Raw genomic sequence first — 72,089 nt, forward strand, 5'->3', positions numbered from 1 at the left:
TACCGATTGTTAAGCCGTTCTTGGCACACTGATTTGACTGCGGATGACTCCGTTTACCTGATCAGGATATGGGGCTCACGGCGGGTGTGACCGGTCAACAGGGGATGCTTACTCCTCCTAGGCACCTGATCCCACCTCTGGTGTGTCCAGGGGTCCGTGTTTGCCCAACTATCTATTTTGTATTGTTTGTAGGAGTTATGAGATTGATCACTGTTCGTTATCTTCACCTTGCATGACCACTTATTTTAAATCGTTGATTTCATGGATATTCTTTTTTTTTCAAACCAACGAATCGAAATGGAGGAATAATTGGTGAAATGCGCCCTCTTTATTTCTGGAAGCTTGAACTACAGCATCTGTCACATCAGAAAGAAAACAAAATGTTCTAGTAAGCCTGTACATGTAAATAAGTGCGTATCTGGATTTTAGATCACTGAGAGTTCGAAACTTCTTCCTTGTATTTTCTAGTAGAGTTGTTAGTGTTTTGCGTTTAACATGAATATGGAAGTACCTACTGTATATAGTTCTTTTTTCATTATTATAATCGTCAGTTTATTTAGTTTTAATCAGTTGATAATTACCATATTAGTCTCACAAAAATATAAATAAATTGTAATTATCACTTCATTACTTTTATTGATTTTTTTTATGCGTTGTGAAATTGTTTGTTTACAGCAAGCAGCTTCAAAATTAGTTTCATAATATTATTTTTGTAACTTGGTGTTCGATTTGTTTGTTAAATTATATTTTCCATTTATTTTGAAAAATTGAATTGAATACAAATCTCCTATTGTTGAAGTTTTGTTAGTTCATGTTTATGGTCTTTTTCCATCAAGGTTATAAGCGTTAATGAAGGATATGTTAGTGAGTTGTACTCAAGTGTAGATATTAGATAGATCGATCTTATCAAATGTTTGTGTGATAATTAATCTCTGGGTTCAAGTCATTATGTAAACAGTGTTTTACTTCGACATCTGAATTCATGTTTGGAGGCTTTAGAACATTTACTTGATTAAATGTTCCTTTTACAACTCGAAAACTATCCAGCCCCCCAAAAAGCAATCGGCTACTTCATTACGTAGTTACACTGTATTGTACCCTTATCTGGGGTTTCTGTTCCAGGATAAGCTTGTAGTATACGAGAAAACCATAAAAACATAGATATATTATTTTATTGCAGTATACTAAGGTAAAAGCAATATGCCCATGCATATGGACCAACCTTTCATGATGTTTATGCATCGTGTGAAGTAATGGGCGACAACATCAAACATCAGGAAAACCTGCATGAAATGTTTAAAGTGTATGCATTAAAATTAGATAGAACTAATCAAACGTTTGCTAATTGCGTTTGTACATATTACCGAAACTAAAGCTTCTAAGTGATTGCTTTACTCAACATTATTTCACTTCAATAGTAATAACCATAGACAACTACGGCCTACCTGATATCAAAGTGTGAAAAGGTATACTTGCCCGTCAATGCAGCCATGTATTGAAAATCTGTAAGGTTTCAGTTTATAGTATCTGTAAACAAAACGGAGTATTTATTTAGCCTCTTAAAAGTATATGGTTTAATGGATCACATAGCTCATTGCGTGCTTGGCTTTACACACCCATCAACATGCCACACATGGTTAGGCCCAATGCTAGAGTAATCTTCGTCGTCGTCGCATTTCGATTCCGAATGGATCGATTTTTCTCCGTACTGTCATCACAGTGTATTTTGAAATAAATCAAAAGTAAGATTTGCCGTAATAAAACTTATAAGTACAATTGTTAACAAACTTCTCAATTACAATAAATCTTGGTTTGTCACAAAAAAATTTGCAATAGTATGCGATTCAATATTAAAATTTGTTTTTGCACTTGGAAAAATGTCTATATATACGGGCGAACATGTATTCCTTCACGATGTAAAACGCTAGTTAAAAACTGGTACCCAACATTGGATGATCTTCCAATACGTTCTAAAAAGAAAGACGACAATTAATTTGAATCCGCCTAAATGACACATTACGACAGTCCACTCTATATTTTTTCAATTATGATTTATTTTAGTACTCACTTGATTATATACATTTTGCATTCCTTTGATTTAATGGAAGGTGAAGATAACGAACAGTGATCAATCTCATAACTCCTACAAGCAATACAAAATAGATAGTTGGGCAAACACGGACCCCTGGACACACCAGAGGTGGGGTCAGGTGCCTAGGAGGAGTAAGCATCCCCTGTTTAATGTTATTTAGTATATTTTTGAGATATGTCAAATCTTCGAAGCATATAGTATGGATTATTATAAAAATAATAACTTTCATTCATATGTCCATTTGATATATCCCTGTGAGCTCGAAATAAAGGACACCACAGAGTCGTCCACTTCTGATTCATACTTAGATATTTTATTGAAAATAGACATTAACGGCAAACTGACAACTCAATTGTATGATAAACGGGATGATTTCAGCTTCTTCATCGTCAACTTCCCATATTTATGTAGCAATAGTCCAGTATCACCTGCATATGATGTTTATATATCTCAACTGATTCGATATGCAATAGCTTGTTCTGCGAAAAGTCAGTTTTTAAATCGAGGTAAGCTACTGCAAAACAAGTTGATGATACAGGGGTTTCAACAGTCTCGACTGAAGTCAGCATTTCGAAAATTATATGGTCGTTATAACGATCTAGTTCGTCAATACAAAGAATCATTGGGTCAAATGCTGTCTGACGTGTTTCATACCGATTGTTAAGCCGTTCTTGGCACACTAATTTTGACTGCGGATAACTCCGTTGACCTGAACAGGATATAGGACTCACGGCGGATGTGACCGGTCGACAGGCGATGTTGACTCCTCCTAGACACCTGGTCCCACATCTGGTGTGTCCAGAAGTCCGTGTTTGCCCAACTATCTATTTTGTATTGCTTGTAGGAGTTATGAGATTGATCACTATTCGTTATCTTCGCCTTTCCTATGGTTAAATTGATATAATTCACCCGCCCCATATAATATGTGTGTGAACTGTTCATTGTAATTTTTCCACTGTTTTATGACTTTGGTTAGATGCAAATTTCAATTAAATTTCATCTGAGAGAATCTCAGGTACGTAAAATACATAATCAACAGCTAATCGTTTACTGTGACATGTCTAACTTTAGAAATTGATTGAAAATGAGATTGTATTAGCTTTAGTGAGCATTTCGGTAATTTCTTGGGGTATTTCGGTAAATCATGGGCCGTTCGGTAATTCGAGGTACCGGATATGACATATGGAGGTCACGTGGAGGATATCGAAGGTTCGTTTATGTTTCCCGGTGGCTGCGAAGGGTTTATGAATGAAACTATGTTTTCTCTGAGCCTTGTGCAGCTATTGTGATTTTTCGAATAACAGACCAGAAACAATTTAAGCAGGGAATGCATACAAATTGATTATTCATACAAAATATAAGAAAAAGAAAACATAGTTTGATTTACATGACAACCATCAATCGCAATATGTAAAGTCGTAAGAGGGCGTATTTTAATCTGTCGATCAGCTGTTTTCAATTATAACTGTTACGTTTCGTTGACAATGGTTTCTCGAGGGGTTAACATTTCCGATGCTACCCTCAACTACATGAAGAATTTGTTTTTATTATACTGAATGTTATATAACCAGCATCGGCGGAAACCAACGGGTGGTCGCACTCCTTTTACCTCTCGGCGAACAAAACGCCGATATTTTCGCAGGAAAGTGTGCCTCGGCTTCTATATGCAATTGGTCGCTTTATCAATCCTTATTACGATATTCAACTAATGAGAAACCCCTCATTCCCGGTGTTCGGGAGAATAAAAAAACACCTTCTTTCGAAGCAAAGATTTTGACAACGTTTAAGTTTGACAACTTACAAAGCATTCAGCAAAATGCTTTATGAAAGGTGACGATAACGGTCTAAATATCGGTATGAAACACATCCGACAGTATTTGACCCAATAATAGGTTGTACTGGCAAACTAGATCGTTATAACGACCAGAGAATTTGCGAAATGCTGTCTTTAAACGGGACTGTTAAAACCCTTTAATTATCAACTTGTTAATCAATAGCTTGCCTCGATTTAAAAACTGACTATACGCAGAACAAGCTCTTGCGTATCAAATCAGTTGTGGGATATAATCACCAAATGCAGGTGATAATGGAATATTGCTACGAAAATATGTTGACGATGGAGAAGCTGAAATCATCCCAATTGTCATAAAGTTGAGTTGTTAGTTTGCGTTAAATATGCACTTTTGATAAGATATCTCAGTATGAAGCAGACGTGGACGACTCTGTGGTGTCTTTTATTTCTAGCTGACATGAACATATCGAATCGACATATGAATAAAAATTATTATTTTTAATAGAAGATACGTCGTCGATATTTCTAAACGCCGAATTGAAGGCCACAGGAAGATTTTTTCTCACCTACAAGTTTTTGAATAAATTCTGCTTCGTATAAACATAAAAACGGGTCAGTTAACAAAGGAGCACAATTCGTGTCCATGGGAATTCCAAAAGACTGATTCAATGAGTGAATCTGCCGTATTTTTCATTTCAACGTCAGAGTACTTGTGTGTAGAACACGATACACGCGCGATAGGGTAGGATACACGCAGGATACGATAGGATACTCGCACGATATTATAGGATTAAAGGTAAACCAGATAAACAAAAAACACGATAAACGATCTTCATGATAGACGGTATACATGCAAAACACGACAAACGATCTTCACGATAAACGGAAAACCTGATAAAAATGTTGTAAATTTAGAAGCAATTTAGTTAGAATGAAATTTCTTTTGAATATATGTGTTAGGTATATAATGAACATTGAAATCCTTTAATGTAAAACTTAATAATACCATTAACATAATGTAATTATGCTGTACCTATAGAAGTGTTCATCATGTTAAACTTATACGGTTCCAATTTTGATGCATCAGATGCGTATTTCGACAAATAATGTCTCTTCAGTGATGCTCAACCGAAATTTTTGAAATCCGAAATAACGTAAACGTGTAGGCCCAAAGAGCTATTTTGGGGAAAACAGAGTTCCAAAAACGTGGACTCAAATTCTTCTAAGGATAAGAGCTATGCTTGAAGGAGATAATCCTTAATTTTGAAATGTATTTCTAAATTTTATCACAGCAATTAAATATACATCTGTATTTTCAAGCTAGTAACATGTCAAGAATAACGTTGAAGGTACTGTAACTAGCATTGCAGACAAAAATGTATATATTAATTTTTGTCTGCAATGATTGCTACCTTCATCACCCGATAAAACAACATAAAAAAACATGTCATTGTTTATATTTATATTTTCATGTATTGTTTTGTTAAAAATATAAACTAGATTTTAAGTACTGAAATATCATAACGTTGATCATTTCGTTACTTTAAACGAACCAGCCAATACTAGTTTTGACGTTGACGGCACTCCATATTTGGTAATGGGTAACTCAATACTGGATCAAACTAGTTTGCAATAAACATGTATTCATCATCTATGATGAAAGCAATGTCAATATCAAAAGAAATATATAACAGAAAAGATCCAGTGAATGAAAATATTAAAAACTAAAAGTACATAAATTTGGTTGGTGTTGGTTACTTATTAGATTTTGGCATGACCTGGGCCCGGTTTTTCGAAAGTTGGTTAACTTTAACACAGTGTTAACTCGGTGTTAACTTCAGTGTTAAAGTTAACCATGTGATTAACTGTTTTTCAAAATGCGAACTTGCGTTAACACTGTGTTAACGTTGTGTTAACTTTAATCCACCTCCAGTACCTGTGTTAAGTCTTAACACATTGGTTAAAAATGGCCGCCGACTTCATTTTCTGTCCGCCTCAGACGAAAAATCATAAAAATTTCAAAGGCTCAGACATTCTGAGGTGTGTATTGATGCTGAACTATGACGATGTGTTGTTTATGTTGTCCTAAATAGATATTTTCGTCAAATCTCATGAAATTTACCTAAGGGGAACAGCTATTGGGAAAAAAACTAGTACAATTGGATGATGGTGTTACACTTGTCTGTCAGTGGCAGTATCTTGCACACATCTATAGATACTTTCGGCATAAACTTTCAATAAGGGGTGGGGGTGTCAATAAAACTCGTATTATATTCACTTATATGAAATCCTGCAACGGGATCCATGCTTAAGATGTAATTTTACCTAATTTTGGCTTCCAAATGTCAAAGTGCATTCAGGCCCTTAGGTCATGATGATAATCTCCAATGAAACACCAACTTTAAAAACACTATCGTCTGCACTGGCCTTGACTTTTGAAAATCTCTTGTATAATTCAAAACGGATTCAAATGAAGTTTTGCATACATGAAACGTACGTGACTACGGATAACTCCGTTTACCTGATCAGGATATGGGGCTCACGGCGGGTGTTACCGGTCAACAGGGGATGCTTACACCTCCTAGGCACCTGATCCCAGCTCTGGTGTGTCCAGGGGTCCGTGTTTGCCCAACTATCTATTTTGTATTGCTTGTAGGAGTTATGAGATTGATCACTGTTTGTTATCTTCACCTTGCATACATGCATTTTCTTTTTTGAAGGCTATCTAATATGAACAGTATTCAATTCAGGCTAATACAGAATAGTTGTTAACACAAACTTAGGAAGAGGAGTTTTTCATTGTTGATATTCCAGATTCATCTCTCGTTGTAGAAATGAAGTGGTGGATCAAGTGTTATGTTTAAAATAAAAAGAACATTAAAATAAATACATGCTTAAAAAACAGATATAAAATGCTATAGATATGAATGTGAACAGACTATCATAAGGTAAATTACTTTATCATTTTCTTCATGAATATTTTTAACTGTTTTGAGGAAATTAAGACTTAAGAGTATATCTATTTAAAAAAGTTATATATTCTTAGAAATTTAGAAAAAAAATTATAGGCTAGCATCGTTGTTTACCCCCCCCCCCCCCTCCATAAATTTTGTTCAATTATGAATCAAACATAATAGAAAAAACATATGTTTTATTTCCTAGTTCAAAACATATAGCACCCCCACTCCCTTATTTCTGGCAACATACGTTTACTGTTATTTTTACATGCAAAGTCTGACATCCCCCTTCCCCGCGTTTTCATATCATAGTACCAGTGATTGATAGTTGACATGTAAGCTTGAACTGAACACGTATATTTTACTGATAAAGAATGAAACCGAACCCCCCTCCCCAATCACGCAACTTATGATCTTAGGTTCGGCCCGTACAGAACAACTCATTTTAGGGATGTGTGTATAAATTTTGTTTTGGCTTGTCAAGTATTTTCAGACAAGTGTGAAGTCAACTTGTTCAACTCCCTATAAACCCCACTTTGATAAATTATGCAACGAGCCTGCTTTCTACAACATAAGCACCGTTTTTCTCAACTAGACTTAGGCCTAGTATATATCATTATATAATGCTTTAATACCTCTATGATTATTCAAATTGAATAGACTAATAAATGCATCTATTCAAGTATATGTGCATGGCTCACAGTCACTGTCATGTATTTCGAAACTAACCAATACATGAACATTTCATCAGCGATCTCCCATAAACAAAACTTTTATTTACTCCTGCATTCTTATTGTTTACATAGGAAGTACATGTGCATTATGGGTAATCAAATGATTAGCAAGTGGTTAAATCGGTTAACACAGTGTTAACTAACCAATGTGTTAAATTGCTTTCGAAAAACAGAATATAAGCATTGTGTTAGCTAATCACTTGGTTAGGAGTTAACACTGCGTTAAACTTAACCACTGTGTTAAAGTTAACCAGCTTTCGAAAAACCGGGCCCAGTGATCAATCTCATAACTCCTATAAGCAATTCAAAATAGATAGTTTGGCAAACACGGACCCCTGGACACACCAGAGATGGGATCAGGTGCCTAGGAGGAGTAAGCATCCCCTGTTGATTTCAATACAATATGGCAAATGACGTTAAGAAGTTACACATGCGCAGATTATATATGATTAGGCTAACTCCCGCAGAAGAAAGGGCGCTGTATATAAAGATAGCATAAATCAGTATCCATAAATGTTTTATTATTATGTACCATATACGTTTTACATTATAGACATTTTTGATATCAAGTACCTTTGCAATGGAAGCATATAACAATGAACAATTTTAGTCTATCAATTTTGATAAAGTAATAAAAAAGTTAATTTGCTCAAGGCATCAGTTGTGTATCCCATAATAATTTTGGCAAGTTTCTGACCTTTTTTTTTTAATTGTTAAATACCAATTATCAATCTTCTTATGACAAGATATTCCACCCGGTCTTAATAACGTGTAAAGTCTTTGACTTCAAAAGAACCACATGGAAGGCTAAATAATAGCAGCCATTGCTTGTATCTGATCTCTTAATTGCGGTCATTGATTTATAACGTGTTCCCTACACCGGCAATTTTGGTAGGGATTTCTTGGCATGGGACGGATATTTTGAAGAATGTTCCTGTGACGAGGGAGGGGGGGGGCAATAATTTTTTTTTCTAAATGATCTGCCGTGTCAATACACGCTCATTAGCAAGGAAATGGCATGATTAATATGTTACGCAATGAGATGGCATCCGGATCGTTCCTCTATTGTGTTAAAGTCACGGCACAGGAGGCACCCAAACTAAAAGTATGTATGAAATACTTCCTCTTGTTTAATCGTGTTTTTAAATTCTATTTATTTATTTATTTAAGAAATGAAACTTATAATTCTTTATTTGGTGCATGTATCAAACGAAAAATTGAACGGAAAACTTCATCAATGTACGTAGCATTAAAAGAATGATACGTTTTATTTCTTATCATTTAATTATGTTCTTAGATTAGAAAAACATATATCGTATCCCATCAAAAAGCTTGAATTAACGTTTTTTGAATGGCGCGTAGGAATACCTAGATACGCACCCTGTAACAATGAGAACAACAACAAAACTGGCTGTACGTTCGGGTCAGGTAGATATATTGTGCATAATTAAATGGATTATACGCCAAATTAAAGGTGCAATGGTTAAAAGCTGAATTAGATCTAAAGGAAAAGAACAAGTGGTGACTGGATGTAAGTTGCATTGCGTTCGAAGAGACGTTGAGCATTGGTTGTGACGTTGAAACGGTGGAATGCGACTAGGCTCCATTTCAACATCAAGTAAAACGCTCAACATCTCTTCAACTGAATTGTCCTCGTTGACCCCATATAACACAGTTCAACTTCATTACTGTGTTAAAAAATCGCTGCTTGCTCCGTCATGTTTTGAAATCGTAAAGCAGACGATACAAACCGGTAACTGGTGTTTACAATATGTCTACATCTACCAGTCAGTGTACTATGTCCATCAAGTTGATTGTTTTAACACGTCATCACTAGGACCTATGTGTTATCTTAAATTAATTTGTATTTTATTTATATCTTTGGTTGTGTTTATTTTTGGTAGCACCAAACGAATACCTTCGTTTACAATGCTTGTTTGAAACTTCCTGTTCTTTAGCTAAAATTAGAACACAGAAGATGCATTCCAGAGAAAAGTACTTCCGCGTGCTTAGTACAGATGAACTCGGGACGATTTTTTTTTTATTAAGGAATCAAACGAATTTTTCGTCCTATCGGCATCATTGTTAAGTCACCACTTTGAAAGTTATTAAATGATTTATATTTCCTTTCAAAGTTCTGTTTCCTTTTACTAACCTTTGTTTTCTCATCCCGGTGGTCTAGAGGTTAGAGTGTTCGCCCCGTATGTGGAAGGTCGGAGTTCGAATCCCGGCCGCAACAGACCTAAGTCGTTAAAAAAGGTAGTGACAGATCTATCGGCAAATGTTCGGCATCAAGTACGAATGTCTTCGGATATGCCCTTAAAAACCGATGTCCGGTGTCGCAATAGGTGTGGCACGCTAAAGAACCATCACTGGGCAATGGCCGTAAACACCGAGCAAAGACCAGAATTTGAAAGTCTTCACCGATCTTGGTGACGTTTCCATATGGGTGAAATATTCTCGAGAGAGAGGGTCAAATATGTTAACTTGGGTGTTTTACCTGAATAAACAAACACCATGACAATGGACAAATGTTGATAAGAATTTACATATAATTTTGATGGTCGGATATTTTGAAGATTACTCTCCTGAAGAGGGTAGAAAAAATATCAAAAACATGAACCACTATATTTATATTTGATATTCTACAGAATATACCATGCCAAGAAATTCCATCCAGTCTGAATAACGTGTACACATTTTGGCTTCAAAAGAATGACATTACATACTAACTAATGGTAGTCATCGCTTATATCTGATCTCTTGATATTGCAGTCACTGATTTACAACGGTTTCCCTACACCGGGAATTTTGTTGGGATGTTTTGTTCAAAACTGATGATCAGGGATACTTTTGGCATAAAGATAAAATGATAGATTCGTACTAAAAATGAATTTCTTAACAATTACGAAATTTACAGGGATTTATAAAAAAAAAATGTATAATATCATATCATATTTATCATCAATAAATCGCATTGAAATCAAAGATATCACCGATCCCCTCTTTACAAAAGTTAGCAAACCCCGCACACACTTATAAAGAGAAATAATGATAATCGTTAGATGGTCTAATTTGTTTTCCTTTCATAAAAGTTTCTGATAGATTCCACAAATGCAATTGTTTAATAGTTTCAGCTATCTTTCAAAATTCAATCCATTTTTACTTGAGTATTTTCAAGCTCATTGAGGCGCTCTCTAATTTTTGAAATTTCAGAACTAAGAGGAATCAAATCGGACTCCTGTTTTCGGAAATATTCTACTCTCTTTCCCGTGTATGCGACAAGGCGTTCCAGGTTATCTATCTCCTCCTTCACATCTTCCTCGAGGAAATTCTGCAGTATATTGTTCAATCCTTCGGCATATGCTTTGGTTAAAGACTGTTTAATGTTGCCATTTGTCAGCCGCTCTACTCTAGCATTGTAAGCATTTTCAATAGTGGTGTCAACGTCATCCAGAACATCAAGCGCTACTAATCCTGAATATACTAAACCACCAACAAGTCCTGTTGCAGCGACAGCTATTGCAGCGTTACGACTTACGGACAATTGTGTCATAAGGATACTTCCGAAAATCGCCGTTCCACTGGGTGCAAGGAAGGAAACAAGAGTAGAGCCGATTTTATTCTCGACATCAAAGGGGGAAGTGAATCCTTTCACCTTGTCTGTAATCCTATGTAGTGATTCAGGAATATCGATAATTTTCTCCGCAACTTTTCCCATAACATCTCTTTTAAACATATTGATTATGTTTTTCTTTTGCCAACGATATGTTTTTTTCTCGATTCGAGACTCGATTTCGCTTCCAATCTTAAATCTTGCATATTTGTCAATGTCTTGTAGAATTTGCGTCTTGAACTCTTGGCTATGAATATATCGATGAAGAGCTATTGTAGTTCCTTCAAGAAAATCGTCAGTCATTTGCGGAATACTTCCCAAGGCCTACAATTAAGAAAAACAATTATCTAGTACTTTGGAATGCCTAAAATTGATTAAACACTAATTACGTGATATATATAGTACAAGAGATAACAATCTAATTAAAAGGAAATGATTTTGTATTCGCTACACTAGTATGAAATGTGAAGATAATACAGTGATCAATCTCATAACTCTTATAAACAATGCGAAATAGAGAGGTGGGCAAACACGGACCCTGGATATACCAGAGGTGGGATCAGGTGCCTAGGAGAATTAAGCATTCCATGTCGACCGGGCCCACCCGTCGTGAGCCCTATATCTTGATCAGGTAAATGGAGTTGTTCATTGTCAAAATCAGTGTACCATGAACATTATGACATCGCATTTGATGTCAAGTTCTGTTATCCGAAACAGTGGATCATGAGACTGTTTTACGAATCACTTGGTGGATATCTTCGAAAACTGAGAGCATGTTTGCATATTGAATTATTGTATGAGAGTAATAGAGTATTTACTTAATACTCTAAAATGTTGCAGATGGCAATATACATTATGTATATGATACTTGAAAATGACGCACCGCACGGGCTGAATTAGTGAAGAAAACTAAAATGCATGTTATCAGTTCACTTTAGTAATTTCCAGTTGTGAATATTGTATTTCGTTTTAGTATACGTTGAAGTGTAATATTCATAGATAGTTGGTAGAATGATTTTTTTCGATTGTCAAACATAAGTATCACATGTGATGGATCGACATGGTATACTTTACAGAAAACTTGTGCTTTTGATTATCAGCAAGTATTCATCATAAGTGTACCTTTCGTGACACCCTTGTGGTTAAATACGCTGTACGAAACGCAAGTAATTTCCAAACCAGTTAATATTTTATCCAGCATTTGAACAAAAGTCGCTCTAATGTGGCACCTATAGAATGTTGTTAAACCATTACGTAGCAAAATACTTGAACAGATCAAACTATTCAATTTTAATTACATTGGAAAGAGTGTATTGGTTGTTCTTTTTTATTTTAAGATATAATTCTATTGTGCTCAAATATTATCTCACCAAATTCCTGTACAAGTATACCCAATATTTTCCAACAACCATATTAAACCAGGAATTTGGTAATTTCATGACAACCAAGACGACAGGTAAATACAATATATGTATAGACATTTAGTAGCAACAATCTTACATCAGCACTTTTTTTTTTTAATAATCTCGGTCCATTGGTTAAAAAAACAAAGAATAAAAGTTGATACATAATACTTGTTGACAAAGGCACAATTCATCTACAAACTCCATCTAGGCACATATCCATAAGTGAAAGGTGAAGATAACGTGATATAAGTTTGAAAATGCGTAAAATATGCGTATATTAATTGAATTTATGCTAAGGGCATATTGCTAGTTTGTTACATTTGGAAAGGGTAAGACCTGTTATTCATAATATTAGCTGTAGACAGTTTATCATCACTTATGACATTTAGAGAGCCGCCAAATAAGAAACATTCACATCGAAATCCATGGGACCTTTGTCCAGATAAGACTGGGGAAATTCAGAATTATGATTGCCTAATGTATGCATGTAAGCAGATTTAAATGCAGTGACCCAGTGACAAACAAGTTGATGTTACCGGAGTTTCAACAATTCTATGGTTGTATGGTCGTTAAAACGGTCTTCTCTGTCAATAAAGCATGCCATTGGGACGAATATTGTCTGTCATGTTTCATATCAATTGTTAACTCCTTCTCTACACACTAATTTTGACTACGGATAACTCAGTTTACCTGATCTTACTGGGCTCACGACGGGTGTGACCGGACAACCGGGGATTCTTTTTCCCCCTTGACACCTGATCTCAGGTTTGGTTTATTTAGGGGTCCATATTTACTGGTCTCTCTATTTTGTATCCCTTATATAAGTGAGATTAATCACTTATCGTATATAGATACGTTGATTTTTATATTGGATTGTGACCTTGTAACAAGGTTATGGTATGACTGTATCGGGCTAGGATGAGACCATAACTTTAGTATTTTTTTCATGGGTATGAGAAGATAAAGATAATGACCAGTGGTCAATCTCATCACTCATATAAAGAATATGACAATAAGAGTTGGATAACCACATACTCAAGGATAGACCAGAGGTGGGATCAGGTGTCTAGGAGGAGTAAGTATTTCCTGTCAACCGTTCATATCCACCGGAGCCCTATATAATGTTGTTTTAATGTGTCTAATGTGGGATTTTAATATTCCTCTTATACTTTGAATCCATTCTGACAAGGAATCAAGTTCTACTTTTTTCGTATTTAGCCCATCGTCTAACATAATCTTTGACATAATTCATGATAGAGATGAAGTTATGTTGCCAATTAAAACACAAAGGCTCTATGTATTTAGGACCTTTTATATTAAGTGACCAGAGGTCCTCATTTTTAACTATATTAACACCACCAGTGATGATATGTTCATGTGGACTATAGTTGGAAGACGACGAAGAACACGAACCCGTAGGTGGATCAAACATAAGATGATCTATATCTCGGCAACGTAAAGTCTATTAATAATTGAAAAGTTTGGATGCAATAGTAGAAGTATACTTCAATGAAAAGTTATACGTTTAAATACTGACTTGAGAAAGTTTTTGCGATTTCAAATTTACTAAGTCCCTAAGAATGTTTTAGAATCTACATTTATTTTACATCACTTCTGGCATATTGTGTGGTACAGTGCGTTTGAAGTTTCTCCTTCACAGCTGTTAATATTTAATATAATAACATACGAAAGCCCGACCTTAAAGAGTTAAAAGAATACTACGCGCACTTTTTTTCTAAAAGTACGTAAAAATCAAAGATCAAGATGCAACATCATAACGTTCGATCTTGAAAGAAAGATCTTGTCAAAAGGAATACATACCTGAAATATGAAAAATGTATCACTCACTGTTCAAACGTTATGAGCAGATAAAACTTTAAGTTTTAGAATTTGAGTACTTCAAGGTTAAGGTCACAACTTAAATATCCTGGAATTGGATGACATTCTTTGCCATAAGGGTGAACATAACGAAAGATGATCACCAAAAGGTTTGGCATGTGCATGTATCAATAATGAAAGAAATTAGTTTCAAAATAAAATGAAAGGTAAAGATTACGAATGGTGATTAATGAAAGGTGAATATAACGAACAGTGATTAATCTTATAGTTCCTCTCGTAATTCCTATAAAGAATACGAAGTTCAGAGCAGGAGAAATACAGACGCGTGAACATACCAAATGTGGGATCAGGTGCCTAGGAGGGGTGATATCCTCTGTCGAATGGTCACACTGGCCGTGACCCCCATATTCGGAGCAGATAAACGAATTGTTCCGTTGTCACAATCATTGAGAAAAGGTTCTCAATTGGTGAGAAACATGTCGTACAAGCTGTATTGGTTAATTAGATTGATATAACAACTATACGATTTGGGGGTGCTGCCTTTAAACGAGATCGTTGCAATTCTTCTAACATAACTTATTTGTCAGAAGCCTCCTTTTTATTTGGAAATTAATCACGCGTCAAACAGAATACAGTGATAAGCTATTAATCAAAACAACATTGGTCTGTTAAAGCACAACTGTAATATTTGATCACAACAAGTCGGGACTAAACATGGGGGATATACTGCCAATGTTGTTTTTTTTTTTTCAATAGTGGAATTCAAGACACAAATACAACTGTAGGTCCCTATCCCGGGACATTACGCGAGTGATTCTGCAATTCTTGCAACTTCCTGGCTTTAAACGAGACTCATAGCGGGGATTAAGGTATCCCAAGTCAAAATAACAAGTAATTACAGGATATTGAAATCAAATTTAAATTCTTCCAAGTGTCGGAAATGTTAGTAAAAATCGTTTCTCATTTACATAAAGAAACATCATATCACATGGGGAAATATCTCGCTAAACTGTTATGTTGTCATACAAGTGAGGTAGAGCTATTCTTATCCAAAAGACTTTCAGTTTTTTATCACTTCGGCACAGGTGAAAATTGCACTCTAATCATTTGCAGGTTGGGCTTCATATGTCAACATTGATATGCTAAATTTAAAAAGTGATACGGATCGGTACAACGTCCTCTCGAATATAGCAATTTTAATAAGCTCAACTCAAATGTTGGGCATTTCCCACATTCACTGTCAAATCGTATCTAAACGAGGCAAACTATCCTACCTCCCGTATCAAAATCCTAAAGCTGGAACTATTTACCTTTAGGAAAATTCCTTGATCGAAATACTATATAGTCGACTCTAATCTGTACAGACGTTGGTTTTCTTTATTCCAAATGACTATGCACATAGGGTCACATAAACAGCTTGAACACTAGAAACGGTAGTAAATAGCGAGAACATATTATATTTCCCCCACGATACAACTATAGACCTGGACGTCGTGACGTAGTTTTATATTGTGGTGTCATATATAGTGTGAAGTGCACCGAGGAACATTTTATGATGTTTGTTTTTACTTTTTTCGGGACGCCTTAACCCTGCTGTGCTGTTGAAACCCCTGTAACATCAACTCAGGTACCAGTAGTCAGCCTTGATTTAAAAACAGACCTATCCCTTGCACATCAAATCAGTTGAGAGACAGACACTCCATATGCAGGTAATAATGGGATAGGGATTTATGACTATGAAAAGTTGGTGATGGAAAAGCTGAAGTTATCCATTCTGCCATTGAATTGGGTTTTTATATTACCGTTCACTCCTACGTTCAATAAAATAAAGGCTAGCTGTTTGTTTGGTTTTTTTGGGGGGAGGGGTTGGTTTTTTTTTTTTTTTGTTTTTTTTTGCGGATCAAAAATACGACGATTTGTTAACTCAAAAGTATGATAATAATTTTAGCAGAATAAATTTTGACGGACAAGAAAGAATTATCTCTTTTGTAAATACTGATGTCGAAATTGGGTGCATATTTGGCGAGTTGAAGGAAAAGCTACTTAATCGCTAAAATAAGCCGAATTTACCACCCGTGAAAAAAACCCGCTATACGGTATTGAAGTATGAGGCAGATGGAGAAAAGCCGTGGTCTCTATGGTGTAGATTATTTCGAATTCACTGAGATGTAAATCAGTATTTCTAATATATAAATCATCGTCCATTCATATTTGAGCGAGTCCAAAGCCAATGCAAGATTTTTTTATTATCACGTTGAATATACCTCTATTTCACATTGAGCTCATCGTCTAGAATAATCTTCAACATTATTCATAATAATTATGAAATTCTGTCTCTAAATGAAGGATCGGGGTTATCTGAATTTCGAACATTTTCAATTAATTGATGTCAAATCCTTGTTTTCAACTATATTGACATCATATGTAATGACATGCCTGGCTTGACCTTATTTGAAATAAGGAAAACGAAAATATGTATGTAGATTAAGTATAAGATGGTCTATATCTAGGCACTGCAAACTTATTTTGTAACTAAAAAGAGTGGATGATATAGTAAATGTATATTTTAGGAACGACAAGGTGAAGATTTGAACTTGAAATATGCTGGAGACCGCTGAAAAACCAGCATATGTATTCAATGATGTTGATGTTCGTGTAATATATAAAATGGTTCATTCATTAACACAAACAAACAAATAATAATGAATGATAAAGAAAACCACAAAAATTCACATCAACACAAACACTTAGTTCCTTTTACATTACCTCCTTTCGTTTGAGTTCCGTGTCTTGTAATTCCTTTTTGAGTTTATAAAACATTTTGACATCGTCTTCTGTTTCCTTTTTTGCTTCGTTTTCCTTGTCGACCACAACTGCATTGCAGTCTTCAATAAAGGACCTGATAAATCTAAAATATGAATTGTTTGATTATAGGAAATATTCAATGGAGGATGTGGGAGGTGTAACGAAGAATTTGACACGGGTTAAAAATTGGTTTGAAAGTCATTTTTATTTATTGAATTTAGACCTTAGTTCATTGAAATTTGAAGAGAATAGTGAAATTTTGATCATTAAACCGGGTCGATATTCAACAACTAAAAACAAAGGAAAATGAATACAAACAGTGATCAATCTCATAACTCATGTATAAGGAATACAAAATAATTAGTTGGGCAAACACGGACTCTTGGACACACCAGGTGCCTAAGAGGTATAAACATCTCTTGTCAACCGGTCATATATGTCATCAGCCCTATATCTTGATCAGGCACTGCATGGTTTCCATGGTGCAGAAAATGTACGGAAACTATGTGGAAACTTTAAAAAAAAACAAATGGTGTACGCAGGGTTTAAGTTTGGAAACTTTAAGTTTACAAGGGTTTACAGAGTACATAAACCTAAGCTGCCCCCTATTCCAAGTGGTTTAGGCAGTGGAAACTTGATGAAACCTAAGGTATCTGCACTGTTTTCCGCACTACTGAAACTAGTTGCCACTCTAAGTTTATGCAAGTTTTTCGCACATATTATGCACTAGCGAAACTACTTTCCAATCTAGTTTTATGCAGTGCGGAAACTCCAAGAACTTATTAACGTGAATAACCTACCCTTCTCTAAAATATAACGAGATAATTGCATCAATTCTATGTACACACAGTCATACTTTAATAATAGTGATATATATCGTGTTCCTGAAATTTACAAAGGGTTCAGCAATGGTTTATGCATACCAATTTTCTATTCATTGAACAAAAAATATCAAAAGTTGAAATATTATCAACCACAAATTAAAACAAAACACAAACATTTTACACTCGTATATACAATGTTTTTATTAAAGAGTCAAAGATTTATGTAAAGATTATTGAATAATAACATTAACAATCTTAAGCTTGGTTGAACAATATAGTACATGCACAACAATACTAGTGTAAACAAGAAATGTTTCAGAATCATGTATGCTTCCATGTTGCAAAATTGAAAAGAGTTACACACATTTATCGTTTCCTTGATAAAAGTAACGTGGTGCCAAAACAATTCAAACAAATTGAGCAAGTTAGTATCTTCGTATGCCCAGAGTGAATTTACCATTGACAATGTGACATCAAAGTCATCAGGGATCATCTACTCCTTAGGATGTAAGTAAGTTCGATGTCTGTCAAGCAAATAATTCTCAAAATATATAGGAGACAATATATTCCTATGTCCCCTTTCATCATTGACAATGTCGAACGAAATCAATAGTTCTCATCTACTCCCTACAATGTATCAGTTTACTGTCAAGGAAATGGTCCTGAGATATTGAGTTATGTCCAAATTGTATTGACCCTTGACCATATAACCACAAAATCACTAGGGGTCACTTACTTCTTAAAATGTACTAGTTTATCGAATTTGATGTCTGTCGAGGAAAGGGTTCGCCAAATATTGAACTGGTGAAGGGCTGCAAAAGTTAGGTATATGCTCGGCGCTTATGTCATTGAACAGGGAGTAATCTTTATCGTGCCACATCTGCTGTGACACGGGACCTCGGTTTTTGCGGTCTCATCCGAAGGAATACTCCATTTAGTCGCATTTACGACAAGCAAGGGGATACTGAGGACATATTCTAACCCGGATCTCCACGGGACGTCCAGTTTGACCTTTGAACATGCCACCTGAAAATCAATAGGGGTCTTCTATTATCTATGTTTCATGTCTGTTAAGCAAAGGGTTCTCAAGATATTGAGTGGACGGTATATTCCTATTTCCAGTTTGACCCTTGACTTTTGACCATGCTAAATTAAAATCAATAGGGGACATCTACTTCCTACAATGTACTAGTCTATCAAGTTTGATGTGCAACGGACTGAGATGAAATTCAAACTTGATATGTAACTTGATATTACAAAGCAATCTAGTAAACATTAAATAAAATGAAAGCATAACAATAAAAAAGTCTCTAAAACTGCTAATTCATGCAATTTTTTTTTAAGTCAATGGAACAACAATTAAAATCAACAGACCGAGACGAAATTTGAACCTCATCTGTAAGTTGTTATGGTAAAGCATTGTACCAAATATCAAATAATATCTGCAAGGATAGAGATGTGTATGACCTTGACCTTTGATCCCAAATTCAAGATCAAAAGAGTAAGAACAAGAGTTAATAAACCTCAATTGAGTACCTTTCATAATATCAAAGATATTGAAGTCAAACGATTACAAAATTAATGAAAAAGGAATGGTAACTGGAGTTCACAAGAATTGAAAGTTCTATAAAAGGTCACAAAACATCTAAGTACGGTGTTTGAGAAGTGCTTAAATACTTTGAAAATTTGTAAAATATCATGTGTTTGAGTAGAGCCTAAAACACTTTGAAGATGTCTAAAATCTTATTTCAATGTTGACCTTGACCTTTCATTTGAAAGTAGGGCTGATGCGCAAGTGACCCCATGTCATATAAAATATATGAGCTCAAACAAAGAACTGCAGACATTCAAGGGCAATAACCAGGTTTAAGTGTCTCAAGATCCCTTCGATTGATCTCTCATAGATTTTTTTTCCTGAATTTGAATTCATGAGTAAAGGTGTGTGTGTCTATATTTCCATTTAGTACTTAAGAATAGTAATATATCTGTAGCAAGTTTTCTTAAAGCAAGTCAAGTCAGTGTTTAACAAATGTTTGATGTTCTTACAATTTATTGTTAAAGACGAACAACGAAAACAAGAATTAGAATCAAAATTCAAGAATGTAGGTTGATATCTGATTATTTCTCAAGAAGCATTGTATTATGGATTACAAACTACCTCCATAAGTCGTAAAGCGTGATCAAATTTTGATGGTAAGAAAAAACACTAATATACAGAACAATACAAATAACTCTTTCCACAGAAAAAGCAGGAAAGCGCAAATATATGGACATCAATGTTCATTTTCTTGTCATAGGGGCCATCCTTCAACTGTTCATTTATAAATATGTAATTGGTATGCTCACATAAGACTGGTATCCTAGCTTCCTATGCTAACATGTTTAATCAAAATGGTCTTCTAACACCAAAACTTGAGTCACTATGACCCTTGTCCCGATCCCTCTTGTTGCTTCCTAGAAGAATAGATTACCACTTCACTGAATTAAGATGGACTCTGGACACGAGGAGTGTTCAACCACTGTTACATTGAAAGTTGTTTCCGTTATCAAGGGTTCTCTTCCATATCCTGTGGTGCGAATCTTCTCCCCATCTAGTTCTAAAACAGTAAACAAACATTAATCATGTGTAACATATGATATACCATGACTAAGTATACACACTGTAGTTTTGCTCAATTCTGTCTTCACCTTGCCAGTGGCTGATTTAAACAAACACACCCTCCCCGAGAGCAAACATAAAAAAAGAAATAGTGGTTTAAGATTTGACATGATATATATACATATCCTATACACATAAGCACATAAGATAAGCAAACCCATTAATTATCATATTATGTTGTACATGCAGCTAGATTAACCCCATACAAGTTACATAAAACGCTTTAAAACCCTGGATCCCTATCCCCCATTTAACAAATCCTGGATCCACCACTGCATGCATTTACATGTACAAAATCATTGTGAGATTCTAAAATAGCAAATATCATTGCTGGTAGTGTTTGGTACGGTAATATTGATTATATTTAGTTTGTGTAGATGTGGCATTGTCAATGCGTATGTGTTTATCTATGCACATGGTTACATAAAACACTACAAGGGTTTCATTCATTTTTGTACTGTAGGCTTGTTGACTGCAAATTGCCCAGTGCTGACACAACTTTTGAAAGTGATATGTTTTAAATCGAGACAAACTACTGACAGACAAGTTGATGGTACAGAGGTTTCAACAGTCTCGATTGAAATCAACATCTCGCAAATTCTATGGTTGTTATAACGATCTAATTCGTCAATACAACCTATCATTGGGTCGAATGTTGTCTGATGTGTTTGATACCGATTGTCAAGCCATTCGTGGCACACTGATTTTAACTACGGATAACTCCGTTTACCTGAAAAGGATATAGGGCTCACTGCGGGTGTGACCGGTCGACAGGGGATGCTTACTCCTCCTAAGCACCTGTTCTTACCTCTGGTATGTCCAGAGTCCGTGTTTGCCTAAGTATCTATTTTGTATTGCTTGTAGGAGTTATGAGATTAATCACTGTTCGTTATTTTTACATTTTATGTTCAGAAAAACCATATTATATAAATGTAGCAGACATTAAACAATTTTAAAAGAAGTTATACAATACACGACACACTATTTGACAACAGGCCACCAAGATCATAAAGACAATGCCCCGGTTTATGTGTTAAATTTCAGAAATACTACCTTTCGAGTGGCCTAGCTCAATTCTTTCGAGTACCTAAATTCATCAAACTAGGTAGACAATAGCAAGTAGATCAATTAGCATCCAGGGTCACTGAAAATGCAGGTTGGGTGGGAGATTTTATTTTTATGAGACAAAATATTGATAACATGAGTTATCTTTGTCAACAGATGAATATCAGTTAAGAAAGAATGCTACAACAGAGAAATTTGATGTCGATGAAAAATAAAGGATGAAAGGTGAAGAAAACAAACAGTGATCAATTTTATAACTCCTACAAACAATACAAAATAGACAGTTGTACAAACACGGCTCCCTGGTCACATCAGAGGTGGAATCAATATTTTAAAACTTTCTTTACTTGGCCAAACAATGCAGCTTTAGTAAAAAGTAATCTGGGGAAAAAAATAAAACCACTTCATAATTCATACCCTTGATCTACAGTTCAGCAGTCGACGTGTTACTCCACAAAGTTACTTAGCTAGGTAATGAAATCCAAAAGAAGACAGATATTGCTGATATTTATATTTCCATGCATGGATTTTAAGGAGGTCGGCCATTATTATGCTGTATAGTACACCCTTACAGTCTTCATTTTAAAAAGGTGAAATAATGTCTAAATCTGTCAACCTGACTGAAACAGCAAAGCAATTAAATTGCACTGTGAGTCAAATAAAAATTGAACTACAGTATTTCCAAAATGTGGAACTGTCTTGGAGACTGCATTGTCAAACTTCAAACGTACTGTACGACTACATATGCCAGAAGTGATGTAAATTAAATGTGGATTCTAAAAAAGACCTTTTAGTAAACATGAAACCATAAAGCTTTTCTCAAATCAACAACATCAAACCGTATGACTTTTCAACTCTTTACACGACCATTCCTCACAATAAATTAAAGACTAGAGTTTTTGGCATCATAGACAGTTGTTTCGTCAACAAAAATGCAAAAGGTAAATATTCCTATCTAGTGATCAGTCATTCAAACAAGTACTTTGTTAAACGCCACGCTGATTCCACACACAAGTACTCTCAAGTTGAAATAAAAAATATGCTAGAGTTCCTCATTGACAATATCCGTGGTATTTGGTAACCAGGTCTTCCGACAGTCTGTTGGAATCACTATGGACAAGAATTATGCTCCTTTGCTAGCTAACTTGTGTTCATATTCCTATGAAGCAGAATTTATTTTAAAAAAACCACACTTCTAAATGAGAAGAAAAAATATCTTGCTGTGACCTCCAATTCGACATTTAGATATATAGATATTAACAATGATAATTTTCATTCATATGTCAATTCAATATATCTTAGTGAACTCGAAATAAAAGACACAACAGAGTTGTCCACTTCTGCTTCACACTTATATTTTATTGGGAATATATAGTAATGGCTAACTATCAACTCAACTGTATGAGAACGGGATGATTTCAACTTTTTCATCGTCAACTTCCCATATTAATGCAGCAATATTCCATTATTACCTACATGTGGTGTTTACATCCCTCACCTGATTCGTTACGCAGTTGTCTGTTCTGCGTGTCGACCGTTTTTAAATCAAAGCAAGTGACTGACAAACAAGTTGATGGTGCAGGGGTTCAAACAGTTTCGTTTGAAATCAGCATTTTACAAATTCTACGGTCGTTATAACGATCTAGTTTACCAACACGACCTATCATTGGGCCAAAGCCTGTCTGATATGTTCTATACCAATTGTTAGCCCGTTCTTGGCACACTGATTTTTATTACGGATAACCAGATCAAGATATAAGACCCACGGCTGGTATGATCGGTCGACAGGGGACACTTACTCCCCTAGGCAAATTATCCAATCTCTGGTATATCCAGGGGTTCATGTTTGCCCAAATCTTTATTTTGTATTGCTGATATGAGATTGATCGCTATTCGTTATATTTGCTTTTCATTGAAATCAATGGTACTTGCTACACCCCCCGCCCCCCTGAAAGGATGAAAATTGACGCTTAATTCATGATTATGGAACAGTTTACCGATAGACATCCGTTAGTGTAGCACTGTCAAAAGTTTTAAGACAAACCTCAAAACATATTTTTATATGAAATCTTATAACCATATTTTGTAATATATTCTTTTTTAAAGTAAAGGCTGGTTTGTCGCATGAACTCGTAATGTTTAAATTGTTTTCTTTTATTGGATGTTATATTTTATGCTCTGATTCATCTTATCATGTTTTACATTTTACATTGTTAAAACGCTTAGAGTAATTAAAAATTATATAATGCGCTATATAAATGCCGCACATTATTATTATTATTATTATTATTATGATAATATCATAAGTAAAATAAATACAGTTGATGAAATCTGAATTTTGTTCATCTTTTCTTTATTGTATCTAATAAAGTGGGTCAAAATTATGTAGAATTGGTTAGGTAGGGGTGAAATACCTCATTTTTTGGATACCATGATCATTTAGCAGATGTTCTTCAACTTTTGCATTTTTTTTTTACAATGAGCATATATACAGTATACCTTTAGATTAAGGGTGATTTCAAGGTCATACTATAATATGAATATGAATAGGTTCTATACTGAAAATGTGAGACTGATATAATACAAAAGAGAAATAATATACAATCATTTGACAGAAAAAAATATACAAAGACAGCTTATCACCTCATAGCCTTGGTAAATAAAGCTGAAATATTGCAACACTTTCCAAGTGATATGAAAATATAGACCTGTGCGTTGTGACGTACTTTTTCAATGTGATGTTGTATGGAGTGAAGTGCATTGCTCAAGGTACATTTATGTACAAAACTTGGTTTAATATCATGTCTGAAAGATACATGCCTTTCACTTCTAATGCTGAAGGATTGACACAGGATTTACTTTTCATCTTTATTTAATTTGATGCTGCACCATAATTGAGAATAGAAATCATGTCTAGGACTGAAGAATTTGGATGGGCAACTGGACATAGTCTGTAGATATTTGTATAATTCATATGCAATAGCCATAATATTATATTGTCCCTACAAATATATTACTTTATACAGTATTATACCCCCACCTCATGAAATATCCTCCAGACAACAACGCAAAACCATTTCAAATTCCACACAAACTATATAAGGACCATTTAATCACAACAAAACATCAAACGCTATATATAAAACATTTCACCACTTTAGATACAATTTTAATCTCACCATACTTACCGGAACATCTCCTTATTGTTTGTAATAAGGTATAATATCTACAGCATGCTTGGATGTTTTCCTTGCATTTCGTACTTCCATATCATTCGAACGAATATTCCTGCATCGACATGTTTATCCTTTAATCCATAGCTTTATAGTTTAAATGGCCATACAGAACATATGCACTATTCCATGTACATGCAATGATGAATCCGCAACATCGTGAATGTTCCATGTCAACACGGGAAATACCTAAATTGATATATACAGAGAAATAATAGGTTAGATACGGTTCTGTTTCCCAATCGGGGCATTTTTTTGCATTCCAAATTCTAAAATATGAATATCAAGCATGTTTTGATGTGTTCTCTTGTGATCATGAAATGCAATATTAAATAACGTTGGTCTTTCATGAAAAAAGAGGATTTATATAATCAGAAATAGCATGGATATCCCGTCAAAATTCGTTTAAATGAGAAGTAAATTGCCAGTATTGGCTATTGACAGCCTCATACTAAAATATATAGTGAGGATTACATAATGGAAGATTGTTTTGAAAAGTTCAAGAATTTTTACTCAATTACTTTGCAAAAGACATACCTGAATGATGTTCAACAACAGTGGAGGTATCATATTCTCAGAAAAAATGTTAATGTCTTTGGATCTTCCATTAAATCAAAACATGACACCGTTCCATTTGAGTCATGCTAGATTTTCTCTTATAAGCAATATTAAATTTTGCCCGCTAGAAACCAAAACCAACCAGCGATCAGGAAAGGATTAATGGGAAAATATACTTTTATAAATATAGCATTTATTCTGCGTGTAAATTGTTTTACAAACATCTGAATTAAAAAAAAGAAGCATACACGTGTAGACTCTTTGCATCGGTTTTCTGTATAATGGGGATTTGTTAAAGCTTCTTTGTGAGCCGAATTCAAAATGGCCGCGGCTTTGCTAATATTTTTAAATGGAAATAATCGGTAGTATGTGTCACGGATAGCCTTGATAGAATGTGGTAAATGATAAAGTCATTATACAACTAAACATTTTACACTTTCTGGTCCCGGTTTATGGCGTTGAATGTAAAAGTTCCTTAAATGACGTGTGGCTAATACACATATCCACTATTATGATGACTGCTGTCTTGCGTGGACACAACACATATGGCAATGTTTCACAAAGTGTTTGGTTTGTATACTGTTGTACTTGGTACATGTGTATTTGGTACACATTACAAGGTAGCACCTATGACAATATAGTCATACTATATAAACGTACACATACATGGTGAAGATAACGAACAGTACACATACATACTGGTTTTCAGGATGAAACCATGCTGTACATTATCCATGAACATATAAACAATACACTCTTATACATATCAGTTATTGCATATTATAAGTCAAGATACACAAAACTCTAGTAATTATATGCATGAGTTATACAATACGTTTCTTAAAGCGAAACAATTATGGCAAGTACTACACGTCGTGGCTTTACAAAGGGGACCATATAGCGAAAATGTTTATGGAAAGACAAACCGGTATTGAAACAAACATAAAACATAATGTATGAATAACGATATTGGTAACTTTAGGACCTTTTTAACAGAGAAAATATTATATAAAATTCGTTACATAAAACTCACCTCAGAACTAGCTGAATACGGGCAACATTTACAACAATGTCAAAGTGTCTGCAATAGTTATTTTGTAATTGCTGTCACAGAATTCTAGTGAAAGCATACTCAGACGAATGCGTCCTACTCACTGGACAGATTGGTTCCTACCGAGAGCACGGACTGGCGGTTTAATCATCTAATATACTGAGGTTTAATAAAGGGGTATTTAAAGGAGTATGTAAAAAGAGGTGCCAAGCATAATAAAGGTATATTTGATTTGACAAAACATAACTGAATTAAAAATGAACACACATCTATATTTTAATGTGACGGTATTCATTATGTTATGTTGCAATAACAATTTTACAGTTATCAGAGGTCTAAAAAGAATGAAATAAACTCAGTACCGGTGTAACGTATAATCATGCAAATTTTCTCTGCATTTTTATGGTATATTATAAGATGTCCCTCTTTTGCCCGACATTTCTCTGTTCTCACAATATAAGCTAAATAGCAAGTGTATATCTAGACAAGACTGGACATCCTGCATGTGATATAACCCACTACATGGAAATGTATAAGGGATGCTTACTCCTCCTAGGCACCTGATTCCAGCTCTGGTGTGTCCAGTGGACTCCTTTTTTGCCCAACTATCTATTTTGTATTGCTTATAGGAGTTATGATATTGAATACTTTTCGTTATCAGTGGCGTCGGTGGCCTAGTGGTTAGACTGCCAGACTCTCCACCGAAAGGCCGTGGGTTCGAGTCCTGGCCGTGGCAGGGCCGACGTTGTGTCCTTGGGGAAAGACACTTTACACGAATTTCCTCACTCCATCCAAGTCTAAGAGGGGTACCTGGCTACAGACAGTGAAAGATATTGTTATAATGTTAGTGCTCTAGTGCCTGTAACGGCAGTTTGCACTGTATGCTTCCCAGGAAGCTGAGAACGTTATAGATCTATAGAAGGTCTGCCGAGGTACTAATGTATTGTAAAGTGCTTTGAGCAGCATGCGTTGGAAAAAGCGCTATATAAAACTCATCATCATTACTATTATCATCTTCAATTTTGTTGAATAATGAACTGATTTTATTGTTAATAACACATCAATTTCGCCTCACAATCGGCAATGATGTTTACATAAGTGCATGTGCCTCCCAACACTCTACTCTCATTTAAAGTGGGTTTTTTTTACAACTGTACTCTCAAGTTTTACTGAATCAAAACATTGAAATATTTTAATGACAGCTGAAACACAGAAACTAAACTCAAATAATTCCTAGTTTCTTTTTCACTAACATCTCAGTCAGGATACATTCCAGTAAAAATGAGCTATTGATTCTAGAAATATATAACAAAATCAACTGAATACATTTGATACCCATCTAATTGTACCGATTAATGTATGCTTATACCATGTTCATTTGTATTATATATCTTCAAAGGTGCATGAACATATATTGTAGAGGATTACCATAATATTGAAATGGTGAATATATCATCTAATTAGATTTGCTTTACTACCAATCCCTGTTTTCTAGATCGAGTTGTGTAGAGTACATTCATTTGGTACTTACTGTCGAAATAATGCATACCGAATTGTAATGTTAAGTGTATACAGATTTTTCTTCTTCAAATGTTGTGGTTTAAATTCAAACTTCTAAATAACAGCATATATACTTTCAGATTACATGTCCTTTCAGGAACTTTAGAAATTTGTGTTCATCAGTGCATGTTTGTATTAGAATTCTGAAATCATTTCTGATGTGTGACACTTTGCATGATTTTAAACTGCACTACATTAAATTCATACTATAAGATATGTTGATTCCAAAATTAACTAGTCCTGAATTTAGTGAACAAGTAATATATTCGACAAATTGTGCATGCAATTTGCTGCCCGAATGTTACAAACAACCGGAGTAATTTATCCGAATAATCGAACAAATATAGAATGTAAATTACATACATTCGGGCCAACTCCCTTTCTATTGGTATTAGAAATCCTCATTCCATCTAAAATTATAAAACATAAACAAAGCGGCAGGCTAAATTACTGTGGTACATCTAGGTAGTAGATTTTGTCATAATTGTGCACTATGAACAATGATCTATTACTGTGGATATTATAAGTAGAAGATTCGTACCATTATTTTCCCCCCTAATTTCCGAAATTCACAAAGGCTAGGAAAGATTCCCTTGATCATTTTGAAGATTTGATAAAAATCATATCGTTGACACCATATGTTTTATGGGACTATGATTCGCATGATGTTGCGGAAAATGAGAAATTAATTTGAATTTTTCAAAAATGTATTAGAACACCTGGTAGATTCAGTTGTGATTTAAATGAAAATACTCTTAAGCAAATAATATCATTATACATATATAATGTTCTAAAATGTACTGTGACTTATAACACGTGTAACAATTTCATAATCTACAGGGTACATGTTTGTCGAACTCTCTATTTTGTATTCCTTATAGGAGTTATGAGATTGATCACTGTTCCTTATCTTCACCTTTCTTGTATGTGGGGAGAGGACAACATAAGTTTTCAGAACGTGTGGGTATTAGATACCCTTCATACTATATGTTAGAATCAAAACACCCATCCAGTTGAGCATCACTGAAGAGACATTATTTGTCGAAATGCGCATCTGGTGCATCAAAATTGGTACCGTATAAGTTTTACATTATGACCCCTGGGTCGAAGCCTCTGCTGGTGACTGTTAGTCCCCGAGGGTATCTACAACCCAGTAGCTAAGTACGTCATTATTAGCTTGAAAATACGAATCTATATTTAATTGCTGTGATAAAATTTTAAAAAATCACTTCATCATTAAGGATTATCTCTCTCATGCATAGCTTTTATCCTAACACAAATTTGACTTCACCTTTTTGGCACTCTGTTTTCCCTAAAATAGCTCAAGCAAGTGTTTTCTATTTCTGATCTCAAATATTTTGGTTGAGCATCCCTGAAGGGACATTATTTGTCGAAATGCGCATCTGGTGCATCAAGAGTGGTACCGTATAAATGTTACATACATGCATAAATATACATGAATGCAAATTACATATTGATTACTGAATCAATAAATTTCGCATATTCTATTTTTTCCCCATTTGGGATATTTCGTGTAATTATTTGTATATGCGCAAGTATATCACACGCATACAAATTTGTCTAATTCTACCGCCTGACTATGTTTTTTAGTGTTTGAAGTCTTAATTTACAATATGTAGTATCAATAATTTTGATATTTTGCAAATATAAATCTCCATTTTTAGTAATGCAAGGTGAAGATACAATATATGCAACTCAACATCTGCGTAATTATATGCATTTTAATGTCCCAGTTGAAGTTTTATGTTCAATTAATATTTCCCCCACACATGCCCTTAATTTTACAATATACTGCGATCTGTGTTTCTATGCGACAAAACTGGACTGTGTTATTCGAGTTTACCTTATGTATCTTTGTTCATTGTTCCCATTAGAAACTATATTATCGTGTAAACCATATTGAAAACATCAACGTAATGTTACCGTCAGATTTCCTTTTGGTTTCAGTTTTGCGGAAACTAGCAATTTCATCAAGTGTACAAAATCCATCAAACTTGTGAAAGAGGATATTTTTCTTATAATATTTTTTAAACAATGAATGGACATTTGTAATATCTTACCCTGTATAAACTTTGATCCTTTGATTTCCATTTTTTGCAATAATGCTTTTCAAGATGAGTAGGAATTGGTCAAATTCTCTCTGATACGCATCATCTTTTTTCACCTGGAAATCAAATTATTTACAATGATGAATTTTCATGAACTAAATACTGGTATTTGATTTGAATTGTTTGTTATTATCAGATTTCGTGCAGAATAAACCGATACAAATAATATGTATGTGTTATTTGTATAGAATCACTTTTCCCTACTGTTATCCATTGACACAGAGACTTTGATAGTATTTTGAGTAAACTACAATATATTTGCAGCCTGTTAATCAAATCTGATAATCCCTATCATTGATATCAAATATAACATTTTAATCATGAGTTTGTGGATATTGCAGAGGACTAGAGCGTTCTCAATTACTGTTACTCACCTCGGTAGCTGCAAACTTTAAAATGTAATCGTGTTCTACATCTTTCCATGCATCGTGCAGTTTCCTTTTTAACTCTACAAACCATTCTGATTTCCGTGGGTTTTGTTTCATTGAATCCCACTTGTTCAGTAAAAAGATTGCATATTTAGGATCGAAACTCAGGGATCCTCTCACACGTTCCAATATTCGCACAAGCTGCAATAAAATCTTCCCTAGTGAATATTTTTCTAACTGATCTGGATTTAGATTTTCTGCTACTTCAATATCGAAACATTACGCTAAATAGACTGAACTAAAAAAGAAACATACAAAAAGAGCCCATGCAGCATATTGTTCAACTGAGTCACCTTGACCCTGCTGTTGTGATTTATAAAATGGTTGTATCGATCTATTCCAATGAAAATGTTTGACCCCCATATTGTGATCCCAACCTATCACCAAAGGACCGCAGCACAATTGAAAATTGAGCCGGAAATTAAGTATCCGACCGAGCACGTGTCCATGAACAGCAAATCAGGGAACAATCTGTGAGAAATACTTCTTGTAGTGAACACTTTAATGTGTGGTAGAAGATGTTTCAAAATTTTCCAATTTTATAAAGTTATAGATGAAACTGAACAAATACGGCGGGCAAAAGAAAATTTCATTAAAAAATTAACAGGAAACGCAATGGATAATTTGCTATAAATGATTAAATGTCACCTGTATAATTGAATGTATAAGGATTCACGAATTGAATTGGAATGTTTATAAGCATGTGGATATGTGTTACACATTATCTTCATACAAAATTTCGCTTTCTTAGAACATTTATTGCACTAAATATTCTACGTTTTCTTTTACTATGACGTCAAAATAAAAACGTTTAGTTTTTCAATATATATACGATATGAAAGACATATTGAATAGGTAAGATTTATTTTGAGCATATGTTGATTTTTATGTCAGGAAGCTTTGGAATAAATTTCAAGTTTTATGCATCGGTGTTTCTTGAGAAGAGGATTGTAAAATATTTCTAAAAATTCCCTAGATACCCGCATGTAAAACTCTAATACGCAGTTTATTCTAACATGAATCTGCACTATGTCAAGCAACTTTGAAGTAAAGTTGAATTTGTTCTAGGTCAGTGATTCTTGCGATTATTTCTAAATGACTCCACCCCATTTTTGCCTTTTCATGAATATCTCTCCGTTGAATGAGGTATGGTCCTTTGTTGAACAAAGTTAAATCCGCTTTACATATGGATGATTTACACTAAGTTTTAAATCGGTCCAGTAGTTCTGCAGATGAAGAAAACACAGACGACAGACAAAAGTGATCAGACAAGCTTACTTGAGCTTTCAACTCAGTTGAACTCAAAATGAAAGTCTTCTTTTCAATATTTTCACATCTGTATGCTGAAACTTAAATGACATACTCGATCACTCAGAAGTCCTCCAGCATTTGCCACATTAACAACAAAGACGAAGGCCAGGGCATTAGGTATGTAGTCCATCATCATGTCGGCCACCTCCTCCTGATCCTTATCTCCTATTCCCGGTGTATCCACAATAATTACATTGCCCTGCAATCGTATCATATAATTAGGTATATAACACATATAAGATCTGCTAAAAGTAGAATTTTAATTCACTAATATAGATAACTTGATGAACAGGAAGCTTTAAAAGTCTGAAAATTAATTTATTCATCCTCGCGAAATCGTCCGATACACCCTCAGTGACCTTGAAGAGAATATTTCTTAATAAAGACCATAACATTTCCGCAAAGCTGACTTCAAATGAGGAAATTTCTGTGGTATCAATCAATTTGTCAATGTATCCAATCAGTTTAGAGACATAGACATCATATGCCGGTAATAATGTAATGTGGCTACATTATTCCGTTTACCTTATATGGGGCTCACGGCGGCTGTGACCGGTCAACAAGGTATGCTTACTCCTCCTAGCCATCTGATCCCACCAGGGATCTGTGTTTGTCCAACTATCTATTTTGTATTGCGTATTGCAGTTATAAGATTGATCAATGTTCGTTATCTGCACCTTACATAGCAGATCATTCATGTAAATACCAAGTTGTAAACCTTAGTAAGAGTTTTCTGATGAAGATGTTTTTGAATTATTTCTGCATTATAAGGATACAAAAATGGTTTAATAAATGAGCATATTTTGTGTCAATAAAATGTCTAAAATACTGCTACAAGCCTTGGTCTCCGAGGACTACTATATCATACGAATGGGAAAAAAATCCACCTTTTTCTTGGTATTATTATGGGCCAGAGTTACCCACATGAAATACAAAAATCAATAACATGATTCTGATAGTAAAAACTTATTTACAGTAAAATGTAAAAATAAAAATACCGATTTATGGTAGAACTAATCAAAGGCTGTCCGTTATTGACCGGCGAATTCAAATGAACATTATTTCCCGCCCCAATTGTATTTTTTCTTATCTAATTGAAACTCCGATGCATCCATTTTCATGGTTCATTTGGCGTGTTAAGAGAACCTTTGTACGAAAACGTGTTGATTTTTCCTTGGCACTAGATTCAATCAATCATATAAACTGATTTAAATGTAATGTTTCTTTTATCCCGGATGGGTCGGAATTACCCAAATGAAATGCCATGAAAAATCAGTAACAAAATTCTAAACTTTAATAATTTGTTGATAATTGTTTACAGTAAATACAGCAATGAAAAATTGCTAAATTATAGTGGGTCTAACCAAAGTTCACAAAAAGTGTATGTGTCTGTTGATTGCCGGTTAGCTGATTTCATACAAAGTTGGCTGATTAGTAAAATCCCCATTGCTGCAATATCCAATATAAGTTTTAAGAGTGTTGCTTGTCATTACGAAACTTCAAGAGGAATATCTATGTTGCATGTGTCGATATATGGTGCACATGTAGTGCGCAACAATATCGTCTTCAGAGTACTAGTGCGTGTTCGTAGAATCAGAGTAATTTGTATTACAAGGATAATTTGCATAAAGTGCTGAAAATGTTTATGAAAAGTTTTGGAATCGGCTATATGAGTATCCATTTCAAATTTATTCGTCCCATTTTGTAGGATATTAAGTGCGTTTAGAAATGATTTTCAAGAATTGTGTCTTTAATTTACAAAATGAATTACATTTTCTTAAAGAAATAGTAATAATTAAACTTCATATGATATATTCTTGATTATAGTACGTGTACGTCGTGTTGATACCTTAACGCTTCTAAGTAACATAAAAGGTTTATTCCCACGTAGAATGTCGGTAATTCACTTTACTGCATATACATGTATAGTATATTAACCTGAGGAAATAATCCCAAAATTAATGTACGTACGTACAAAATAAATAGCGTGACCATGAATTTACATTTATATTGTGCAATATTTGTATATTTTTCATGCGGATAAAACTGTTTGTTGTGCTGAACTATACGGATATCATATGTGGGACAGAAATGTACTCGATATATTTCATCCAGGTTTTGCCACTCTAGTTTTCCTTTTAGCTCTTTCAAATTTATCATTTCGAATTTCCAAAATTTCGGCTTGAGCATCACTGAAGAGACATTAATTGTCGAAATGAGCATTTGTTGTATCAAAATTAGTACCGTATACGTTTTACATTAGAGGCAAACGATTCCACATTTTCAAATTTGGGGAAAGGAGACACTTTAGGGAGTAAATACATTTATTGACAATGTCCCTCATGAATATAGGGGTAAAATAATCAGAAATACTTGTCAAAGCAATTTGACATTTGGGCACGAATATGCATTGAAGTGTACATTGTAGCATTGTTTTTTTTTAAGTAAGAGAGAGAGAGAGGTGGGGGGTTAAGAAAAATGATAAACTTATCTAGAATTCTTGTCAAGTGAGACAAAATAGAATATGATACATTGAGCTTTTGCACAAACTTGGAAATATTGAAATGATAATTCGTGTGGGGCGAGGAATTTATTAATTGAAACTGCCTCATTTTCGTACACGTACCAGTACCCGTTGCTCGCTATATATACATGTATAAGGGTTAAATTCATAAACGCAGGATCTTACATTTTTCTCTCAATCAGAACGTTTTCCACTTTTTAACCGAACAATATTTATTGCTTGTAATGATTATAACAATGATTTATTCTATTGTTTGATATTGATGAGTGATCTGCTGTTTTCCTTGAATTTTCGCAGTTGATAGTCCTGCTATTTATACTTTATAAATTAAATTTCTGATATGATAAGAAGTTTTACTTTCACTCTTATGGACACATTTTTTTATTTTTTTTATTTTTGCCTTGCTATGAAAATCGATCTTTTGACTTTGGTGTTCCAAATGATAGTGAACGGTGAACGCACGGTGAACGCTTTGTGAACGGTGAGCGCAAGGTGAGCGCAAAACTATGAACGGAAAGCGAACGGCGAGCGCACGGAAAGCGAACGTTGAACGCACGGAGAGGGAACGGTGAACGCACGGAGAGCGCTCGGTGAGCGAACGGGAAAATGGTAATGTAGAACGTTTCAGGGACTGTAGTGTTAATTTTCTTGCACATTTAAGTCCAAATATATACGAGGTTAAATTTTTTTCTTAAAACATCTTTATCCATCCATACCTTCAATATGTCCACTGGAAGCCAAACGTCAACGTATTTTATTTTGTCATCCTTTGTCCTGGCTAGTCCTGACAACTTGTCTGCCATATCTTCTCGGTCATCACACTCTGTTACTTCTATATGTCTACCCTCGCTGTCACATGTTGCTATTTGTAATTTGTCCGAGTACCTCATTCTACATATTTTGTATGCCGTGGTCGTTGTATCCATGGGTAAGATGTCCTCCCCAATTATCAAGTTTATAACACTGGATTTCCCTGCACTTGTTTCTCCTTTAAGTATTATTTTAGATTATGATTAAAATTTTGGTAAATGACATGATATGAAGTAGCTTTTTTCCTTCCAACAAAATAATAAAGAGAAAAAAAACAAGTGTTGCATTATATTATCACAAACACCTATTGCCCAATTTATATTCATTGTTACTTGTTCTATAGTTTCTATATAGACAGCAGTTCATGGAAATATATATGAAAAAGTTAATTATAACAAACGGTAATCAATCCCATAAATTCTATGAAGAATTCAAAATTGAGAGCAGGGCAAACGCGGGGCACTAGAAACACTATATATATCAAAAGAAACGTATTGTATATCATACTCAGTCATTATGTTGCTATATTTTACAAAACATATTAGGATTTCATAAAGAAATATATTGGTTTTAACATACTACTAAATAGTTTTTCACTTATGTTTATAATTGAAATATGATTAATATATAACACAACAATACAGTGAATCTTAAAATACCTGCCACTACAATTGCACAGTCTGTCTTCATTAAATCATTCTTTCTGGAATCTAATTGTATGCCGATGTCCTCCCTATTACTCATACAGACCTCTCCTCTAATGTTGTCATGATATTCTGGTAGGACAATAAACTCCTTTAAGGACGTAAATACATCCGCTACATTACCCTGAAGGGAGCTGTAACTGCAAAATAAGAATGGTAACTCAATTTGTAAATGGAATTAAAGACATCAGCCACATCTCGCTGAAGTAAGTTGTGACTACAGGTGTTTCTGCAAAATCTAAAACAAAAAATATGGTTTGCTTTTCGTTCTTTGGATAGTGTGGACTCGCACATTAATTCATTCTCTTAGCAAGAGAACGTGTAATACAATAAATTATTCCGTGAGGAGCAATCATCCACTGTCCATCGGTCACACCCGCCGTGAGCCCAATATCCTGATGAGGTAAACGGAGTTATCAGTAGTCAAAATCAGTGTGCCAAGAACGGCCTAACAATCGACATGAAACACGTCAGATAACATTTGACCCAATGATAGGTTGTATTACCAAACTAGATCATTATAACGACCATAGAATTTGTGAATTGCTGACTTTAAAGGGGGCTCTTGAGACCCCTCTAATATTAACTCATTTGTCAGTAGCCTGTATTCTACACTAAATGAGCTCTTGTGTATCAACTCAGATGAGATATATCAACATCATATGCAAATCAAAATGGAATATTGCTAGACGAATATGGGAAGTTGGCAATGGAGAGCCTAAATCACCCAGTTTGTCAAAAGTTGTAATTTTGCCGTTGATAATCAATTTCAATAAAATTTCGAAGTACGAAGTAAATGAGGAGGAATCTCTGGTGTATTTTGTTTTGAGCTTTCATGGATTACTTGCACATTGTTTAACGTCCCTCTCGATAATCTTTTACTCATATTGGGACGTCGCCATTACCGGTGAAGGGTCCAAAATTCAGGCCCATATCAGCGCTTACGACCGTTTAGAACGGAGGGGTCCTTATCGTGCTATACCTGCTATGACATGTGGCTTCGGTTTTTGCGGTCTTTTCGGAAGGACCGCCCCGTTTAGTTGTTTCTTCCGACAGGTAAGGGGTATCGGGGACCCATTTTAATTCGGATCCAACACCTAGCGAATCGATTGATTGATTGATTGTATCTAATTATCCTGTTAAACATCCCTCTAGAGAATCATATAGAGACAACACCAGGACAGGTGTAGGGTTTTAAATTTAGGCTTGTGTTCAGCGCTTACGGCAGGTGAGCAGTGAGGGTTCTTTAGCGTGTCACACCTACTATGACATGGAATATCCGTTTCAAGGTCATCCCTAAGGAGCCATGACATTGCATATTGATTCTGTCTCCGTGTTACTCCGTTTAACTGATGGGACCAGTCAGCATTGGGTGCTCACTCTTAGGCATCTGATCTCTGATATATTTAGAGGTCCGTGTTTGCCCCACTCTTAATTTTGTATACTCCCTAGGAATTTTGAGATTGGACATTCTTTGTTCGCTCTACTTTTCATCAATAATTTCGAGTATGAAATAGTCCTCAAACATAAAACCCTTGATTTTTCCGAATTTCAATTATTCTTATAGAAATGAATTTGTCAATCATGACTCAAATGCATACAGTATCTGAAAAAGCAATAACATATTATTATTCCATGATTCTACCCACAATAATGTGGTGTAGTAATATTGATTGTTTATGAGCTCCTTTGGAATGAATCACTAACTCGTAATATCCTGCAATTATGTGTGTTTTTGGAACTAAATGATACCTCATAACTCTTTCGGTTTCTGTATCAGACTGTGCCGTTTTCTCCATCTTCCATGTAGGGACCTGTAGATATCAATACGCCAAAGTCAAATCAAGAGGATGATTAATAACAAATACAACTGTACTAATATACTACTCCCATTCAACTAGGTAAAATAACATAGAATTGTGACAGTTGATCAGTTTGTCTTGGTATCTAGAGAGTCATTCAATGATATTTCTGTTGAAGACAGTCGATTGTTTTTATTGATACCTCTAACTGCTTAGTGTAGTATCACAGGCCTGGTCGTGTTTAGATTGCAATGTAAAATATATAGTGGCACCATGATTTTGAAATATGTTTATGTAATTTCAAGATTGCAATTCAAAAAGAATAGATATTTGATACACCTTAACATTTTTTTTTATTCGACCGGTAACTGATTAGAAAATGTGCAAGATGCTATGACTTGTTACCTTCTAAAACTTCATATGGAATTTAAGTTCAACATAATAGTTTTGGTATGGTTATATAAACACAAGAATAACACAAAGGTATACATGTTTGTCATTTTCTTTGCATAACATAAACCACTCTTTACAAAATGAAATATGAGACTGGAATAATTTCTGTTTGGTATTTCTTATACATTGTAAGCACCATTCTTCTATATAAACAATACGCCGGCAAAAGTTCCTTACACTACATAGTGTCGAAAACAAAGCGCTTTAAAAACAAGAATCGAGAAAATTTTACCTCATATTCGCATCCAATGAATTTTCGACATCGAGAAATAAAACTCCCATGACCCCATCGATCCGTATTCTAACCAGAGGGTTTTATTTATCCCATATTCATTTGAACCTCTGTCAACTCTTGAAAAATAGTATTGCCGTTCCTACTCCATGTGATATGAACACGAGAAAATGGAGAGGAAAACATAAAATTGTGGCAAGGGAGACAAAAAAAACATTTTCAGTTTTGTGTGAAGAATATCAAGCAAGCCATTTTTAAACTAAATTAGTAAGGGTTTCAGTCTAACTCTACTGGTAACGCACGTATAATGTACTTGTTTGATCTGTCTAAATCATTTTAGGTTGATGTTCGCTGTAATTAATGGGGTAGAGCTTGAGTCAGTCCAAGTCATCTGTTATCAGATAGTAATTCTTTCCTTAGCTGTTGCTCTTCTGCGTTTCCTAAACACATATATTTGTTTATTTTAATATCGAAATTCGTGTTAAATCACGGTATATAGTACACAGTTTACGGAAACAATGGAAGAACATTATCTGGTTTCAATCACAACAACTACGACTTCCAGCAATTGAATATTTTAAGTACTTTATTTCCTCAGAAAAAAAACGAAACAAGAAAATGTTGAATTTCAGTTTTAAAACCTGTACAAGAATCTTGAAAAAAAAACGCTGACAAAGGTGTGAAAACAGCTTTTGTAAGGCGCCTCTGATGAGAGAACGCTTTTGAACGTCAATTTTAATTTTGCAAATAACATGTCATTGATTTGATATAACAAATTTAAAGGACACATTTCATGTTTTCAAGGTATACAAAATTATTTGCATTGTATCTTCCTTATTCTTATAGTAGTTAATTCTATTAATTCGTTCGCCGAAATTTTGCGATAATTAACCACGATACGACCTTACATCTAAGCCCCGATTTCAAAAAAAAAAAGTTTAGACAATTAGTTGGGTAGTCATGTGGTCCAGTGACGTCATATGCGACATTGGTCGGTCAACCTAGTGTGAGAGTAGTGTTGTATATATATATATATATATATATATATATATAAACATGGGTTTTAGGGGCTTAATTCATTCACCATGAACGTTTATTTCGATGTTGACAAATTATCCAGGCATTTATGTTTTAGCCACCAGTGCATACAAATAGCGATCCGAATGCAGCGAACAGACCGAGTAATTGCAGAATAAATAATCTTTACATGGGGTCGTTGTCTTACTACTACTTGGCAATGAACAATGAAAGGTGAATATAACGAACAGTGATCAATCTAATAACTCCTATAAGCAATACAAAAAGATAGTTGGGCAAATACGTATCCCAGGACACACCTGAAGTGAGATCACATACCTATGAGGAGTAAGCATCCCCTGTCGACCGGTCATACCCGCCGTGTCTGTAATTATTGTTCTGTTTTTTTCTTCAATTAACAGTGCAGTTACATCTAGATTTGTCGATTATATATATTAAGGAAAGTCCGTGCTTTTACGTATCCGGTTTTAAATTTTAAACACCGACTAGAAAGTTCCAGTTATAACTTCTTTGTCTGATGTTTGTAGTTTACGAGAACTGTACGAGTCAAATTTAGCATTCAAACGTGAATCATAGATATAGTTACCATGAATTATTATAGTATCAAGTCCTCACTAGCTCCAATGGTACAAAGCAATGTAATATCTACATTGATCTCTAAAAGTCTCATAGCTTGCAATCTAACCCTGAACAAGTTAAAAATCATACATAGGCGTGACCCTCACAGTGGAATTTAAACTGTTTTTAGTGAGTTTGTGTTTGGTTCAAAGAAACCCAGAATTATAAATCCTCAGAAAATCATCAACAAAGTTGTTGAATATTTGAACTCTTCTTCACAAGTACTTTCAAGAAACAAAATCATTTGTACATGAGCTGTAGTTGCTAGAATCTACACATATGTTACACTATATTTATTTTTTCTATAAGTATGAGATAGCATGTAGGTATTTTTATGTATGATATGCTTGATAGCCAAACAAAAAAAGAATAACACACACACCAAAAAAATTGTGAGAAAATGAAGGGGTGGGGGAGCCCCCTCCCTCCTTGTGTTCCAATTGTCTGGTAGGACAAAATTTTCAAATTTTCAGTATGTTTTACATATATATATATTGTCATATTCTGTTAATCTTGATTTTAAGACTGTATTTGCTGTTACAATTTACTCTTTTCAAAGTGTGCAAAGAATACTTGTAAAACTTAAATTTAAAAATGGGGGTTTACGTATTCAAGAGACAATTTTGCAAAATATCTCTGGTCAACTATGGTAAAATATGTTTTTTTGCTAACCTTAGATATAATTCTAAATATTTTTAAAGAAAAACTGGCATGTAAACAATTTAGATTTTGAGAATTTTCCAAAATTGCGATATTCTGTGATTTTTTTCTGAAGGATGTGAGCAGATTGAACAGCAATTGTGTATATTTTAAATTGAATATCTTTAAAAATGCTCTCGGTAAATGAATAGCTATTGGTTTGTATATATTATAGCTTAATATGATGTGCTTTGGTGCATATTTTTAGTAAAACATGAGATCATGCATTCTTGTGTTAAAATTTGGCTTTTGCATTTGGGGGTATATGTGCTCTGTAGCACATAGTATAAAAATAAACCCGCAAAGGTATGTCTAATATGGGTTTTTTAGTTAGTTTATGAGTTGTTAAAGTTATTTAAATGAAGAAAAAAAATTGATTGACAGAAATTTCTAATAGTATTTACCTACCTTAAGATGCAATAATGAAAGCATTATAATTTAATTCAAAGTTAGGAAATACAATATTTCATTATTCATAATTGAAACTTAAATTATTTTTGCTATCTATATTTTTTTTGTAACTGTACCAGTTCATAAAAAGTATGGCTATGTTATTACAAGGTGAAGGTCAGTTGGTGCGAGTGTGTATTGAATTTGAAGGCCAGAACGGGATGTATATGCTGTAGGCCTACAGGTAACAGTGCGTAGGTTTGATAGAACCATTTACTCGCAGTTTAGCTAGGTCTCTGGTCTGGAAAAAGTAAATGATTTTGGCAAAGTCATTGCGCCGGCAAAGAAATATGCACGTCTTTCCCTGACACCCTTTTTTCCAGAATTGGGGCGTCAGTCTAAACCCTTTCTACTGACGGCTAATACACCTTTAAACGGCATACAACAGCCTAATGCAGTGTTATTTATAAGCTGTTGATGTGATAATTGGCACTTTTGTCCATTAAATGCAATATGTTTATAAAATGGCTAATAACTACTTTGAAACCTCGCCCGAGGTCACATATGACGCCACACACAATAGCGCGTAAAATATCAAAGTAGATATGCACATCCTAAAATTTAAATTTCATCGCTTTCAAACTAAAAAGAAATATGCAAACTGTTTCATTTAAAGTGGTTTTAGGCAGGAATTGAATTAATCTTGCTGAAAAAAAAATTTAAAAAGTTAAGAAATATGTGATATGTCCTGTAAATAGAATAGCTCAGTAACGTGCTAGTCTTGTAATTTCCTGTACAATGCATTGAACCAGATCCATTGCAAATGCGTAACTAAATTGATTTTATAACGGAATTAAGAATTATTATAGCAATGTGTGACATCAGGGTTTTTATATTAACGCCATACTACCTATAATGAAGTGGCTGGGGTTTTTTAATTGCAAAATTGTTTTGTGCAGGAAAAAAGATGGATTTCTCCACATGCAAAACTTTCCAGTTTCAACTCCTTAGTATACCCAGTGATGTAATGCATGGTGAGAGTCAATCCAAGTATTGGTTTAGGGTTAGCTTAGCATATGATTGCATAAAAAGACAATCACCTATGAATTTTACTCACTTCAACATAATTTTACCAATAAGAGTATGTGACTTTAAGATTAACATTAAATGTCTTATAATCATAATCAATTTGAATGATGCTTTTGAATCGTGCACAATCCCATCTCCTCCTCCTAACACAATGCCGTGGGGATCCGGGTTAGAATAGATCATCAGCACCCCCTTGCTTGTCGTAAGAGGTGACTGAATGGGACGGTCCTTCGAATGAGACCGCAAAAACCGAGGTCACGTGCCACAGCAGGTGTGGCACGATATAGATCCCTCCCTGCTCAATGGCGATTAGCGAAGAGCACAGGCCTACATTTTGCAGCTTTCAACCCGCAGTGGCAACGTCTCCATATAGGTAAACTATTCTCGAGAGGGGGATGCTTAATACTCTTCGACACCTGATCCCACATTTGATGATTCCAGGGGTCCGTGTTTACCCAACAATCTACTTTGTATTGCTTAAGTGATTTATGAGATTGATGACTGTTTGTTATAGTCGCTTTTCATTCTCGAGAGGGGCGTTAAACACTATTCAATCAATGTATCAATCCCTCAAACACAAAATAGCAGTCTGACTTGTAATGATTAAAAGTATATACAATAATGTGCTTTATCTAAAACACATCAAAGTTACATGAGGTAATATATAAGAATGTCATTATCATACTGTTCATTAGAAAAAAATTATAAAAACAACATTTTTACATTTTTATCGAATGGTGTCACCATCAAATAACTACTCCTTATTTACATCTGTACAAGCTACGTTGAATACACACATCAAAGGGAGAACGAGAGATCGACATCAAAAATGTTTGATAGAAATAGATGTCTTTATTTATCTTATGCATTTCCGGTAGTTAAATACTAAATAAAGTTTAAACCCAAGCTGGTCAAACATTTTATGAATGGAACCCATTCACCTGGGCAATAATGCTGGATCCGCACATCTATATGTAGCTGCACTCACTGTAACATTAGCACCGTAAACATATGTGCTTTTTAAGGAGTATTACGGGGATCACAATCTGCCACGAGTCTGTGAATCTATGGACAATATCTACGCATGCATTAGTTATACAACCACATGTTTAAATATTTACGTAAAACGTTTCTTTTTGCAATATAATTTTAAAAACCCATAATAATTAAAGAAATGCATGGGAACAGTGATTATTCATTAGTCAACAAGAACAAAAGGCTCAGAAGACACGCATTACCCATCTTTCAAAATGAATGTTTATATATCTTTACTGAACATAGAACTTGTTAGTATACCAATCATAACATATGCAACACGTCCAGGATAATTAAGAAGCCATATTTAAGCTATAATTGGGATAGGAACCCAGTACATGTGTATATGCAGATCCTAGCGATACATGCATTTTTGTATAAAAACTAAATGTAGTACAAAAAGATGTGTGATTGTAAGGAAATACCAATGTCCATCTAAATTTCGTATCAATTTTATCACAACAAACCTTCTACCGATATTTGTTGATATATTTTTAACTTAAACAGTCAACAATCTGATAGTGCTCAAACACTACAGGGCGCTCTGAAGATTAAAGATGATTACCTTATCCATTTAAAAGGCTTTGTTATATTTGATATGTCGTCACGTATCTTGCACTTTAAAAGCATATCTAACGCACAATCAATGTAAGCGGGACCTTTAAAATACAAAGAGCAAAAAACAAGCAAATTAAAAACTGCCAAGATCGTACAGTTTATTAAACAAGACCTTGGGAATAAAAGAGCAAAGAACAAATAAGAAAAAACTGTCGCTATACAACATGTTGTCGTAGGGGGATACACTGTAGGTTCAATCGCTTCCTCTGAATAGGCCATACATACCTCCATGTAGCTATTCCTTATAAACATTGTATGACCTTTTTAATTTATATTTCTTTCAATAACTTGTGTAATTCGCTAATACAAACCAAGTTTTATTTCAGTCTTCTGCTTGATTTTGATTGATAACGAATAAGTCGAAACGCTGTTCAAAGCACAGGATTTGATTTGAGAAGATTTTTAAATCTTAAATACAAATAGCAGATAAGAAGACATGAACATTTCCATGTTCGAATTTTAATAAATATGGTATATTTATATTTACAAACGAACACTACAAATGTATACATTTTCCTCTCACATGACAACAACAATTGTTTTACCGAAACTTGTCTAAATAATCCTAAAGTGTGAAACCTGTTTTAATCAAACTGTTCCTTAAAGAAGTTTTTTTTATATTTTGAATTCAAAGTGAAATATACTAGATTCTCCTTTTTGCGCCGATTTCATTACATAGTTTAACCTGTGTTCATTATCCCCCAAAGTTCTTCACATTTCTTACAATATCAAATATTATATTTTGAATAAATTGTAAAAGGCATTTTTGATGCATGGTCACAACACTCGTTATATAATTACTACACTATAGTAAAATTAAATATATAGCACAACGGACATTAAAGATTAGAACACGTCGAAAGGTTGAGTGTACATCAATATCCAATGAATATTTGACGTCGTAATAAAATATATGACCCAATCAATATCTTCTCACACAAGAAAAAATATTTACACTATTTTCACTTTTACATCTGTCCACTAAAAAACAAAAATAGTTCTTGCAATTCGTGCTTCATATGATATGAACAAGAGAAACGGTGGATGTAAAACATGCAAAGATTAAAAAGCAAGCCACAGTTATGCAGTCTGTTTGCGTATAAAAGGAATGAAAATTATTAAGAAAACGAGTGGATTCTGACTTATTAAGGATGGTAGTTAAATTATGTTGATGATGTGCATATAATGGGCTTGTTTGAGTCGTTGTATGATGAATGAAAGGTGAAGATACGGAACAGTGATCAATCTCAATATGATGTATAGTACTACGATATAATGTATGGAGTAATGTTTCAGTCTGTCCAAGTCTTCTGTTATCCTACAGTAAATCTTTCTTAATCCTGTAAGATATTATTCGACGCGTTCATGTGTTGTCTTCTGCGCCTCCCCATCACGTCGTTTCCTAATTTGATGGATATTTATTAGGAAAGTTTCCGGAAATAATAAAAAGACACCATGCGGCGTTAATTACAAGTGTATTATTCATCATTTAGGATGCTTATTTTTCCTCTGTTTGTCCACTCTCTATTTTGAATTTCTTATAGGAGTTATGAGATTGATTACTGTTCATTATCTTCACTTTTCATAAACGAAACTAGAATTTGTTGAATTTCTAACATTTGCATCAGAATCATGCAAAAGCGTAGAGAAAGGAGGACGGAAGCTTTTGAATCGTCTCTTCGTAAGTAACTTAAGTATTATAACTCGATTACCTCCCAGTCTTATACGTCCCTGTATAACGCGTTGGGCTATATTCATTACGAAATGATAAATTATCAATTGTATATCGAAATTTAAAATTGGACATACGTGGGGGAGTACTACATGTGACATTGCAATCTCTATTTCAATGACATGAATTCACGTGTCGAATTTAACTGAGAAGACATTTCTGCGACAGAAAATAGAGCATTTCGTAGTTTTACTTGCAAACTCTTCCAGCGTAAACACCATGGTTTATAACCAGGAGCATGAAACATTGTGATAGTCACTAAGATCATTGGCTCAGGTTTAAGTTAATATGATTGCATAAGAAGAAAACAACTTTGAATTTTACTCAATATAGCATAGTTTTATAAATATCAATAAAAGTATTGTACCATAACCCCGACATTATATGGCTATAATGAACTTGATTAACATTTTGATAGATATCAATATACCGTACCCTCTTCCTAACAAAAAGAAGAAAAAGGAGTCTTACATGTAATAAACTGTTTTATCTAGAAAAAAAAAATAGGGGTTTCTACAATTATATGCTCTTTTAAATCACAGCAAAGTTCCATTGTATAATATTTAAGGATATCATCATCACGCGGTACAATATAGATTTAAAAAAAAATAGAATCTCTTATCGAACTGTGTGATCTTCATCAAACTTTGTTTTTGTTTTCTTCTCAATTCCTGTATCAAACACATTAATTACATCAGTAGATGTTAAGTCAGACGCAAATATAGAATGGGACCAGAGTCCAACATCCGAAATGTTTAATAAACATAGATATATTTCTCTATTTTACGCACTTTCGATTGTTCAATACCAAGTAGAGTTTATTCCTCATGGACAAAAATGTCACTTGTGGGACCCATTCCACTTGGAAATAATTCTTGAAAATAAAAAAGCCGCCTGAAGTTCTACTAGGGATAAGAACTAAGTGTATGCAGATACTAGCGATAAAAAAAATTCTATAAAGAAACTAATGTTAGTATATAAAGATGCATAATTGTAAAGAAATACCAATGTTCATTTCCATTTCATACCAGTGATATCAGAACGGTGGAAATCCCATTGTAATTTGCAGAAATATTCCTTACTTAATCCCTCCGCAATCAGTCTTCCATCACCATACCTAGTAACAATCACTGGAGGGCGCTCTGAAGACTAGAGGCAAATCATCACTATCCATTTAAAAGCCTTTGTCATATATGACACGGCGTTACGCATCTTGCTCATTAAAAACATATCCATTGCACAAGTAATATAAACAGGACATTTAAAATATATAAAGCAAAATAAGGGGAAAACTGCCAAGACAGAATTGCTTGTCTACTTTAATCGCACACTGTCAACGGAGGATACAATCATTAAATTATATCAATCCATCCAGGAAAATAAATCATTAGATAGCATCTAACATTGACATTATTAGCAAGGTCGTCAACATTATTGGAATCGTTTTATACGAACATGTATTTTATAAAATATTTGATTTAATTATCTTATGTTGTTGATGTCACCCGATGAGTGCAGTATCTATATCTTAAATTTCGTCTCTAATCATGCTTGTTCTGCTTTAATGTTTACGCTTCTGCTGATTTCCTTCGAGCGTCGATATACGGATTTTGTTTACAGCACGTTCTGGTTAATATACTACTTTACAAACATTATATTTCAGTTTAACTCCTTGGTATATACCCAGTGATGATAAACATCGTAATAATTGTTCCATTATTATTTTTACGTCCCGTCGAGAATATTTCGTCACCACTTATTTGCTAAGAATTAGTCTAGCATGAATGCATAGGACAGAAATTCAACCGTTTATTTTAATCACTATAACATACATTTTACAAATATTTATGAAAGTTTGTCATCTTTACTTTGACATTGAATGATGATACTTAACTCTAATGATGTTTTTAATGGATATCAATATATCGTATTCACCTCCCCACACAAAAAGAACACGAGAATCTAAATGTAATAAACTGAGTTATTCAAAGATAAGCAGTCTCCACAATATACTCTTGTAAATCACATCAAGTTACACTATATAATATATAAGGATATCTTCATAATGCTGTTCAATATAGCAAAAACAACAAAACATTTTAACATTTTTAATCAAATTTTGCGATCTTGCATAAACTACGTAGACCATTTCTCTATTTTCTTATATGCAACAATTTAAGTATATTAGTATGTCATACATTAATAAATGCCCTTCACAGGCAATTGTGACATCTCCATGTGACTGAAACTTCTCGAGCGGATGTTAAACAATATACAACCAACCAACCTTAGACTTGATAAAAGAAGAGATATATTTGCCTATTTTATGTGCTTTAAGTTAATAAATACTAGGTATAGTTTGGACCCCTTGGACAACCATTCATGGATGGAACTCACTCCACGGGAAACAATTCTCGATCCGCGCATGTAGCTACATTCGCCGTAAAATTAGCACAGTAAACATAGGCACGTTTTGAAGACAATTGCACACGTCACATTCCGCCAAGAGTATGTGCATCTTTTACCAATATCTGCAATTTTCATACAAGAATATGATTAGTCATTTATATATAACTTTTTTTCTGCAAAAATAAATTTAAAAGAACTCTGGAATTGCAAAAATATCTGTAACACATTAATATCCATTGCTGGAATTGAGCGCATTTTTTTCAAGGTGGTAAAGACAAATTGATTGAGGACACGTTCTTAAAACTAGGAAAACCCTCTGCTATCATCCGTTAGTTATCAGCAAGGATGAGAGGGGCGTGTAGTGCATTATTTTCAAAACGAAAGTCTACATATCTTTTAGTGAACTTCGAACTGGTATAGCATACAAATCAGGAGAGAAATGCCAGATTTAACTCTACATAGAGAAGCGAACCCAATTTACACAGTTCCTAGTAATAAATGCATTCTGAATATAAAGCAAATTTATTACATAAACATGTATGATTATAAAGAAATATCAATGTCCATCTGAAATTCGCACCAGTGATATCACAACAGCAAACCATGCACCGAAAATGGCTCATATATTCCTCAATTAAACAGTCCATAAACTGGTAACACACACTAAGGGGCGCTCTGAAGACTATATTAAAACCATCAATAGCCTTGCATACTTTAGCCATTTAAAAAGCTTTGTTATATTTGACAAGGTGTTACACATTAAAAGTACATCTACTCCGCCAGTGATATAAGCAGGGTATTTACAATATAAAGATCAAAATAAAGAATAGAAAACTGCCAAGATAAATTTACTTCTCAAAATTATTGAGAGGGACCTCGAACAATATACATCCATTCATCCTGTATTTTAGGGAATTTAAGTCACACACAACCCTGAAATTTTTGTCGAGACTTCCCCTGATCCATCCCTTAATGTACAAAAAATAAAGATGAGAAATATTTTTTGTAAATTCTTGGATTCTCTTCAATTAACCATTTATAATTGAAATGTTTTAACATTTTTAATCAATGTTTTACAATCTTTTGAAATGCACTTTGTTACAGCTGTGACCTGTCATTATATATTGCATAGCATTATTTTTACAAGCTGCAGTACGGAGAATATTTCAATGGTTGTTTCCCATTGTATTCATTTGCCGCTATGATTTGCAACGTATTTAGTTCGTGTACGGCACATGTGCACGTTTCTTTGAATAACGCGTGGTCGGGATCGATATCCGACATGTTTTGTTTACATTGATGTGTAGTTACGCTGATTTACCGATCTAATAAGTTGCTATACCCGTTAGAAGCGATGGTGCCCACTGTATTCCACTTGAAATTCATTGTTCCCGTTTTCCTACACTTTATGATTGGGGATGCACCATTTCCGGTTTGGGTAAGCTACCAATATGACGTCAGATTGATTACGACGTCATTGGTGCCCTACAAGATCCGCCCCAAAGCCTATATAAACAGCGACAATCTGTCATTCGGGATCCGTTGAGCTTGATGCACGGACGCATTATTTTGAGGAATCCAGTGCCACAGTAAGTGGAGATCACTACTGATTGAAATTGTCAGAATATTTTATATACGTAGCTAATTTGGGTGCCAGTCATTACCAGTATGATTTAACCCCCCCCCCCCCCCCCCTTTATTCTATATTTAATGATACATAGGCTAGTTCTTGCCAATTCAAGTAACAACACAAGACGACAAGGATTTGTGTCAGTTTATTAATGGTTAGAATATCTACTTTGTTATAATAAATTGTTGTTGAACTTTTACTCATAGTTACGTTTTCTCTCTCTCACTCGTCTCTCTCACGATGACACGGAAGCTCGTTATTGATTATAAATTCACTGCCTTACAAATCAATATTAAATTCATAACCTCCCGCCCGGGTACGTTACACACTTCTTCTCCATTATAGAAAATGTATGATGTACATATTTTCTTAATGTGTTTGATTTGTTGAAATCCTGTGCAAGGCAAGTCATATGATTTGCTGGGGATGTAAATTACGCACAACTTAACAATTTGACAATATTTTTAAATCTTGAAAATGGAGAAAGCAAACGAAAATCACAATTGAGGAACTTGCTTTGTTGATTGTATATTATCTAACGTCCATCTCAATAATGTTTCACTCATTTTGAGAATTCGCCATTTAAAACCTATGTAGGTATGACATACTATTGGATTTATTTTTACTACATTTTGTCTGATTTTTAACCCATTGACTATTCCTCTTTATCTGATCAGGATAAAGGGGTCAAGGCAGGTGTGACCAGTCAACAGAGGATTTTCACTCTTTTTAGATAACTAACCTGTTTCTTCCAGGGAAACATCTTCACAAGCAAGCGTTATTGATTCGTTACCTCGCACTAACCCTTGACATCAGTCGTTATATAAAACTTGGACTCATTAGATCATTACGCAATGCACTATAAATAAAACATCCAATGAAATAACTACATCTTGGCATGGGGTACATGGATACAAATGATGTGATCTCATACTACTGTATTGATAAACACGCTCAGTTGCAATATTTACACAACTAATTACATTCTGACCGGTCAACAGGGGATGCTTACTCCTCCTAGGCACCTGATCCCACCTCTGGTGTGTCCAGGGGTCCGTGTTTGCCCAACTATCTATTTTGTATTGCTTGTAGGAGTTATGAGATTGATCACTGTTCGTTATCTTCACCTTGCATTCATTGATAGTAAATCAAGTTTGGAAACCCTTTTGCTAAAGACAATATTGCTTAAACGATGGAAATAACCATAACAGTAGGTATCAATACACGTGTTTTTATTTGAATATCTTGCTTCGCATTGTTATAAATAAAACTTCATTCCCATTGGTCCCCGCCCTTTTGTGGAAACAATCAGAACAAGCCCAACTTTTTCATAGTCACTGATGTCAATTGTTAGTGCGAGGTAACGAATCAATAACCCTTGACTTGTGAATATGTCAGGGGAATAGTCTGGAGCAAATCCACCTCTTTTTACAAGTCTAGAATTTTTTAGAAGCCAACAATCCCAATTTTTTCTTCCGGCTGCCTCCTCACCTTGAAAAACGATATGTGCCAGCTGAAATAAGATACCGTATCCTGCCCGTAGTGTAAATTACTTGACACCTGAGTCCACTGATAAAGGTGTTTGCTCTCGTCTCAAATTTGCATTCTATATAGAATGTTGCGTTATCACTGTTTGTTAATTTGAAATATCAAGCATTAAAATGAATATCTATCATGATCTATTGCAGAAATTAAAGACGATAAGGTAGCTCCATTATCATGGGTGATGTAATATAGTGTATTTCTTTTAAATTATTTAGAATTGCACTTCATTCATTTTCAAGTGCATTGACGAATGTATCAAATTTGAATAAATTGTTCATCGTTTGTATTGCTTTATAAATATATTCTTTCGCATCTGCTGTTTATGTTAAAGTCAAATGCGTTGTTTTCTGTTTACTGAACTAGGGTATGGTGTGCATTTTGATATTTATCTTAATTATGAAACAGTGTGGTATCTTGTGTGAATTAGACAATGCATGTCTATTACTATACTTGCACAAGTGTCTATGTTTGATAACCAGTGCTCTCGTTAATACCCTTTGATAATGCCAAACATGTTTCGGGACATTTAAGTATGGTAGATACGCAGGGATTTAGATTTCTGAAACATGCAAGGTGAATATAACGAACAGTGATCAATCTCATAACTCCTACAAGCAATACAAAATAGATAGTTGGGCAAACACGGACCCCTGGACACACCAGAGGTGGGATCAGGTGCTTAGGAGGGGTAAGCATCCCCTGTTGATTCATAGTAAAATTCAAACGAAATGATAAGTAATAAAAACAGGAGAGAGACTTCAGGAAGGCTACCCTTATTACTTACACAATTCATTCCTGTAAAAAAAAACTTTCAACTGTCGAAACGTCATATAATTCATAGAAACAGTGGCCGACCACGATGTAAGTTTTACAAGTTCTGATTATTTCTTCTTTAATTTTAGAGCTGCAATTTAAATGCCTTTGTAAATTTCCTTTGTACTTTATGCGCAGTAACTACATATATGCTATTTAAGTAGCAATGTACAAGTAAGTAAACCACTTTGCTCTTTTATTATGACTTCGTATCCCAGTTTATTTTTATTACCACATTATAGCTCTAAAATGTCATTGTTATTTCGGATTTCAAACATTTCGGTTGAGCATCACTGAAGAGACCTAATTTGTCGAAATTCGCACCTGGTGCATCAAAAATGGTACCGTATAAGTTTTACATTATGACCCCTGGGTCGAGGCCTCGGCTGGTGGACTGTTAGTCCCCGAGGGTCTCTACAGCCCAGTAGCTAAGTACTTCATTACTAGCTTGAAAATACGGATGTATATTTAATTGCTGTTATGAAATTTAGAAATTCATTTTCAAATTAAGGATTATCTCCCTCACGCATAGTTCTTATCCTTGAACGAATTTGACTCCACTTGTTTGGCATACTGTTTTTGCTTATAATAGCTCTAAAACGTCATTGTTATTTCGGATTTCAAACATTTGTCGAAATGCACATCTGGTGCATCAAAATTGCTACCGTATAAGTTTTACATACACATCTTATCATCACCACCTCTCGTAAACAGTAAAACACATGTGCCATGTATAGGATCCCCGCCTAAATGTGAACTGTTTGTGGTCATTAAAATGAAACTGGTTAGGTAACAGTAATCCGTGTTGTTGGTTTTATCAAAAATGACAAAAAGGTAGGTACAAGTGTAGTAACATCTGTGTTTAGGGTATCTTGCATACATAAAGGCAGGAAGAGAGCATATCAGCAGACATATTATCCGCCTTTATGTATTCCTATATTGTGCCTATCAAGAGATGTTATGAACTTGTTGAATTCCAGCATTTTAAAGATATCTGATATTGATTTTGAACCGCGGATCTTGTTTTACCATTATGAACACAGAATGAAGAAAACAACAGTAGCCGACAAATGGCCTTTTTCATACTTTCCTACATCCATACTTCGGTGATTCCGTGGAAATCCGGGTTAGAATAGGTGCTCAGTACCCCAAGTTACACTCCAAATCGTCACCCCCATCCCAAAACTTTAAACCGTCGCTACGGCGACGATTGGGGACGAGATTGCACTGTCATTAGGGGCGACGATTTCGGATGTACTATAGTATACTCCGAATTGTCACCCGTCCTAAATCGTTCCCCGCTAATATTTTATTGACAGTTTTAGGATGGATTACACATAAGCTATTTTATTGTACTCCGTATTATAGGGGTACATAGGTTTCACTTGGTATGTTTGTCTGTCTATCTGCACCCATATTTCTGGTGTTTGTCGACCTATTGGGCTGCAATTTTGTATGTAGTTTACAGGTGACCCTCTGACCTGCCTCCCCAAATAATGAGAATTCTGGAATGAGAGCTTAACGTGCTGTGAGATGTGCACAATTTTCAGCAACTCTGCAATATCTCTGGTGTTTGTGAACCGATATGTGGGTTACACGGCATATGCTTCTCGTAACATGACATATCTTGACCGCGAACTCAAAGCACCGCAAGCGAATAGTGTACTATTTTGGAATGTCACTCTGGTGTTTGTGAACCGATTTAGCTAAATTTTGTGTGTAGGTTATATGTGACTAAGTACATAGGTTTCATTTATTTGTTTGTTTGTTCATTTACTTGTTTAGAGAGATACACAGAGAGCAGCGAGTTAAACAAACTAAAACAGTATTAGGAAAAAAGAGGAAGGATGGGTGTTTCTCGAGGTTTTCACGAGTATCCAAATGGCGGCAAACAGGCGTAATCTAACATAATTTGAAGTCACTAACAAGTCTGCGGTGCACAAAACCTAACAATCCACTGATCAGCAGAATGACCTCTCTCTCTCTCTCTCTCTCTCTCTCTCTCCCTCTCTCTCTCTCTCTCTCTCTCAATAGTAACAAAACCATTGCCAACCAAAACAACGATAACAAATACTGTGGTCATTATATTTTCTTAAAACGATATACAACAGAACAAGTCAAAGACGAAGTAGATATTAAGATGTCATGCTTGTAAGGTTCAGAGAAATTTTTGCGATCATAGCTGGATAAAAAAAGAACAAGAAGAACAGGAAAAAGAAGGAGATGATAGGGTGTTAACAAACAGGGCCAGTTTGTATGTAAATGGTGTTTCCAAATATCTGCAGCCAGGGGGACGACAATTTGGGATGTGGGGTTATTACCAAATCTTCGCCGGCGACGATTTAGGACGGGTGACTATTTAAAATGTTACATACGAAACTCCAAATCGTCACCTAATTCAAATCGTTGCCTAATCCAAATCGTCGTCGGCGACTATGGATGAAACACCCATTGCTTGCTGTAAGAGGCGGTTAAATGGAGCGATAATTCGGATGAGATCACAAAAACAGATGTCTCGTATTACATCAGGTGTGACATGATAAAGATTCCTCGATGCTCAAATACCGTGAGGACCGAGCATAGGTTTAGCTTTTGCAGCCCTTCACCGGCAATGATGGCGCCTCTATATCAGTGAAATATTATCGAGAGGAACGTTAAACAATATACAATCAATCAACGAATTGATGTTTAGTAAACCTGGAGTAATGAAAGAATTGAATATGTTACCTGAGAATTAAATGTCGCTTCCAGATGGCAAAGCGTGTAAAAACGTAATGTTACGGTGTAAGGTTCACTAAAGAAATCTATGTACTAAAACATATGCGTAATTTTCACCTCATGACATATCTTTTATCATATTTCCACCCATTCTTACAGGACCACAATGAAAAGTAGTCATTTGTACTAATTGAGCTATCCTGTTTAAACAAAGAACTTTTTATTATCATATTCTGATACTTTATAAATCAAAAAGTTCGTTTCTTTCTATCCAGACACTGTTTATCGTACTGAAGTCGATTCTGATTTTCGACATTGCAGAACAGAGAGAGGCCAATTTTGAGGTCTCCATTTGGAAATAATCTCCACTTTCTTTCTCGTTGATGTTACAGTCCGTTTCAGGTTATCTATTTTGTCCTTGAAATCTCCCTCGAGAAAATTCTTTACTATGTTTTCGAGTCCTTCGGCGTATGCTTTAGTTAAAGACTGTTTTATTTTCTCTGTTGTCAGTCTCTCTACTCTGGCCTTGTACGCATTTTTAATGGCGGTTTCATCGTCATCCATAGCATCAAGCATCACTAATCCTGAATACACTAAACCAGTCCTAAGTCCTGTAACAGCCAAGGCTATTGCAGCATTACGATTTACTGACAGGTGTGCCATCAGGATACTTCCTGCAACGGCAGGTGCGCTGGGAGCAAAGAAGGAAATAAAAGCAAACGGAAGCTTATTCTCAACATCGAAAGGGGAAGTTTATCCTCTCAATTTGTAGTTCATTCTATGCAGTGACCCCTGGATTTTGACCATCTTTTCTGTTAGTTTTTTCATGACTTTCGCTTCAAACAATTTTTGTATATTCATCTGCTGCCATCGATATGCTTCTTTCTCTATTCGAGATCCGATTTCACTTCTAATCCTAATCCGTGAATATTCACCCATGCCTTGTAGAATCCGACGTTTGAACTCTGTGCTGTGGATGTAGTCATGGGAAGTTTTAGCCGCTTCTTCAAGAAATTCATCAACGTTTTGTTGAAGATTTTTATGTGCCTTGAAATTAAAAAAAAAATCATGAGAAACCATGACCGTGTTGTTAAGATTTTTGCTATATATCCTACGTAGGAATATTTTGATACATTCAAAGACGATATATTATGTACTAAGCTGAGAGCTAAGATGAAGCATTTTTCACGTGTATTTTGCAGAAACATCTGAATACTTTAAATATACTTATATCAGTACTTGATATGTTTGTAAACCTCACTCAGTAGGCAATGATAACACTACTTAGTCAAAGCAACAGCCTTCTCTACCACCAAAGATTCGAATCTCAACCCCCCCCCCCCCCCCTCCAGACGTTCATAGTAAAATTCAAATGTCTATCAGATGAAATCTACAAAAAGGGTGCACTTTTAGAATAAGTGTTATTATGGCTGCTATGGATTAAATCTATAGTATATTTGTATATTACAAAACATTAATCTTTATATGTGGGAGGCGCCATAACATACGTGATACATTCCAATATATATATATATATATATATATATATATATATATATATATATATATAGTTTCACTTCTTGATTAAAATGAACAAAAGTCAAAACTACCATCCCCCTTCCGCAACAATCGCTTAGGTACGATACTGTATTCAATCGTGTCCAATACTTTTTTAGCAACGTAATGGTCGCATATAAGACTTTTTGTAGCGTAATGGAACCCCGTGGAGGTCTTGGTTAGATTAGGTGCTAATTACATCTTGCCTGTCGTAAGAGGCGACTAGATGGGGCGGTCGTTCGGACGAGACCGCAAAAACAGAGGTCCTGTGTCGCAGCAGATGTAAGGTGACAAAGACCCCTCCCAGCTCAATGGCCATAAGTGCTTAGCATAAGCCTAAGTTTTACAGCCCTTTACCAGCAATGGTGACGTCTCAATATGAGTGAACAATTCTCGAGTGTGACGATAAAAAATCAATCAATCTATCAATGCAACGTAATGAAATGTAGTGAACTCGAAAAAAAACGATATCGCAGTCTTCCACATCTGCTTCGTACTTACATGTTATTGAATATAGATGCTATCGACAAAGAATAACTCAACTGTATAGTAAGCGGGATACCTTCAGTTTCTTCACCATCAACTTCACATATGTATAAAGCAATATTCCATTATCGAATGCATGCGGTGTTTACGTATCTCAACTGATTCTATACGCTTGTGAGATATAATGTGATGCATATGTAGTCATACCATACCTATTACGGATAAACTTGTGATGCTTGTTTTTATTTCATTGTTAGATTTATTACCTCTTTTCTTTTACACTCAGCATCATGCAATTCTTTTGAAAATGGATGGCAAAGTTGGACATTTTCTTCTACACTTTGTCTCGCAAAGTTAACCTTCTTGAAAACAACCACTCCACAACACTCGATGAAGGACTTGACAAATCTGAAACATACATTGTATTATATAACGTGAAATTGTTTTGATATAATATTCATGATGTCAATTCCCAAATAATCCTAGCTATACTTCTCACCGCCATTTACAAAACACGGACAAGTCACAGACGCACGGATGCACGGAAATAGAAAAAATAGTACAAATCACGGATTCATTTTGAACGGATAATAAAATTGTCCGTGCATTTTTTTAATTTATAAAATCAGTTGATTTGTGACTTCGAATATTCTTTGAATTGTTTTGTGTACACCCCAGGGAATATGTATAGTTAGAATCTATCAGTCACGGAAATTTTCAGTGCATTCTGACATCACCGTAATTGTTTCGTCACAAACATTTGTATGTGATTTGTATGCAATATTTCCGTGATTCCTTCATTACATTATAATAAACATGTAAAAACTATATATTTTTTCATAATACAAGCATTTTATCATTATTTCATATCAATTCTTCAATTTACAGAATTTCCGTAAACTTTGGTATCCGTGACTGAAAAAAAAATATCTGTCCGTGATTTGATAATTAATACAAATCACGGATTCATTTTGCACGGATGATGATAATTTCCATAAATTAAAAAAAAATGTATTACATGTGTACTGACTTGTATTTGACTTCCTAATTTGTTTAGTACTAAGTGTTGAATTTTGACATCGTGGATGAAACATGGAGGGAATTTACGGAAAATTTTGTGTTTATGAAATCCATTAAATGGGGTATCATTGCTTCTGTGCTAAACGTAATGTGTTCTGGGAGTCCACCAAAATACAACTCCACTGCGATTGCAATTGCATAAACACCACAGTCACTTCCATTTTTCTGAACATCTGAATTCATAAAGTGAACAGTAATATTTTGTTCCGGAAAATGCATTATATTTGCAATGCTCATTTGAACAGCGGACGAAATCGAATTTGACATTGCACTGTCATAAAATTTTACAGATAAATATATGAAATTGACATTCCGTTTATAACAAAATTTACGGATCAATAAAACTGAAAACTAGAAACACATTTATTATTATCTATTACATTCGTAAACACATAAAATCACGGAAATTGTATAAACAAAAACAAAAAGTCACGGACGATTTTTAAGTGACGGATTCACGGACGATTTTAAAGTCACGGACGGATTTTTTTAGTCACGGGTTCCAAAGTTACGGAAATTCTGTAAATTGTTCTTATTGAAAAATTATAAGAAATTACGATTAAAATAAAATAGTATTCTTGTATTATGAAAGAAATATAGTCTTCTGTTGGTAATTTAGTGTAAATTTCGCATGTTTATAACAATTACAGTGACGTCACAATGCACGGAAAATATCCGTGACTAGTAGATTCTACCTACATATATCCCCTACCTACATGCATACAAATAATTTCAATGTATGTTCGAAGTCACAAATCAATAGCATATTATATATTTTTAAAATGCACGGAAATTTTTATCATCCGTGCAAAATGAATCCGTGATTTGTACTATTTTTATCTATTTCCGTGCATCCGTACGTCCGTGACTGTCCGTGTTTTGTCAACCTCCATTTCTCACATATGTGAAACGTAAATACGCAAATCAAAATTCCTTCATACTTTATTTCCCACGATTGCGATAACAAGCAGGACTCACTACTGACAAACAAATTGATGAGTTGAATATCGTTCAACTGCTTCGTTTAAAGTCAGCATTTCGCAAATTATACGGTTATCACAACGACCCAGTTTACCAATATAATGTATTTTTGCGTCAAATAGTATCTGACGTGATTCATTCCAGCGGACGTGACCGGAGACCTGTCCTCCCAGGCACTTAATACCACCTATGGTATACTAGTATCCAGTAACGTGTTCCCACTTATGGTATACTAATATTCAGGGGTCCGAGTTTACCCAACTCTTAATTCTATATTCCTTAAGGAAGTTACGAGATCAATCACCGTTCGTTATCTTCGCCTTTTCTATTTGTGCATTACTATGTTTAAATATGAATAAACAATTTTCGCAAGAATTCTATTTTTGTCGTATGAACTACGCCAATGAAAGAAATGTGTATATTGTGGAAAGAAAAGAGGAACACTTCTAGTATGGCGGTCTCCAAAATATGACAAAAAGGGGCGAGATCAAAAGTTCAATATCTGACAAAAACTACATCCACATAGTTTTTTTCACGAAGAACACCTCCCCCTTAAAAACTAAATGTGGTGAATGTTGAACCTAATCAATTAGCAAGTAAAAAAGTAAAAACATACAAGTGTAAATACCACTCCGCATGCCTTTTATACTATTTATTCACAAATGAAATGTATATTAAAACTATCAAATGTTTATTAAAATTTAATATTATTGTTATGGTATTATGGCTTTTTAATAGTCGCTTGTCTTGTTTGAAACCCATGTCGGATGACAGAAACCTACGGGAAATTTTACCACCCCCCCTACCTACATTTAGATTCGCGGATTATAAAGCGTAAACTGACCCAAACCAGGTTATACTCGTATAACTTGCATCAGAATTAAAGTCATTCCTTAAAATTTAATGCAAGATACAAATATGCTAACCTTCGTTTATCAAAATGTACATAAACTCGGAAAATACAAGTCAACTAAGCCGCGCAATGATTCACTTAGCAACAGCGACACGAAGCGTCTAGCTGCGAAGCCGAAGGTCGCAATCTCTAATCTTAGTTTTACGGAACCTTGCCATTTATCAAAATATCGTATCGAAAGTGAAGTTTACCATGTTAGAAAATGTGTGTAAACTATCCATGCAATGCGTATTTCGCTGCCCTTTAGAGATAGAGATCGAGTTTGAAGTCGCTCATCTTCGAGAGATTGAGAAAATACGGGAAATTGCATTGTTTAGGTCTACCCAATATAAATCTTCAAATATCAGAAAATGCAATAATTTACGGCTTTCAACTCTATGAAAACTTACCCTTGTATGCAATGTTGTCGCTAATAGTAAATCCGACACAAGAAAATATGTAAGCAAGTAGCCTAACAAATAGCAATCCACATGTCAATGTGTCTGACGTCATGTGATAAAATGTGACGTATTGATTTTTGTTTGCTTTGTTGAAAGACGGATCAAGGAATGAAACAACTCACCCCCCTCCTTTCCCCCAGTGAGAAATGTATTTCAAAATGAACAGGGTAATGCTTACTTGGTAAATAATTAATTCGAATATAATATCTTTGTTTTAATCTATTATTCGACCATACATACAGAGAAAGATGTTTTACAACAGTGATTTGCGTACACATAGATGCTAATATTGACAACGAGAAAACAACATGTGTATCAAACCAAAGTATCTTATTGTGTACGTTGGCTTTCTATTCCATAGAAGGCTGAAAAGAGTGCTGCGATGTAAATCCAGAGAGAGAGAAAAAAATAGTTCCGACATCTGGTTGTCAAGGGGGTGCGCCCCCACACCAAACCAGGTTATACAAAAATAACTTGCGTTCCTCAATTGGAATTTGACCAATCAGAAACAAGGATACAGTAAGAATTAAATCATAATCATATAACACGTCACTTATGTTCATGTAAACAAACTTGACATTACTATTTCTTTTTTGGAGTAGAATTTCTTTTTAATTTTTGCTGACGTGATATTCACTGACATTATATTCACTGAATAGACCTATACCTTTGGACGGGAAAAATATGTGGCAACTATGATAAAGGTGAGTTGGGTTAGGAAAAAAACTTGATATTCTAGGCCAGTATTGTATTGGGAAAAATGCCTAAACCAATGTTTTTTCTGACAATCCAACCCAATCTCTACCCAGGATCATCGTTCCTTACACCCACATATACCTCTGTCATCTTCTCAAAATAAACAATGTTATTCCACGTGTAAATCCACTTTTTTGCGAGTAATAAAACTAAGAACTATTTCATAAAGCATCGGGAAAATGTAGGACAAGCAACTATTTGTAGTTTTCTCCCCATTACTATCCATTTTCCATGTAGATATGTATAGGCATGTTGTAATAGAACAACACAATATCCGCATTTAAACCCAATTAAAACAATGATTCTTGTTTCCAAAGAAGAATTGACACCAGCCCAGTATTTATACATTTAAGTATATATTTGCAACTGAAGTTGAAAACATACTTTATTTGAGCACACGTCCCATTTTACAAGAATCCAGTAAACATTTGAGACGTTGACAGAGGTGTGTGTGAGAGCAAGGAACGACAACTCTGGGTAGATATTGAATCCAACCCTTGGGCACTTCAAAATTGAGTTGCTCGTGCGCAGTCGCATTTTCGTGGGGACTGGTATATCAAAATCGTGCTAAAGACGATAATATAGATATGAAAGATCAGTCGCGGAATTAAGGGGAAGCAGCCCCCCCCCCCCCCCCCCCTCCAAAACAATCTCAAAATTAAGGTAAATCGTGGTCTCTTGTTTAGAAAAATGCAAACGGTATAAGCAATAATTTCTTCTACTCTCGGAGAAATAAGTGACAAAATCTTTTGATTTATTGAACCAGGTTTGCTGGAAGAACTTGTATTTTTTTTTTAATTGCGTCATTTTATTAATATCAACTTATTTAAGGGGATATGATTGTGACGTTTTTGAAGTCACTGCGCAACTCGAACTAACGTACGTAGGTCATGATTGTCGTGACATATATTGATTATGACTTTGACTAAAGTCATATTTTCGAAATACAAAAGCATAAATCATAACAGTTGGAGCCTTATTTGGATTAAATAATTTTGTATGAATGCCGTTATGACGTGTTTTTAGGAAATATGAGGTAACGACATAAGCGCGTGATTTTTGACGCCATGTTTACGTTGACAGCAGACAGAGTTTGACAGATGTCGTGGTATCGCATGTTATTATATATTTCTAGACCTGTGTATTCTGTTCAAAGTAGACTCAAAATAGAAATGAAAGACAGAGTCGCAACACGTCGAACAGAATCTCTGCACAATTTTAAAAGTACATATAGCCAAATTGAACGACAATAAACTTGGGGCTAAAAAATTCTGCAAAATTTTTATTATGCCAGAGTAATAATAAATATTTTGTATTATATTCCGAGATTTCGTAAATAATAAAAATAATTGAAAGATATATTTACCCGAGGACTAAACATTTTGTCGGCACACAGGTACATGTGGTACCGCTCACGGATATACTTCTACCGGTACATGTAGCCTATGTACTGTCTGCGTCTTCTGAATTATGTAATGCAATTCATTGGTTCATCTATGATACATGTAACCTCATGTACCATAATAAGTATGTATACAAAGCAGGCTACGAATTATTTAGCACTGATTTCTGCATACGCATGGAGGAATTTAATTACCGATGGATTTATACTCATCGGAGAAAATGAAGTCCAAATGAGGTGTGCATGCATACATTTTTTGCAAAAATAATTGAAATGTACGTAAGTTTAATTGCTTATTTGAATCAAAATTACATATTGTTAGATGTTTGGATTTGAAATTAGATCGGCCGATACGTGGCGAAACACCTAGATGTCATAAAACGGAGGAAATGCGTAATAGGCAAAATTAAAGCTTACTTTATCATCCTGTAGCTGCTCTCATCAAATAATGATTGTATGCTTTAAATCTAACCTAGTACATGTATTTTACCCATCTTATTTTCATTTGCAGATCGGGGGGGGGGGGGGGGGTGACCTAAACGACTGAGTGTTCTAGATTGCCTCTCCTCTACTTTGTAACGGGCATACTTGTTACGCAAATTCCATATTCAAATAGACCCAATCCCATCCTCTCCCCAGATTGCGTAGAAAGAAAACCAAACATTTGATTATAATTCTTGTATAAATTTTAAAAATAATAAAGTAGGGGATCTAGAGGAGATGAAGCACTAACACCCCCACCCCCTTAGACATCTGATCTCACTTCTGGTATGTCCAGGGATCCGTGTTTGTCCAACTCTTTATTTTGTATTCCTTATAGGAGTTATGAGATTGATCACTGTTCGTTTTCTTCAACTTTCATTAATAGTTTTATGAAAATGTTTAGTGCGCCCAACTTGTTACACCCCCTCCCTTTTCGAAACATTAATAGGTTTCATTAGAATATCAGTTGAAACTTTAGAATAGTTAGAATCAATAGCAATCAAATAATTTACATTTACACCTAAAACAATATTTTCAGTTTAGAGGGGTACATAATGTAGATCTGCGATACGTAATTTACGGTATCAATATCAGATGTCAGGTTGCTACTTGTTTGAATTATTTTTTCAAAGCAAAATAAGGCTGTGTTCAAAACAATTCGATTATTGTGGTTAAAGATTCACTAAAGTATTAAAGTTTTAATGAGATCAGAACATTTAGGTTGGTCGGTGATATGATTTTAAGTGGGTTTTTTTGTTTGTTTGTTTGGTTTGGTACCTTTATGCATTCTTTATATGAAATTTCAAAAATTCTATTTACATTCATACAGGATATGATTTTTTGCATTTATCTGAACAATTGACGCTCAAAATGCAAAAAAAAAAAAAAAAAAAAAAAAAAAGAGGAAATTCAGACTGTTTTCTTTCCAAATTTGAATTCGTTTTCATACCAACTAAAATATTTTCACAAATTAACCACTTTTAAGAACATAAGATTTAAACGTTGTGTTTGATGTTTAAAAAAAATGTGTTTTAGAGAAAGAAAAATATATCAGTTTATTTGTAGCAATTTTCAATGACCTCAGATCACCTTCAGTTCATCATATCTTTTTATCCAATTCATTGACATGCCAATATTTTTGGTTAGTCCTGTAGCTACGGATGCCATCTTTAACTCATAGTAAAATGATTAAAATCTAATTACATTCAGTAAATGTTTATGACCATTTTCCTAGGAAACTCTATCCTCAAAAAGATATTTTTTAGAGGCGCTGAGGAAATTCGGACTGAATTTGGGCAATTTGTTTTTGCGTTACGTGGAAAATATTTTCACATCATAGTGTCTGCACATAGACTGTTTGTATGGTGGCCATTTAATATAGCCATATTACAATCTGTTTGTTTGTTGTACATATTTTTGGATATACAACTGCTAAATTTTGGCCTTTTGTGTTTTTTCAACATTGTTAGGTTCAGGGGTTGTTTCCATGGAAACGAACCCATTTACATATATAAAAATTGTCATTTTTCAAACAGGAGAGACCTCCTTTCTATGCTAAAATGATTTTCAGAAAAATCTAATTACTTTCATCTCAGCATGCCATCATATCCCCTTAAGATGACAGAAATTGTAAAAATGACTACATAGGAGAGCTATTCCAAGCCCTATAAAATCTGTAAAATTCAGGAGCCCCCTGGAGCCTGGACGCACTGGGGGCATCAAGGCGGCCACCAGATCCTCTGCCTCACAAAGTTGACCTCTAAACCCCAAGCTGCCATTCCTGGATTTGTCCGTGGATATTGTGACGATGTGCAGATGTTGATAGCTCTGATGTGTAGATTTCACAAGGTACCAATGGTACAGGGCCGTAAATTAACCTTCAATTTGGAGGAGGCAGGAAATTAGACGCTGAGCACATTTTGTGCACACTGAACACGTTTCGTGCAAAATCCTTGATTCTAGGGCCTTCTAAGATGTTACTTGACTAACTCATTCTAAAAGAAAGATTTGAGATGCTTTTTAAGGGAGGTATCATGTTCTTAGTTATTGGAAACAACATAAATTCTAATGAACTTTAAATTTTAATTTTTTTTGGCTCAAAAGTTGGAGGAGGCAGCTGCCTCCTCCGCCTCCATGTAATTTACGGCCCTGACCAATTTTGATGCACCAGATGCGCATTTCGACAAATAATGTCTCTTCAGTGCATAGCTCTTATCCATGGATAAGCCTATGAACTCATTTCTGAAAGGGTGACACCCAGAAAAACGTAAGGAAATTCAAAAAGTTGAATTTTGATTAAAATATTTTTTTCAGGATATCTAGCATTCTCTTATTTTGAAACAACAAACTTTTGCGATCGGTGGGGAAGGGGGAGGGTGTCAGAAAATCATAAAACCGGAAAAGAGGAATGTACCAATAGGCGCTCCTTTAATATTTTTCGAAATAAGTGATAAGGATCTAAAATACACATGTGTTCGTGTGAAGTTTATGGAACGGTGGATTCTGTAGATGTCTTCCCGTTCTCCTTGTAACTCTGCCTCTGTTGTTCACAATAATGTTTTAGCTTAAAAAATGCCGACCTTGTCATAATAGCATTATATACAATAGCTTTCGTTTTCTGTTCTGTTCCGCTTCTGTTCCGCGCTTTAGCAACACCCTTTCAGAACGAAAATTGATACATGTTCTGTGAATTTCTGTAATAACCACGCCTATTGTGACTGACTCAGGATCGTTATTACGGTAATAGGAGATGGGTGAATGAATAATAAACAACTCATTTCTAATGTTATTGGGATAAGAATACAAATTAAATAAATTCAGATCCAAAAAATCAACATATTCTGTATAGGAACTAAATTTTGTACATAAATATATTTTATATATGACAACATTTTCATTTGTAATTCGTTCACGTGATATCACAACGGCGAATTTTTTGCTGAAGTGGACGATGAACTCCTAAGTATTTAAGAAACAAATATTCTACAATGAATGACTCGTCAGTGAACCAGTTGACAAACAATAGGGGACGCTCAGCTGAAAAAAAGATAGATCATTGTTGACTGATAACAACGGTATCTCATACACTTCCGTCAACTTAACGATTTAAAATGGTTTGTCTTCAATGAAAAGGCATTACGCACATTGCATATTGAAGGCATTTCTAGTGCACATGCACTGTAAACAAGACATTTAAAAGATCAAAACAAAAACACCGACACATAGCAATACCGAATATATAGAAGTTACCGGAGAGGCAGTCCCTAGTTTAATGCTAGTTTTGAAAGGGTCATTTTTGCCATTTTGGGCTTTCTTCACTCTCCATTTTTATTGGGGGGGGGGGGGTGGTTATGAGGTCGATCACTGTTTATTATTTTCATATTTTCTTATATAGAAAGAGAATACGAACATTATTTTCTAGTGCTATATAGACAGACAGATAGACAGACAGATAGATAAATCATAGATAAAAATATACAGGGATAGAACATATTGTAGAGTGATTTTCCTTAAATAGCTGCAACCACAATTGTTTGTCGATTTTCTTCATTTTTTTTATACATGCCTCTCCTCTGATATGATCATGGTATTCTGGTAAGTCTTTCAATTTCTTTATGGAAGTAATTACATTTCCTAAATCTCGCTGAACAAAGCAGTAGTTAGGTGTGTTTCTTAAAAAAAATGGGTTGAATTTGTTTCCTTAACAAACAAGAGAAAGTGAATAGGAGATTTTCTTCCGTTCCGTGCGTATTTTGTGTTTTAGAATCTACCTAACTCACGTGATTTGGCGATTTTTTTAGGCATGCTTTCTTTTAGCTATTAAACAATCAGACGATCACGTAGCATCGTTTTTCAGGGAAGGGCGGGGGGGGGGGGGGGGGTAGTTAGAGAAGATGCCTTCACACTACTTTGTCTAAAATCCTTGACAAGAATAAATAAATATATCAAAACAAACAAATCCTAACATATTCATTTGACTAATATTCAAAATCTTTCAAACTTGAAATGCATGGATGAAGGTTAAGTAGTGACATACGATTTATTATACTTCAATATATATATATATATATATATATATTGAGGTATAATAAATCGTATGTCACTACTTAACCTTCTCCATGCATTTCAAATTTGAAAGATTTTGAATAATATATTTACACCTTTTAAAATTCAGGAGCGGTGGGTGGGTGAATAATTGATTGTTTTACGACTCGTCGGGGAGTTTTCACTCTTTTTAGACCTATGCTTAGCGCTCAGGGCCGTAGCAGTGAAGGTTCTTTATCTTGCCAACGCCGGCGGGGGGGGGGGGGGGGGGGGGTAGTATAGCGTATCATACACATTGCCTAATCCCCCCCCCCCTCAAATTCTGATTACTTGAATCGAAGGGAGAACACATTATGGGTTCACTTCATAGATTGCATTTGTACCATTTACATCTGCCGCGATAAAAAAAATCGGTGTGAGTGTGTGTGTGTGCGTGTGTGTGTGTGTGGGGGGGGGGGTTGTTGTTGGTGGTTGTGTCACGAAATATATATTTATTTCTATATATAATTAATAGAAAGTTGTGGCTAATAAAAATGGGGACCATTCCATCCCCTTCCCTTATTCTACGTGCATGCCTCAGAAGTACCGATATATCCATTATCGGATTTGCAATGCCGAAGTCGCCGTTCATTCCAATGGTGCCCAACATTTGTAAAGATAATAATGACATAATAAATTTCAATAGCTGGTATATGTCTTCATTCAATTTTCTCCACAATTTTATTGATGATTTCCGACAACTCAGTCATTCAGTCAGTTTTCTTTACCGATCGGCGATTGATTTTCAAGAGCTTGAGATCAATTTTTTATGTATCTACACCAACATTTTTGAAAGGGATTTCCAAATCTACACCAATCGCAAGCTTACATAGCCTTTGTATGTTATTTTTTACAGTTAAAAGAACAAGAAACACATATCTGTAACAAAAATGTATTCAGTTCAATTATACTTGCATAGAATCAACGTCCATTTTAATAGGTTATACACTTACACAATACTTAGCTGTAGTGCATTTATCTTAACTACGATAAATCGGATATGACCATGCCTAAAAAAGTATGACTTAATAGTGACTAAATGCAGAATAAACACGGATATTGAAGAACTCGAAAAACATCTATTGTTCGTTATCTTCCCATTTTGACGAAAATTAATCAACAATACACCCACTTCAAATCAAAGTACTTAAAGTACTCGTGGGAGTTGAACATTGTGGAAATTCAGTTAGAAAAGATAGTACTGGAAGGGTAGGGGGATGAATGACTGAATATTATCATGATTTTAGATACAAATCAACTGTTGTTGTTTTTCAAAGCGTTACAACAGCAAACATGGATAATGGAAGGCCCATGGGCCACAACGCTCCTCGAGTAACTGAAGTCGTGTTGTTGTTTTCTAGAATTTCACCCCTTTATATTCTCATGAAAAATGTGACCACATATTATGGCCCAAACATTCAAATCAATATGGTTATCAATGCCTTGCAGTTATGAAGAAGTTTTTCCCCTGTATATATACATTCAAGTTTAATCCTAGTTATAGCTAATTCTAAGGATTCATTACTTGAAAAGGTAGTCCAATATGCTAAACTGTCACCTGAGTATACTACAGTCCTGTAGAGGATCAATGGAATGGTAACTAATTGTATAATAACTCAAAATAAATGAAATGCAAAAAAAAATAAAAATTGTCGGGCATCGGAAATGCACAAGCCGAGTTGCGCAAGGAATGGTCATAGAGGGAACCGGCAGAAAAGTTTTCAAGAATTATCAAGCAGGGAGTAAAATTTTGCGAACATGAATTTCAGCCGACTTAAATCCTTTGTGACCTTGACCTTTAACCCTTGACTAAAATCAATAGGCTTCTTTGTCTCATCAAGGGCGATAATCCATCTAAGTTTAATTGAGATCCTATAATTTGTTAAAAAATTATAGTGCAGAAAACAAAATTTTCTCCAAATTTCAGTCTATTTATAGCCACTGTGACTTTGACCTTGTGACCCCGGAATCGATAGGCTTCTTGTCTTACTTAATCGATCTAAGTTTGATTGAAATCCTATAATTCGTTCAAGAGCTATGGTGCGGAAAACAAAATTTTCTCCATATTTTAGTCTATTTATAGCCAGTGACCTTGACCTTTGACCTAATGACCCCAGAATCGATAGGCTTCCTCATCTTACTGAGGGTGACAATCCATCTAAGTTTGAATGAGATCCTATAATTTGCTCAAGAGCTATGGTGCGGAAATGAAATGTTGATGTGTGCCCGCCTGCCCGCCCAAAGACACTTCATCAGATCATAAGCCGAGTTCGACTTCATCGTAACTCCGCTAAAAATGAAACACTAGTCAAATAATGTTATTTATTGCCAAGGTATTTGGGATATTATACTGTGGCTCAAACAGGGGGTGAATGAACCTGACAGTATGGAAAACATATAGTGGAATCAGACTTGTGATGCTGGAAATCTATAGTGATTAATAAACTATACATGTACAAGATCCATAACTATTTTTTTTCAGTTTGTGAGGGAGAATCCTCATGTCTCTTTCATCTGTAGACAAATAAACAATGTGTTTTGACCAGAGCAATTTCCAATCCTTTTTGCAGCATAAATTCAACATTGTGGCAACTGGGTTAAACTTTGATAGTGAAGTAATACATGGCAGCACCTTATCCCATGCTCTTAAAATTTCTGTTTGACACGCACTCATGACATCCACTCAAACATTACAGAGTGCAGCAAAATCCCATTGTAATAGGGAATTCAAAATGGATAATTGGTACAAAATATGGTACATACTATTCAAAAAGGATAATGAATTTGACATATTGATGTCTTGGAAAAGGAAATTCTGACATCGGGGCTCTAAGCGTTTTCAAACATTGTCATTTGATAAAAGTGTTCTACATTTTTAAAAATAGAGATTAATATGTCTTTACATACATAGGTGAGAAAGTTTCCATTATTCCTAGCCGAGACATACCATGTATGCGCAAAAAATTCATAAACAAATATCACACTACTCACGTAGAAAATGTGGACCTTACCGTCATCAAGCGCAGCGAAACACGCCATTTCGAGATTATAGTCGACGAAAGCTCGGTAATAGTAATGAATAAGGTACACTCATTTTGTATCTATTTTGTGACTTTCTTTATTAAAAGGAACAGTTCTCTAATGTGTAACGTGCAATTACTACGTAATTCAATAACTTGAAGCATGAAGCAGTTTCACTTTGCCACCGGATATAGGAAATTGTATTTCGTATTCCGATCCCAATCGAAAGTTGCATTTTTTTTATATCACATTAAAAAAAAAAACAAATATATACACATACCCTATGTTGTAGAGTTATTTCTTGTAAATTTTCTGAGGTTTCGCACCATATTCGATATTTCGCGCAACGGTGTCAATAGGGCTTGTGTGCAGTTGTCGTTCGTTTCCCTATCAATGTTTATAGGTGACGCTGCGTTACAAACGACAATTTTCAACCTTATCTTTTATTTTTCTATGTCTATCAGTATCAATTTGATCGAAATCTTTGAATTGAATACAATATCATTGCATTTATTTACATGTCAATTATCAAAATTAGATTAATTCAGAAAAGTTACATGGATTATTTAATGGCGGATGTTTATAAAAGTTTATGTTGATTTACCTAGGAGTAAATCAGCTGACAGAACCCCCGATGACGACCTCTATACAAACTAATACAAATTACTGCGCAGAAAAGTGCGTGATGACCCAGGGAGATTGAACATAGTTCAACTCCCAAAAATGTTCCAAGTGCTATGCTTATTTTCTTAATATCCAAATTTCAAGATATAAATAGTTATCCAATCACAGACAAATTTACATTTCTATTACATTTCTAACTCGGCAATGAAGAGGAATATGTACATTACATAGATGTAGCTCAGAAAAGCTTACATCAACAGGTGAACTGAAGATTAGGAAACTCCATGTAACCCCGGTTTACGCTGAATCCAGTCTGATTTTATCTTAACTCTTTCTTACCTGAATGCGCCTGAAGCTTGTCTCATTCCATAAAAAGCATGTCAACAAAGCGAAAATCTTGGAATTGTTCTAAACTGGGAGTTTTATCGGAACTTATGAAAGCAAGATGAGCGTTTTTTTTATATTCCAAGTGTATTTTCAATTTTCAATTTTCCTGTTGCACAGAACAAAATTAAAGAATATCTCCTGAGATTACAGATACACATTATCTCCCATAAAAATCTCATGAATATCCCTTCTTTTAAAACAAGCACAAACATTACTATTTCCAAATATTCTACTGTCATGGGTTTTCTTACAACTATTTTTCTTCCCCATTTTCATTTGTGAACAATACCTAACTATTTCAGATTATGTGGACATTAATGGAAGGGTGAAAATAACACCATTGATCAATATCATAATTCCTACAAAGAATACAAACCTAAGGGTAGGACAACTACGGACAAATGAATATACCAGAATTGGGATTTGAGATCTATCAACAATACGCAGGTCTGAAATAATCCAGGACCGGGATGTAAGATATATTGTCAATACATGTGTCCAAGAAAAAGGCGTGGTGTATGAAAATGTACACGTGGGAAATGAATGATAATATTTATGATTTTGATACGTTAAAAGCTTATAATTTAATTATATTCTCCAATATGGTGGTCCATATTACTTGTCAGCTGTTACTTTCGAATCTTTATTGTTTAGTTCATGCTTTGTTACATTGATTTCCTTAATAAATGAAAAAGTTCACATAAGGACTCGAAGTCATTACCACATGTTGTGTCATCTAGGTCTTTTTCAGTGCCTGTATCACGTAGTGATTTTTCTCTCCCATAGTCCCCGTTGAATGTTGCGAAAAAAAATGAAAATGTATGTTCAACCTAAGTTTAATGCATTTTTTCATAACCAACATATCAGTCGTTTTTCTTTGTTCATATCAATTAACTAAGGTGTGTGGCACCATGTTGTGGCAGTTCGTTACTGATGAGTGGTTTATCTTGATATTTAC

General features: G+C 34.7%; 1 protein-coding gene across 1 annotated transcript; it reads right to left on the reverse strand.

The window, feature by feature from the left end:
• Positions 1–9,960: 9,960 nt before the first annotated feature.
• LOC125662397 (uncharacterized) lies at positions 9,961–46,920 on the reverse strand. The gene is made up of 9 exons (XM_056146457.1): positions 46,832–46,920; positions 37,850–37,911; positions 36,053–36,237; positions 35,300–35,571; positions 32,112–32,258; positions 30,695–30,889; positions 30,273–30,376; positions 17,203–17,344; positions 9,961–11,515 (listed from the first exon to the last, which is right to left on the reverse strand). The coding sequence occupies exons 2-9, from the start codon at positions 37,894–37,896 to the stop codon at positions 10,727–10,729; spliced, it is 1,881 nt and encodes a 626-aa protein (XP_056002432.1). The 5' UTR covers positions 37,897–37,911; positions 46,832–46,920; the 3' UTR covers positions 9,961–10,726.
• Positions 46,921–72,089: the final 25,169 nt, after the last annotated feature.

Source organism: Ostrea edulis, chromosome 8, assembly GCF_947568905.1.
Source record: "Ostrea edulis chromosome 8, xbOstEdul1.1, whole genome shotgun sequence".
Lineage (NCBI taxonomy): Eukaryota > Metazoa > Mollusca > Bivalvia > Ostreida > Ostreidae > Ostrea > Ostrea edulis.

Bases quoted from the DNA above. Each gene is read 5' to 3' on its own strand.
- LOC125662397 (XM_056146457.1), bottom strand. From the start codon at position 37,896: ATGGAGAAAACGGCACAGTCTGATACAGAAACCGAAAGAGTTATGAG. The intron at 35,572-36,052 runs GTATTTTAAGAT...TAATACTTAAAG, and splicing joins CTGTGCAATTGTAGTGGCAG to GAGAAACAAGTGCAGGGAAA. The intron at 17,345-30,272 runs GTAAGATATTAC...TTCATATTTTAG, and splicing joins AGGATCAAAGTTTATACAGG to ATTTATCAGGTCCTTTATTG.